We start from the raw sequence: 72,089 nt of genomic DNA, 5'->3' as shown, positions 1-72,089 counted from the left end.
CTTGAGACAGTCTCTAGTTTTGATGACAAGCTGTAAATCAATCCGGTTCAGGCGCCTAGGCTGGAAGGATACCTAAATGCTACTGAGCATTTCAGAAACATCTATTTACAACTTCATAAAATTGGTAAAATAATCACCATAATGCAGACTATATTTAGCATTTGTTGTTCTTCCTGGAAATAAATGTAAGCTTTGCTCTTATTGAATACCTATTAACTTGTCTGTGTAGCCTCTTGCATAATAATAATTACTAGTAAGAATTGTGAGATGGATTTTGCTTCCTGTTCCCTGTTACACGACAGCCTTCCTCTTCTCAACAAATAATTTAAAAAGTTAAGTTATTGGATTAGCCACCTTGGCTTTAAAGAACAATGCAGGCATTGATCATAATAAATAATAAAGCAATCTTCAAACACTTTCTGATCTAATCTCACTCTCTTTCCCCCCTCATTTTTCTAGCCATTTATTCACTGTCTTATTCCTACACAATATATTCTTATTTGCTTAGTGTCAGCATTTTGTTACATGGTTTACACCATGATAAGAAGATCTTATCCAAAGGAGACTATAAGCTAGAAGTCAATGTATAAATACTGGGGGATAAGAGACAACAAAAACCATTATGACTGAATGGTGGAGTTAAGTATGTAATATAATTTCCTGCTTTCCTTTACATTCCCTTTCCTTCAAATCCACCTGTCAAAATGCACATTTCAGTTTGTTGAATGAATTATTTTCCTGTTTTGCCCTGGTTTCTGTGTGCTGCATTCAGTATGAAAAATGATATTAGACTTATCCTTTCCTTTCTGCTGTTCTCCTATCTTAGCAGGACAATTCAGTATTGGGGTTGCAACTATAACAATGGGATACTCTTTTGAAAATAAATTTTCTTTATTGAAATAAAGATGATGATAGGGTTTGGCTGAAACTGTACATTCATAAAGTCATGGCTAGAAATTTAACTAAAAGTAACTTGAGTCATGGAGCAGAAGAACTTTTCAATAGTTTAGTTTCACATTTGCCTTTTGGCTCACAAACCTTAAACACATTACTTCTTTTCCCCCCGTCACTACCTGAAATCTTAGAAAACACTAAAGATAAAATCTGGAGAACTGGCCACAGTCTTCTCACTGCAGATGCTGAGGAGGAGATAAGGGTATCTTCATCCTTAAGGCCTACTGATGCTAGAAAGCAACTGATGACTTGTTCAATCCTTGGCATAAAGGATCATAAAGTTCTACATGAGACAACATCCCCTGAAAGTGAAATTTAAAACTGATAGCTAAAACTCTGAAGAACAACTACAAAATCTATCTATGATCCTCCAATCAGGACTTATGCACCACAGTTTGGAAAACTGTCCGTTGCAGAATGAGCAGAAGGGGCTGAGCATCTGGTTTTTCATATATTTACGTCTTTTGGGATGAGTTTAGAACACAAACTTTGAACCTAGATTGCTCTGAATTGGTGTAATCTAATCCTAAAAAAAATCTAATCTGGATACTGCTCCATTTTAATATCTGGATGCTGGTTTTCAACGTTCTTCTCAATCCAAGATTCTCTGAGACTTTATTAAATCATATTTTTATCTAGATATGTGAAAGCTTGGCCAGACCTACACATGAAAGCTATATGACCAGATTAAAATACTCTTGCACAAAAATGCAAGACAGTGGCTAAGCCAAGATTGGGTTGTGGTAAGAAGTCTGTCACAAAGAAAATTAGACTGTACTAATGGCTGCAACCCATTAGGTGTAGAGAAAATGGAGCTTGCGGTACCCAGTATCAGACCCATGCCGTAAGTTGGTAACAATAATGATAACAGTCCTCAACCTTCTACCACACCCGAGCCTAAAAAAATAAAAGTGATGGTTACAATTATTGGCAGAGACCTGACACGCTCATTACATTTATATAACAAGACTCAGAGAGCAAGCTAGAAAGCCAAATGGCCTAGGAAGAAAACTACATGTACCTCTCAGTTGAGCTAAGGTTCACTAAAGGAAACAAAAGCACTAAAATATCCACTTCAAAGCAAAGCCCGTAAGAGACGGAGGAGCCAAAGTGCACTAAAACCATGACTGTAAATATATCCTGGTTAACCCATTCCCCCGTTGATTAAGACATATTTCCCAAAGCAAACATCCAATATCTGTCTAAAGTTTTACAAATGTTTAAATATTTATTATGCTAAACCAGTGCATTCTCCTGAAACTCACACCTATTGTATCCAATGGCCTCTGATCTTCACTATCTCCACTTACTTTTTATTAGACCAAAACCAGTCTGTTAAAATGTATCACATATACCCCAAGAACTTTGCAACTTCTTCCCTTAATCAAGGCATCTCTCTCAAGACAGGCATCCAATGCATGTCTGAAGTTTCCTAAACATACAAGTATTTATTAGGCTATTGTAAATTCTGCTCCAGTGTCAAAACAACTGACAAAAGGCAGTACTAACCAAAACCGCCATCCCATTTAATTCCAAACTCATCAAAAGCTTGCAAAAGCAAAACAAACACCTGGACAGGACACAATTATATTTTGTTAATTCCATCCTTGCCTGCTTTGTTCAGACTTCCAGTAACCAACTATCAAGAAGAGATGCTTTGAAGTTAGACAATTAAAACTATATAAAATGCAAAACAGAACTGCCAGCAAGGTGCGCAGTTCAGGGAAGATCAAGAAGCCATTCTGCACCCAACTCACAAGTGAAGGACCCACGCTCTGTGGAAGCTGTAAAGACAAGAACCACTTCCTGCCTGCTTGGGTAAAAATCTCCTGCAGCTAAAATAATTCGAGGATTGTAATAGTTCATTTATTGAATATTAAGAAAAAGTCTTTTTTTATCATATAATTTTGTAGCAGCATTAGAAATGGTCCCACTCAAAGGAATAGGAAGGGCTGCCCTGCAGAGGGACAGAGTGCGAAGAGACACCGTTTGCCCTTAGGGCAAGTGAAGCTAGTTTGGAGGTAGCCCTCTTGGAAGTGGGAAGGTTGATGTAACCCCAGCAGGGTTTGAATGCGAGAGACCTTAGCAAACCCGGGGGGAGAGCCCTGGCCTGGGATTGGCTGAGAGGCTTGGTTAAAAGAGGGAAACAGTTTTCCTGGAGAGAGAACAAAGGAGAAAGAGAGGGAGGTGAGAGACAGGCTAGAGACCAGGGAAAGGCTCTCCCCACGGCCACCCCTCCGAGAGCCCCCAGCAGAGCCCTGCAGAAGTAGCAGCAGCAGGGAAGAGGCTGTACTGTGTCCACTCTCCCCCACTTCCCCTGGGAGCCTTGTTGGGCAGGACAAGAGAGGGGTTACCTGTGAGAAGACTCCAAGCTTGGGAAGACCCTCCCTCCAGAAAAGACCCTGTGTAAGCACAGCAGGGGAGGAGGTTGCAGGGCCAGGGGGAGATGCTGGAGACTGCCCTGGTTTTTCCCCTGTGAGCGAGAAGTAACCAGGGAGGGGCTGCATTTGCTGGGTGCTGTGAGGCTATGCTCAGCAACCTGCAGCCCAGACACTACTCCCTGCTGAGCCAGGGCAGGGGTCTGGGCAGGAATAAGCTTTCTTGCAGGGACTGCAAGGGAGGAGCCACCACCGGCTGCACCAAGACCCCTGGAGCTCCTGCCAGCACCAGGGACCACCCACAGAGCCTGTGCAGGGGCACAGACACTCCTGCTCCCTGAGACCTTGCCAGGGGCAGTGCACACAGGGTCCTCAGTACATACTGGATGAGTTATAAATTGTGTAAATAAGTTCTTGATGGTTTATTAGTTGGAGTATTAATGTATTTATGTATTGGTTCATTATTTATTATGGGTAATTTGCATACCTTCCCCTGGTGTAAAGTATATTCAAGAAGCATTAACCCTTAAGCCACTATTACCAGGTCATGCGGTGGAACATTTGTTTTACTGTATTGGTTATATGTTACCTTGTAAATAAGTAAATCTTGTAAATAGTCTTATAATGGTCTGCAAGGTTGTTTGATTGTAAAGGGAGGCTCTCCGCTCAGGAACCCTGCAGCAGCTGCACAGGGAGCTGAGCAGGGCCACTAGCTACCGGGTACCCCAGGATCCCATTATTCAGGTGAGGGCGTGGGTAGTGTCTCAGCCACATCTGTCCTAGACTCCTTGCTGGTTTAAGTTAAACCACACTCCCCCAGCATCGTGGCATGCTCTCTGGACTGGGCAGGGCTCTCTGCTCCACAGCAGGACTGGTCCCTCCCCTGTGTTCCCTGGCTGGACCTCAGCAGAGACTGCAGGTGTCTGCCCGGCTTCCCCCTGCTCTCCCCCTCCCCTCCCCACTCCCTGCTAAGCAGGTATTCCCCATCTCCTCTGCCTTACACAGACACCTCTCAGCATTAGCTAGCAGACTACATGCTGGTTATGGTCCATGCTGTGGCAAATGGTACAAAGGCAGAATCAGCTGGTAATGTCCCTCTGCTGTTCTCTTAATGGGGCGATAAACCTTGTGTTATCAAGTCCCTGCTGGATTGGTCAGGAGGGGGGAACCCCTCCCTAATCAGCATCCTGCCTGGACCTGGCCACACCCCCCTCAGCTCAGCATTGAAGAAAGGAAGTGGGGGCTACTCTACTGCCACCCCTGCCCCTCCCCCCGGCTTTTGGCCTGAGCCACTGCAGGCATGTGCCTGCCTTTCTGGGATGTCTGTATGGTTACAAACTAATTCAGCCTAGCCAGGTTAAACTAACCTGCAAAGATTGAATCAATTCAGGCTCCAGCTTTTTGAATGTTTGTCCCTAGCCTTGGGGAGACCCACAGATTAGATAATATGGCACTGTGTCCCAGGTCATGCCAGTGCACAGCCATATCCAGGCACACAGCTGGATTGGGCCAGCACAGAATCAGGCTAAAATGCAGGCAAATCCAGGAGCATAGGATTGGGCCCAAGGACCAAACCCATGAGCCAATCTCATGCAGTATCTGGCCCAAAGACTGATCCTGTTCCACTCCTTTGGCCTGTTGGGCCAGAAGGTTGGGCACTGCTGTTCTGTGAAGTTTCTTACACATGGCTTTCAGAGACTCACCATTCAGTAAGTATTAGTATTCCTCAACACTCTGAAAGATTTGGATAGGCTTACTGTTCTCTTGAGATTTATATTTCTGATCTGACAACCCAGATTATTCTAGAAAGTATTGAAAAAATATAGATAACATTGTGTACAAAATTGCTTGCAACACCAACTAACAAATGCAGCTAAATAATGTGTCACCCATCCTGTACCAGAGCATTCAGAATATTGCTTTCTATTTTAAGTTCCTATCCCTTTTCTATGATGGATTGTCATCAGGATATAAAACAATTTCCACAACAGATCTTAGACCAGTATCCTGCACTGCTTATGTGAATGGGACCCATATTAATTCAGTCCACTCGAGTTAGTTGTGTATGTTAAAAAGATAAATTTTCTCAGCATGCTTGAAAATGGGCCAATTTTTTAAATGTGCACAGAGGCTTGGACAGGGCTAATGTAGGTTGGTGTAGGATAGCGTGTATCATTACTGCTTGCATCCTACACTTGGTCTGAATACTGCATGTTAATATTTCAGTGAGAGCATCAAAGCCACATAGTAGATTGTGCTTTAGCTACGATCTGTCAGTACAAAACAAGACATGTTTACATGATGCATGCAACCCAGGATTTCAATGTCTTAATTAAGGAGGGCTCAATAATCCTTAATGAGAGATATGCACAAGATAACAATGCATTCCTTGCTGTTAATTTTTTCTTAAATAAACTCCATTGTGTGGAATTTGGCACTGTTACAAACTAAATATTTTGTTTGATTCCTATGCCTGTGATACCCTGAAGAGATTTACAATAGAGACTGAGGCATCACCATGCTGACAGAACACCAACCTATAAGCTCCACTTTTATATTAAATGGAGTTTATATTAAGACGTATTTTTTTAAAGCTACTTTTTATAAAATGTTTACATACATCTTTTATATCAAGATTTGCATATTGGGGGGTGGGGGAGGGTAGTAATTTCTGTTTTTCCATCAGCTAAATCAATGTAGACCGTCATTTGGAAAACCAAAACCAGGATGAAATATCTCATTGGATTCTTCATCTTCCCTGGCTCTAGACTAGCATCTATCTTGCTTATTTGGTTTCAGGACATCACCAGAATGTTTACACTCACACTTTCCTACAAGCTAAGTGTCTCTTTTTGTCATTTACTCTCATAAATTGTGCTTACTATAGAAAAGGCTTTGTTTCTACTGAAGTAACCAGCTCTCTTCTGCAGCCATGTGATTTCTGTCTAGGCTGAATTGCCATCATTTTTAACCCAGGCTATCTGGATTTCCTGCCTTGCTGTCTCTCCTCATGTTAGAATTCAGAGTGGATCTTCTCTGAAGTCTATCTCTGAATTTTCCTTTGGGACAATTGTCGTCTACTTTTTCAAGGCTAAAAACAGATGCTATGTTTACCACAGGACAAGTTGTGTCATGATGATGTCTCCTAGGGTTACCATATTTCCAGGTCCAAAAAAAGAGGACATCTGTCACCAGGAGAGGGGAGGGGGGGGCGGATGGGGGAATATGATGGTGGGGGGGCAGTGACATGTCACTGCCCTGCCCCTGCCCATTCTGTTGCCCCTCACTGACAAGCCACACACCCCCAGCCCTGCCAGTGCCCCTCACTCCCAAGCAGCAGCACCCTGTCTCCCATCCCTTGCTGGTGTCCCTCACTCCCAACCTGCAGCCCCCTGGTGCTGCTGGTGTCCTGCACACCTAACCCACAGTCACCCGTCCCATCCCCCATGCCCTTCACTCTTGATCTGCAGCCTGCTGCCCCCCTCCCAGCCCTGGCAGTGCCCTTCACTCCCTACCCACATTCCCTGCACCCCTCCCAGCCCTGCCAGTGGCCCTCACTCCCAACCCGAAGCCCCTTGCCCCCCAGTGCTCCTCACTCCTGACCTGCAGCCCCCTGCCCCGCAGCCCTGCTGGTGCCCCTCAGTCCCTGCTGGTGTCCTGCACTCTGGACCCACACCCTCTGCCCCCCCACCGCAGTCCTGGTGCCCCTCACTCCCAACCTGCAGACCCTTGCCCCCCCCAGCCCTGCTGCCCAAGCAGCTCCCACAATGCACATGTGCCCACTCACACTCTCTGTCACACACACACAGTCTCACTCACTCACTCTGCCTGGCTTCCTGGAGCCCATGCAGGGAGCACATGACTTCTGACAGCCAATCGCCTTACTCACTGCTCCCAGCCCCAAGCAGCCGGCTCAGGAGATCAGAAAACCCAGACATTTGCTCTTATTTTAAAAACCCACCCAGATGCAGCACAGGGAACCAAAAAAGAGGGCATGTCTGGGAAAACCCAGATGTATGGTAACCCTAGTCTCCCAGAACTGAGAAGTGGGACTGGCATGTCCACACATCACCCTTTCAATTGAATTTGAAGAGTGACTGAATGTACTGCTGGGAGCAGGTGGCCAGAGAGAACACACATCCCATTGTGCCTTGCACTGGTCAAGTATCTCTAGGTTACCCTGACTTGCCCCAACAGGGACCCAGCACTGAGCCAAGGACTCACTGGGTGTTCAAATTGTGTAATCTGCACAGACTGACTAAGTGGCAGAGCTGATGATTTAAAAGTCATTTATTCGTCTTCCCCTTTCCTCACTCAGCAGCTTGTAATGCATTCCTTGCAATAAAATGACTTTATCTATCCCCAGTGAGTTGTTTGCATGACAGTGAAAACCATCACTGCTACTTTCTTACAGTGGGAGCAGAATGAAAAGTAGAAGGCACTGGCAAAGGAGGTAGTGCATCATAGTAGCAGGGCCCTCATTTTGTTTTTCTGGCATGCCCACACTCTGGCACCTTCCAACGTAGACATTGTGGGTTTTTTGGCACTTCGGCCAAAAAATGTTTCCTACCCACATTACAGGTTTAAGCCAGTTTCTGATCACTTAAACCAGTTTGTATGTAATGTCTGTCCCTAGCCTAGGATGTTCAGATGTTCCTGAGGAGGGATCCCAGGAGCAGGCCATAGTCAATGTAGATTAATCCGCGGTTAACCAAGAACCTCCTGCTAAGTAAGCAATTCTACAAGATATCCTGGGAGAATTCTTTGGGCCCTGTTTGGAGCAAAGTGGGCCTAGAGATACAGAAGCATAGGACAGGAAACAACAAGTATGCCTCATAAGGAGCATCTGCCATGTTAGGAATATAAGATTGGTTGGAGCCACCTCAGTTTTGAGTACAGTCCTCCAGTTTTGTAACCACATACCATGCTCCTGCTCCAGAAGTATTTGTACATATTAAGAGATTGCATAGCATTTATGGCATGCCTAATGTCTCAGAGCATTATCCTCAGACTTCAACATCCTCTCAGATTTCAGACAGGCCCAAGAGGCCATCCACATCTTCTGTAAATAACAAAAAGCATAAACAGTTGGCCCACAGTTAGGATGAGCTCATCAGCTAGTATAAATGAATAGCAGTAAGAATCTTGTAGACCTAAAAGAATCTAAAATTACTTCCGTTTTAGGGGCCTGAAAGAAAGACAGGCCAATTCCTTAAAGGTTTCCACTCTGTATTGTTTTAGGAAACCTAGGATATACCTCTAACAGCCCTATTACCAGTGAGCAGGGACAAGAATCTGTAGGGAGTAGCGTGCAAGGTTCATAATGCAATGTGAACCACCAGAGGCAGGCTTGCTTCGTTCCAGCTCTCTCAGATGAGAATATACGCTGTAGTGTTGACATACTCAGAGTCAGATGGTCATTGACATTTCAAAGAAATGTCCGTGTTACAGGAAGGTCACCGTGTGCAGCAAGAGGAAAGATTACCCCATCCATGACTCAATTCACATCCTTATCCCTTTGAGATCAGGTTCAGACATCTCCAATTAGGATACAAAATAGTTTGTTCAGGCAAAAAAATAAAATCTATAGTATTTAAAGATCAAGGCCCATTTTACCTTCTTTATATCACTATCAAGTCTGCATAATTCTTTTGAAATTTGTGTAAAGCTGATGTAAGGAAGATGAGATTGAAGTAGAGTAGAATGATACAGGTGTGATGTTTGTATAAGTGAGAGGTGTGGTGGATTCAAAATTGGTAAGACTGATCCAGTCTAGTTAAAAATCTCTTCAGCAAACCAAAGGTCCACTCCCTCTTGTTGGATGGTCATGGCACTCCTGACTCTCACTGCTCTTACAGGGCTACCAATGCTATTTCCCTGCTATGAGCTTACTCCCAACATCAACCTACCTACTCACCAACATCAGAGCTCCATGGTCCACCAGCCCTCTCATAGCCCAGAGCCTGATTCTAAGAATTCTGTCTTGCCCCACTTCTGACTAACAGCACATTAAGGTATCTGGCATTACTCTGACTTTACCATACCACTCTGGATTTATCGTATCTATCCTACAGCAGCAGTATGAGGTATAAAGCAATGTAGACTTTGGTATCTGTCTCTGATTGAACATGGAAATGTCAGTGTTAGGGGACATCCACCCTTGTACAATGAGGCAAAAAAGGAATTGAGTGAAGAGAATAGGATATAAAAATGCTTGAATTTTAACATTATGGTATATAAAGATAACTTTGAAGGAGGAGGAGTGCACAGATCCTGCTTTTCCTCACCAAAGTTATATGAATAGAAGTTTTTTTCTCATGATAGGAAAACCATGACCCCCCACAAACAATGTTGGCCTGCAATATAACCCTCCCTTGGGATCTTTCTGCCTGCATGAAACACACATAAAATGGAACCAGCAGCTGAACATTTCCATGTTGGCTGTACAAAGGTAGCACAAGGACAATTCTCTAATGACCCTCTTAGTGAAGAAGTTCCCACTGAGCAATATGGCATCAATACACTCCACATCTAATTACTAGGGCTATACCCTGGTTTAGACCAAAGTTGAACTAGTTCAGCTCATGCAGACAGGGTGTTGATTTATTTCCATTACTGATATGTTGAATCATGGCACTGACATCACAGTAAATGTGGTTTGTTGCATAGAAATTATCTGTGCATCATTTCAGATATCTTTGTTTCCTCATTTCACATTTCCAGCTTCTCCTGGGTGAGAAGAGTGGAGCTTAAATTTTAAACACTGGGGCTCAAGACTGAAGTTACATATCAACCAGTATAAGTGATCAGAAACCGACTCAAATCTGTAACACAATAGAAGTTTAGTGCATATAGACTACTTTCAAAATGGCCAAAACTGGTTTAAGATAAACCTGGATGGATATAGTATCAGACTTAACTGATTTAATTTATATTGGTGTATTGAACTTCTGTCCCAGATCCCCTTCAGATTCAAGTTAACTCATAGTCGCCCAGCATCACAGGATCCTTTGTACTTCCTCCACAAACCCCTCTTCTCAGGGTGGGCAGGCTAGCCTTGGCTCAAGTTGTCTGCTCTGGCCAAGCAGGGAGTGTGCTATAGTGCCCCCCAGCTTCTGGCCTGAGCCACTGCAAGCATGTGTCTGCATTTCTGGAATCAAAAGTGAAGGTCTGTTCACTTGCTTATCGGCTCAGTCTACTCAGTTTAGACTAACCTGTAAAGATTTAACCAATTCAGCCTTGGGATTTTTGACTGCCAGTAATTAGTCTGGGAGAGCTTAATTTTCTGTTTTGAGGGTGAAGGATATAGCAGAATGTGTCTGGTTTCAGCGACAAACTTGTCATTGAACGTCCAGCCCAGATGGATAGATAGAGAAAGGTTATATTTATTTTGCCTTTCAGCCTTTCAACAGAAACCACCTTGGACAAAAATGGGTTAATCCTTTCTGTTGTTGTTTTGTATTGCCTTCTGCTCCTGCATTTGGCCTTTAAATGCAGGCAATACAACTTAACTGCTGCCTTCCTCATGTCACCTGAGGAATTGGTGCTGGGGCCTGCAAAGGAATAAACATAAGGTATATTCGAGAATAAGTCATATTAGAAACAGCAGAAATGAAGAGTAAGATTACAACATGTGACCGGCCTCTGCCATCATTAGACTATGGCATTAGACTATGAGAGAGAGCAAGGCAGTAATATTCAGAGATGCTTGTGTGCAAGTTATGATTGAACATCCACAGTGCAACACATGAGCAAGCCAAATCTGAACTAACTCTTTAAGCTATTCAGCAACCAAAAGCCTGACTCCCTGCACTTTCTTGGAGGACACTTTGTTCCTAGGACTGAACTATGCTTAAAAGTTATATATTTCAGATATAATTATTATTAGTGTCTTATACAATCATATGGAATAATTTCACTGATAAAACCTTCCAACAGTTACTAGGCAGAAGGAAGGACAGGGTGGCACTTTAAAGACTCTCTTGTTCAAAAAAGATAGCATGCACTTCCATAGGCTATAGCCCAACTCATCAGATACTACAAAAACACATACCTCTCTGGATGAGTTAGTCTGTAAGGTGCCTTCTGCCTAATATCAGACTAACATAGCTAACTACCTCGCTCTCCAGTTTCCAAGAAAATCTTTCCTATGCTGTAAAGGTAAAAAGAGTATATCTGTGGAATTAAAATCAGCACGCGGTTGAAGAAGGTAAGGAAATATTTAATCAAATATGAACGTATTCTAAATGCCTGTTCAATCTTCCCCCTGGGGTTCCCCGCCTCAATGCTTTCTGATTGTCTTAATCTTCTCCTTGTATGCAGTTCACTGATAAGTTTACACCTCCCAGTGCCCCAGTGCCCTCCTCCCAGAGTTTAACTGCTGTGTTGTACCTATGCACATTAGATTTCACAGGATGCCAAAGGCATTCTCTGATCCATGGGTCTGATTTTGCCTCTGCTTACTCCAATTTTATATCTATTGGGTTACATCTCATCTTCACTGAGGGCAGCAGCAAGATGCTCATTAACTTAAACAAGCTCAGGTTTTCACTTTCTAACTTGAATATAATTACTCCTCATTGACACTGCTGTGCTGGGTACTAAATTTCAGGTCCAATGGGTTTTGGTAGGTATCAACCCAGTGTTATGGGATAATATATAATAAATATACACGCACACATTGACCAAAGTCTGGAACATAAAATATGCTTTTATTTCAATCTTCCATACTCCACATTTGTTCGTATCAATACTAAAATGCTATGGATGCTATCTACCCTTATATATAGTAGAGTAACTGAAATGGGTTGATATTCATTGGTGCAAGAAAATTAGCATTGCCTGTTTTCCAAATTCTTCAGGAAAATTCTTCACCTCCCTTTTCTGGATTTTAATGATAGTCCATCATGCCTTTTAAAAGGGAAATATCAGGTCAGCCACAAACAAAACATTGCTTCATTTAAACAAAGGACATATAGAGGATGCTTCTAGAATTCTATTTCATACAAAATAGAATTGTAATGCAATTCTCTGGTCTAAGGTAATTTATGGCAAATCCTGCATTGCTAAACTCAGTGTGAGCTGGCTGCAGAATTCAGTGAAGGTAGGAGAATACTTATCCTTGTAGTTTTGCTGCCATCTTCTGGTCAACATGTAGCAATATCAATGTGTATAAATCATCTGGTTTAAGGACAAAAAACTTCTGTCTCTTCTTCCTTGTCCCACCCTTTTTTGATTCATCCATTACACTTTGGGCTACACACCGTTTTATTATATTGCTTGCATGTTAGCATCCTGTTTTCATTGTTGTGCTTTTGCACAGCTGGACTTGGTATTGCTATTTTACACCTTTTCCTAAAAAGCACATCTCATTGTTAGGATATAAATTAATCATTAGCTGTGCAACTATTTCTAATGGAACAAATTATCTTGGATCTTGTAATCCGGAATATATAACAAATTCTAGTTTTTCGCAACAATGTCTTGAGTTGATTTATTATAGTAGATCTATACATAAACAAGTAGATACATTTCAGAATTCATGGGGGAAAAGAAATCAGAGTTTTTGCAAGGTCTGTAGCCTCATAGTTTGACAAATGGGGTGAATTAGCAGTTTCAACTAACACGTGGATGTATTATTTTATCAAAAGTCACTGACTATCAAATAAACAATATGTAGCTTTCAATATTTTACAGAATAACAGCAGCAAGCAGATCCAGAGAACTCCTAGGAATCACCTCATAGATGTCTGGCATAAGGGAAACATCCTGAATATAGTAATGGAATTGGTGGGAAATCTATAATTCAGCCATGGAACTACATTCCAAGAGGAAATCTGACCTGCAAGGCCTTAGCTTTAAGTAGTTTATCAAATTAAAATTTGGTTTGTAAATGTAGGCATCGTGGATCTAATTTTTCAGGTCTTACTATTGTCACATCTTTGTGATGCCGATGTGCTTGCTTTTCTTGAGATCTGAAGAAGAATGCACTACACTGAAAAACTTTTCTAAGTCTATCCCAAACATGCAGTTGGTCCAATTAAACATATCACCCATAACACGTCTTGCCTCTCACTTATGTTATGACCATCACAGCTACAATATCACTCCAACATTACCAAAACACTGAGCTTAATGATTTTCAAGATATCCTTAATTCTTCCATACTATTATTTTGCATTTGATTTCTCCTTTCTTAGTGCCTCACTTAGAATTTACCTTTATGAAACATTTCAGTGGATTTCAGAGCATTTCTTTACTTTCTCAATATTCTTTAATTTCTTCAATTTCACAGGACAGGAGGAAAACGTAGTGCCTCTCTCTTTAAAAAAGGGGAAAGGGGCCTGGGAAATAGACCAATTAAACTAATTTTGAATCCTGGAAAGATACTATAAATAATTATTACATAATCCATTTATTAGCACATAAAGAATAAAAATAAACACTATGGCCAGGATTAAAATTGAAACTGATCTTGATTATCTGGAGAGATGGTCTGAAATCAGTAGGACAAATTCAATAAAGGTTAAAATTTATGAGAGACCAAATGTACACATGTGAAATGAGAGTAACGGGCTAGGTGGCGATACAGAAGAAAGGGATGATGTGGTACAAGTGGACCACAAACTAAACTTGAATCAACAGGATGATGGGATTGCAAAGGTCAGTGACTCATCTTTGGATATATTAGCAGGGGTGCTATATACAAAATATAATCAGAAATTATTCTGCTTTGCTGGCATTGGTGAAGACTCCACTGAACCACTTTCTCCACTTCCTTTCAGTTTAGGGGAACACTTTTAAGCAAATTGTAGACAAACTGAAGGGAGTCCAGAAGACAGCAACAATAATTAAGAGTTTTAGAAAACATGGTTAGCAATGAAAGGTTGAAGGACTGGGTTTAGTTAGTTTAGAAAGAGAAAACTAATAGAGAGATAAGAACAGAGTTCCAGTATATAAAATGTTGTTAAAAGAGGACAATAATCAATTGTTCCCTATGTCCTTAGACAGGGTTCGAATTATACTCCGACTCTTGGGGGGGTCTGTGGTGGTGGCAGATGGAAGCTGGAAAGAGCCACCGACACCAGAGATGGTCTAGATCAGAGTTTCTCAACCCGTGGGTTGTGACCCAAAAGTGGGTTGCAAGGATGCGAACAAATGTTAGAAATGGATTCTCCTTTAAAAGAGAAAAATGTGGAAACAATGGCTTTTCCCTTGCAGGCTGGCAGAGTTCCATGCCCCACTCCCCCCCACCCCACACACCCACCCCCTGTGCCTCTTAGTTCGTTAATATACTTATTTGATTATTAACAACTGTCTAGTAATATTTCATCTTTTCCATGCTTATGTAGGCATGGAGAACAATTCTTCCCCTTCAGTTACACCTATGAATTCTTATTGACTTACACTGGTACAAATTATAGCAGCATTTGGACTATATTTTCCATTTTAAATGGAAAACAACTCAAGGTTGTGAATTATTTGCAGCAGCAGAGTACCTTGGACCTTGGTGCTGCAATTCTGGATACTGTGAATCTAACCCTAAAATGTTTTCCCCCTTCCTCGTACAAATTCTATTCAATGCTAATGATAATGCTAAAGCTTCTGTTACAAGGAAAACACATTCATTTCCATATTAAGGTCAGAATTTGCCTCAGGTAACTGTTGTGCCCTAAAAATTAGGCTTGGTGACCCGTCATGCTTTTCTTAGTGTTTCAGGTTTGGGAACACAAATCTACATCCAGAAGAAGAACTGCAGAGGACACAGCATTAACTAAACTTTGGCATTTAGAGATTTCCTTACTCATAGACACCAACTTTCAGCAGAGATATACTTGAACAAAACTCTCACCACCCTGCTCTCCAAAAGCTCCAGAGGGCACCAGTTATCCACTGGGAGTGATGAGATTCATTCTCAGCATAAAGAGAATGGAAAAGTTATGTCAGTTGGGAAACCTGAAATTAATTTGGGGGCAAGTCTGGATCTAATACCTTGACTGAGACCTAAAGATTGGGAAGAAACCTTCCCACAAGGTCGCAGGTGCCTTAGCATGGAGACAAACACAGTGCAGTGCCTGGAAGAGCCAGTGGATCCTTGCATAGTAGATCAGAATAGCAACGAAGAAACCCTCATTATGTGATTCTGGGTTTTGAAATTACTATGCATCTGAAAGCATTTACATGAAAATGGAGGCAAAGGAAAGTGTTTACAGACTGAAAAAAGTCTTGATTATGTGACTAAGTGTAAGTGTGAAGTGTGACTAGCGTAACAGAATTTGTTATTAACTCCTCAAATAAAAGGATGAAAGGCTGATTTAGAGAACCGGAGGCATACATTTCCAATTCTCTGAGAGATCTACCCATAACAGCATGAAAGGAAGGCAAACAATAAGGAGCTGCAGAGGTAAAAAGCTTAGTATGCAACTGGATCGAGGAATTCTGACCTTTTATCCCAATCCTTTAACCAGCCCATAATCCAAACACCAGGTTTATGCCCTCAACATCTCACAGGGAGAAGAAATTCTTTCTAAAGGCCACAGAGCCACAGTATCAGCTGCAACCCTTGTGGCCAGCACATTATCCTTTGAGTAGTAAAATAGCCAGGGGATCTGTCAAATGATAGGTCCTGCAGTGGTACTCTATAAATATCTACAAGACAAATACATATACACAGAGTGGATATACCAAAATAATTTCAGAGCCATTGGTTTCACTTCTGCTCTCTCTGGTTCTGTCTTTCCCCAGAGGTATATGGAATAGAGATGTGGCCTATTTACACTGGGCCCAAACTCCTCACACTGGTGAAACCCTCAAACGTCTTGGAGTAGGAGGCAGGACTGGGTCCTTTCTAAAAAGGCCCAGGGGCTGGATTTTCCAACAAATTCACTTCAGGGCAAAACTGAGACAGAGAATTGATTCTGCTGCAGTATAGCAGAAAGACTCCATTCTAGTGGCAGGAATGGTAAGAAAACAGAATACAAAATACAATGCTCAAAGTAAAAAAGACCTGCTGTTTGCTTCTTTTTAACTAAAGCAAATTGAAAATCCCAGGTCAGTGTCTCTTTGACAGGTCTGACAAATAACGTGTCGCTGTAACTTGTAAGAACGTTATGCCATTCTTCCCTGACTTCCCTAACCTGCAGAAGCCAAATTTTAATGGAACCAATTCCTATTGTGTTCATCTACTGCATCTATTTAGATTCATTGGGTGGCTGTGCACAGTTTAATGCACATATTACCCAAGTGTATCTGTTGTACACTGTGGACATTAACAGACATGCAGCTCCCTGGTTTAACTCATGGTGCTTCACAGAAAGTACCATGAGGTAAACCGACCCTCCCAACTCAACAGATGTTCAGTGTTGAGTTGGGAAGATGGTGGATTGAGCTCCAGTTTGGAGCCAATCCAGCCGAGAAGCTGCAGACATGGGACTTCTCCCCCATAGCCCTGCTCCCTCCCTCCCCACGATGGGATGGGGGGTAGGGGAGGCAGAGGAGGCAGCTTGGGCTGGGCTCTGCCAGGCCTGTGCTGAAGTGGGGGGTGGATGGATTGGAGACTCCTCAGGGTGGGGAGCTCCAATCCACTCAACCCTCCCATTCGTTGTCCTCCCCTACCATTGTGCAGATACTAGCAGGGGCAGGGCTGGCCTGCATCAACCCAGCCTCCCAATCAGACACAAGTTAATGAAGCGACTCTGCTTTGGATCATCTTCATTTGAACCCTCATATAATAAGGATTGATTTGTTGCATGATCGGGGACTTTTAAAGTGCTCTGCAGCCATGCACTACTGTTAGGCCATGGCTGTAGAATGCTTCCAAGGGGCTGATCATGCAACAAATATAACTTCTGTCTGTGCCCTGTATGGTGCAATCTCTGTGTGACTGGGACACCAACCATCTTGTTCTCTTTGGTGAAAGAACAGGCACTTAAAACAGCTACCATCAATAAACCTGAAATGGTAATGGGTATCTAGGATTAAAAATCACCAAGGGCCTGATGCTGCAAATCTTCCTTATGAGAAGCTCTTGTAACAGGGACTATCTCTTTTGTTATTATGCATATAGCACTTAACACAGTAGAGTCCTGATCCATGACTGAGAGCCAATGGTATTACTGCAATACAGAATAAATACATCTGTCTAGAAAGCAGTAGAACCCAAATCAGTGAATAAGTACTGTGTACACATACAGGTATTCATGTTCCATTTTACTGAATGGATCAGTCTTTTCTGATTATTAGGTCAAACTGCTTATCTGAACATTAGATGTGTGTCCTCTTGGCTGTCTGGGAGAACAACAAATGCCTTTCTAAGAACCTACTATTAAAAGCATTTCAAAAGAAGCACATTGTCTGAATATAGCAATGACCTGAAACATATCACAAGAAGTTGGATCACTGATTCAGTAATTTGCTGCTGTAATGTAAATGCATGTCCCATTAGAACAAGCATGATACATTGGAGGGAGGAGAGGATGTTGACATTTTTATTGCTGCTGCAACACTGAGAGCTGTTCGCTAATGGCTATGCTTTCATTAGAGTTCCAAATAAATCTGCAGTTGATCCTTTGTAATGTAAATAGCCAAGCCTGTAATGAGGTTCTAACCAGATTTGTGGTGTGGAGCCAGGAAAGCGGATTAGAGCCCGTTTGCATTTTGCATGAAAGGAGAAGCTTCTAAATATCTAACCCTTTCATTATAAAAAGACAAAATAGGGAAGTTACTTTCAGACCAGCTCAATATTTGGTTGAGTTAAATAAATGCAACCCTGAGCAATGTGCACATAGTTATGCAGAAGCCTATCTTAGTTTTCACCTAAGGACTGAGGATCAAATGAGACCGAGTCCTAGTAACCACATAACACTACAATTGCCCAGTTTTCATCAAATATGCAGCAATAAGTGTGCAATATCCTGATGTCAAACATAATTTTTAGGCATGATAAAAAGGCCTATGCTGGTATTCATAAAGCACTGAGAGAACCTAGGATGAAAAAAACAGATTACATATGAGTAATCTATATAAATGAACCAGAGCACCCAATTTCCTACTAAATGAATGAATATTTGTACTGCCAGTGAGCCAGAATATGGAAGTTTGAGGTGCTCATTCATGCTGAATGGAGAAACGGAGAAATGATAACCATTAACCACTAAAAGGATCATTGGTTAATTTAATCAGGTTTCAACCATTAAAGTACCCTTATACACATACACGGTGGAAATTTACAACTGTAATTATTTCTCCTGAAAAACCATTAGTGCGCATGTGAAACCTTCATGCCTGCAAAATGAAGGGATGCACGATGATACAAGAGTTACGTTGTAATAGCTTATATCAGTATGGCTTGATAGTGATACAACAGGAATGCATGTATGAGTTGAATTTTGTTTTCTCACAGTTAGAAAAGACCCTGATGTTGATCACAGACAAATATTTTTAGGAGAAAAGTAAATGCAAACACAAAGTACTTCTGATAAACAGACACAGGCTTGATACTCTAATCCTTCTACAAACAAAACCTCCTAGTGTAGGGGTCCTGTTTATATTATTATGGAATTAGGCTCTTAGATAATGAATTATTTGAAAACCATTTGAGGATAGGGATTGCAAAAAAATTTCTGTGAATATCAATGAAGGCTGCCTGCCAACTGTACTCAGGGATTTATATCGAAACAAGGAGTGTACCCTGCTTTTGATTCCTCCTTCACTCAAACTTTAAAATCAATTACCTGGGAAGAGCAGTAGCATTTCCATTCAGACTGTGCTGAGTGTCAGGGAATAGGGCCTGTCACGGAGCAGGAACCTACGAGCGGCCGTGTACTCGCTAGCGCCCCCCTGCCGTGTCACTTAGGCAATCCAGCACCCTCGACTCGCCCACCACGTCTTTGATCTTAGGTTCAGTATGGGAGGCTGCCTACTTGCACCTATGACATCGCGCTGGTATTGCCTCCATTGCAAATGGGGTGCTCTCACCCCAGCCTTATGGGCAGTGCGTGCCTCTGACCTCCCCTTATAGCACGCCCCAAGCCTTGCAGCTCTTCCTGGACGTTGTCTGGTCCTGCGCCCTACTGGCGCCCCCTGGGCTGGCCTACAACCAGCGCCCTTTCGCCGGCGCCCCTGGGCCTGACTCGCAATCAGCGCCCCTTCGCCGGCGCCCCTGGGCCTGACCCGCAATCAGCGCCCCTGGGCCTGACCCGCAATCAGCGCCCCTTCGCCGGCGCCCCTGGGCCTGACCCGCAATCAGCGCCCCTTCGCCGGCGCCCCTTCTGGGCGTGGCCCCCCTTGACTGGATTAATCCTCTATATTGACTGGGCTCTGGCGGCTTAAGCCCTACCTGGCCCCGTCTGAGTCCTGTCCCTGGTGACCATCCAATCGGGCTCAGGCAGCTGGAGCCTTACCTGGCCCCTGCTGACCCCTGCCAATGATGGTTGTCCAACTAAGTGTGTCCTGTACGGCTCAGGCAGCCGGAGCCTTACCTGGCCCCTCTGGTTCCTAGGGCTCCCCTGCTGGTACAGGGACCTTCCAGACAACCCTTTAGCTCACACCTGTCTTGGGTGCCTGTCAATGAAACTTGCCGCCTGCCTTGGGGTGGCTTGATCAAGTACGTGCCCCGCCTAGGGCCTCTGTCACGCCTCTCGCGCCCGTTGCCCCCTCTGGGGCCTTTGCCACGCCTCTCCGGCGCAAACTGTTGTGCCCCACCGGCACCACTCGCTGTGCCCCGCTGAGCACCAGGAACCCCCAAGCGGCTGGGGAGCCCCCGTGAGGCCTCCTCTCACCCCTACAGCCTCACCCAGTCCTCCGGTGTAATCATAACAAAACCATAAGCCAAGCGGCTACAACACAAGCAAAAGCCCACCAGCTTATAACACAAACCACACGCCGCGCTGGTTCTCACCGATACCTTTCTCAGGGCTCTCTCTCTCCCCTCGCATCATCACAGCGGTCAAACTGCCACCGTAGCCTCTGCTGCTCAGCTCTCCGCCGCAGAGCTCCTGCTCATGCAGTGGCTGGAGGGGAACTGCTCACAGGCTCCAACCTGAGCTGTTATAAACGTCCCGGCCCTGCCCCCTTCCGGTCACCTGACCGGCTGGTTGCCCCAGCAACCGGCAGCTGTGCTGCTCTGCTGCTTGACAACTCTCCTCTTATCCTTTAAGTCACAGGGCACCTCAGTGCCCCTGTGACAGGGCCCCAAGGTCACGGTGGGCCGAGCGGTTTGGTACAAAACAGGCGGGATTAGCGGCAAGGAGTCTGAGTGGTACGCGGACTCGTGCTTCAGTTTCAAAAGATGGATTTTATTTTACTTACGCTTCTGGACCGTAGGCAGAGAAGCTTGCTTCGGTTACAGTTAGATAATGAACAACAAAGGGGTCTGTTGGCCCACGGGGTTCTCGAGCTGAGCCCTTGCTTTCTAGCCGGAGCTAGGTGCAGCTGCCCAACTCGATAGTCCCAGGGCTGGTCAACAGCTCATGAATGGGAGAACGAACAATGGAACTGTAACGCGAAAAACGATGTGATGCCAGTCCAAAGTGGACGAAAACGGATGGTCAGTGGTGATGCCGAAGTTGATTGAGAACGATGCCGAGGGGTGTAGCGATGTTGTAGTCGGTGGATGAGAAGCAGCGCGGGTCAATCAGGATCGTGGTCGGTCGATGCCAGAAATCAGTTTGGTAGCCGGGAAATCAGATCGAGGACGAAATCGAATAAGTCACAAAACCGCAGCCGTGAGGAGGCCAGTGGGCCTAAAGCCCTCCTGAGGAGCAGTCCCTGCAGCCGCAGCCTCTGCTCTCAGGTCGGGTCAGGGTCTCTTCCCTGCGAGACAGTCTCTGCCAAGGCAGTATCTGTTCGCAGGTCGAGCGTGGTCTCCCTCCTGAGGAACAGTCCCTGCGATAGCAGCCTCTGCTCTCAGGTTCAGACAAGAGACCAGTGGGCTTAAAGCCCTCCTGAAGAGCAGTCCCTGCAGCCGCAGCCTCTGCTCTCAGGACGAATCTTTTTCTGTCAGCACCACTGTCAGAACCCAAAAACTCTCACTCACTCTCTCTTTCTCTAAAAAAAACCCCTTGGGAGGGGCCCCCAAGTCTTTTATGACAACTGGGTAGCCAATCAGGTTGTCTTCTCTAAAGAAATTTCTAGTCCGATTACGTCATGCAGTCTGTAGACTGAGTGTGCGTCTGGTCAGATTACTTCATCTGTTGAGCAGAACTGAGCATGTGCATCGTTACAAAACTAGGTCAGTTGTGACTGACAAGGCAAGGGTCGCACAGGGGGCACATGCTGGGCAGGCTGTAGAATTTTCCATAGGCCTTGTCTGCTTGTCTGGGCATGATCAAACTTAACTCTTGTGTTACCAGCATACATTCAAAATTTGGTCCGGACGTTGAGAAAGTCAATTGAATGCAGGGTTCATTCTCATTTCCTTGATTCCCAATCTGTCTCCACTCAGCAGGTGTTAACAGCCCTGTGCATGTGGGCAGATCTAGAATTTTGAAATGGGAGGTGCAAACGGTGAGGTGCATCACTACATACAAAACACCACATTTTTTTCCAGTTAAAAATAAACCAAAATCTTTACTTATATGCTAGGGGCCTAGGGCTGGATTATTCAATTTAAGATTAAGCAGCAACAAATATAACTTCATTAGAATGAATTAAAACAGTCTTCAGGGCTGTGAAAGAGAACTACAAAACAAAGGGTAGCTTGACTGGTGGAACACCAAGACCATTAATGACAAGAGGGTTGTTAACACCTGTGGAACTGAATTTAGAAGGGATTGGGTAGCCATGAAGTCAGTTGACACCTTCAGCCTGCCTGACTTGAAATGCTGCTGTCACTTCTAGGCAGTTGGTTTTAAAATTTGGGTGGATCAGGAATCAAAGGGGAGTGCAAGTGTACCAGACAAGCTCTGGATCTGACCCTGCCTCTATCCTTTTTAATGGTCTTGAAATGCCCCTGTACAAACTATCCTTTTTTGTTCGATTTTGCTGTCTGCTAGCCATTCCTGGTAATGTTTCCTTCTATTTCACAGCTCTGAAGATTATTTTTAGCTCTAGCTAAAAACATTAACTGAAGTGGATAAATGGCTGACAGTGAAGTATTAGAGGCATGGCCAAGTTGCTCAAGAAGGTTAGATTTTGTTTTATGAATTTGAATACAAGATGTACATTTAACTATAATGACTCCAGGACTAATGATATAATATCTTTTGACTGTTTTATTCTTAGTTTGTTGTGCTTTATTTTTCAAACTATATATATATATAATAAATTATATATATATAATTTATTTAAAATAAATTATATATATATATATAAAAAAATCTAGGAAATAATTTAATGGATATTCCAATAGTTATATTTGATGTTTTTGCTTTGATCTTAAACCATTGACCATAGCGTTAGGCATCTAGCATATTAGTAAAGCATCTAGTTTCATGAGAAAAATATCTGTTGTGTTTTATGTGAAGAATTGCTATGACATCTGCACCCCCATTTTCTAAATCCCATATCCAAAGCCCAAGTCACTGAGGGCCCTTACTGACGTCAGTGTAAAATTACATTTATGCTTATGGAAGAGGGTATTCTGAGTTAAGTTTACCAGTATGCTCTGACTGCTAATGTAGTGCAAAAAGGCAACAGACTTGTAACCGGGGAGGGGAGTGGCAAATGTTTCCCGGCACCCAAAGAAATCAATGCCCCTCCTGTTTAGGGCAGTCCGCCCTCCTCTTTTCTGCCACACCTTTGATGTAAAATGAATAGCTATAATGGGAGCAGCTGCCCCATTTGCAGCCCTTGTGTACTGGGCCAATCACACAGCTCCAAACTGGCCCTATACCATGTCCCATGCCTCGCAGTTGGCATCCAAATCCACTACTCCCCCAGCCCCTTACTGGGCCATTCTCAGCCTCTGGCTCACCCAGGCCTCAGGCCCCACTTGGTGGACCTTGACCCCTTCGCCCTTACTGGGCCACTCCCCCAACCCGCCTCTGGACCACGCTCACTCCACCCCCTTTTTGGGCTGCATTTTACGCCCTGTAGGCCTCAGGTCTCTCCTGGTAGACCTTGGCCCCTAGCCTTTCCCCTCTATGGGGTGACTCACAAGGCAGTGGGGCTTTCTGGTGCCCCATCCTTGCTTTTTCCTGGGGAGGCACAGGTGTGGCACCTCCTGGGGGCTGCCCCACCATAGGCAGTCCCACCACAACATGCAACCCCAGCAGGGTGCAGTTTCAGGTCTTACTCAGGACCAAAAGGAACCTCCTCCCTCCCCCTAGTTCCCACCCTGGCCTCCAGGTGTTAAAGGAGCCACAGGCTCCTGCCTGACGTATGTTACTCCTCTGGCTCCCCAGATGCAACTGAGGGCCCTGCTCCCAGGGCCTGGGCTTATACTCTGCCTGCCCAGCCCTCCTCCAATCAGGTGGTCCCCTGCAGTCAGGTGACTACCTAATTGGGCCTGGACCCACCTGCCCATTGTTCCACAAAAAGAAAGAAAATGAGTTTAGATTTGCTCAATTTTGCAGAAAGGATATTTTTCCTTCCTGATCTCTCAAGGAAATTGGCTAATGCTCTGAAGCATGAAAATGTATTATAGTCATTATCTCAATACAGAGATGAAAGAGTAATGAGCCTGTTAATGGCTATACAGGTAATTCCATACTTCCTATGTCCCAGATAAGAAGGGATTGAACAAAGAGACACAGATTAGTGTCCCCTTGGCCAGAAGGTACCCCTACAACCATTCAGTCTGAACTTCATTTCTCCCTCATCAGGCTGAGGAGTTTCTTCTAGAATTTGGATTAAGGCATATCTTTAAAAAAAGCATGTATAATCTCTTTATAAAGACTCCAAGGGTATATTTACACTGGCAGCTGCTGAGTACGCCAATGAGAAGCATGGCTCCTCCCACCAACTCCTGCTCCACACACTCCAAACCCACATACAAGGAGGCAAGGCCACCCTGAAGATGCATCCTGAACATTAATTAGAATGAAGCACAAGAGTTGCGGACATGAACATTGCATGCCTCCCAAGGCTGGGGCATGGTGACTGCCTGCAGGTGGTGGCAACTGTCTGAAGTGAGGGCATGGCGGCAGTGAGTAGGGAGCTCCCACAGGCAGCCATGGTGATGTTACTGGAGGGGGGAGGGGGTGGTGAGTGCTGACTGGTGATCAGCAACCACCTGCAGATGCCACCAGCGGTGTCAGCAGGAGTGGTGAGCAGTGACCACCTGCAGGTGCTGCCAGCAGTGGCAGCCAATTTCAGGGGGTGCACATGCACCTACGTGCACCCCCTACACTTTGCAAGTGGTTGGGGACATAGTAGACCCCATCTGCTCCCTGTAGCTGTTTCTGTGCCCCGTGTGAAAAATAAACTAGGACAACTTAGCCCTGCTTCATTCATGTGTAAACTGCCCTGGTTTTGAGCTGCTCTGAAAGTGAAGGAGGAAGGAGAAGATGCAGAGAATATGTAAAAAGAAAGGGACAGGCGAAGCAATGAGACAAATAATTTCAGCAGAGGTAAGTATGAAGAGGGGACAAGACCATGCGTGACTGGTGCCTCCAAAGTCTGGGGAGGCACCTGCAGATGCCACTGCCAATGGAGCTGGTGAGCACCTACAGACGCTACAGCCAGTGGGGATGGCCCTGTCATGGGGGGCACATGCCAACCCGTGCTTCCCCTACGAGTTGCGTATGGACAAGACAGTAAGAGGTTGGAAGGAAAGGCACAGTTCTGTAATATTTCTAAACAAACGTTTGCTCAATAGGGTTTAAATAGTCCATGTTGTTGGCTGAGCCTGTTCATTGATATATCTATTTTTTTAAAGTTTGTGAAAATAGGCATTATTAATAAAATTATAAAGATGAAAGGAAAAATAAATTAGAAAGAAACATGCAACAGAACCACAGCAACTACTCCCTGGGTGTCAGTTTTAACTAAGGAGTCTGTTTTAACCTGGCTAGTCTTTGTTAGCAGGTCACTAGTCTGTGCAATACTTGTCCAGATCTCTACACAGATCTGCCAGAAAGGAGTATGTGTGAGTGATATTACCCTTAGAGAGTGTGAAAAAACACTTTGTGTTCATCATTTTAATAGACACAAGAAATGAGTCCTAGCAGAACAGCTGCTCAGACCCTTTCATCCTTGGCCCTGGAAACTTCCCACACCAATGTTTGAGAACACATTGGTATTGCTATAAAAGCCTTGTCTAGCCAGGTTGGAGGGTCATGTTGCAGCCTGTAAATGTGTGTAACACAGGCAATACATGTTGATATTATATAAACATATATAATTCAAGAAAATTGCCCTCACTTTTTTAGCTTATTGCCTTTACAGGCATACCTCATTTTATTGTGCTTCACTTTATTGCGCTTCGCAGAGATTGCGTTTTTTACAAATTGAAGGTTTGTGGCAACCCTGTGTTGACCAAGTCTATCGGCGCCATTTTTCCATTGGTGCCATTTGTCCAACAGCATTTGCTCACTTCGTGTCTCTGTGTCACATTTTGGTAATTCTTGCAATATTTCAAACTTTTTCATTATTATTATATTTGTTATGGTGACCTGTGATCTTTGGTGTTACTATTGTAATTGTTTTGGGGCGCCACGAACCGTGCCCATATAAGACGGCGAACTTAATCGATAAATGTTGTGTGCATTCTGACTGCTCCACCGACCGGCCATTCCCCCGTCTCTCTCCCTCTCCTCAGGCCTCCCTATTCCCTGAGACACAACAATATTGAAATTAGGCCAATTAATAACCCTACAATGGCCTCTAAGTGTTCAAGTGAAAGGAAGAGTCGCACGTCTCTCACTTTAAATCAAAAGCTAGAAATGATTAAGCTTAGTGAGGAAGGCATGTCGAAAGCTGAGATAGGCCAAAGCTAGGCCTCTTGCGCCAAACAGTTAGCCAAGTTGTGAATGCAAAGGAAAAGTTCTTGAAGGAAATTAAAAGTGCTACTCCAGTGAACACACGAATGATAAGAAAGCGAAACAGCCTTATTGCTGATATGGAGAAAGTTTTAGTGGTCTGGATAGAAGATCAAACCAGCCACAACATTCCCTTAAGCCAAAGCCTAATCCAGAGCAAGACCCTAATTCTCTTCAATTCTATGAAGGCTGAGAGAGGTGAGGAAGTTGCAGAAGAAAAGTTTGAAGCTAGCAGAGGTTGGTTCATGAGGTTTAAGGAAAGAAGCTGTCTCCATAACATAAAAGTGCAAGGTGAAGCAGCAAGTGCTGGTGTAGAAGCTGCAGCAAGTTATCCAGAAGATCTAGCTAAGATAATTGATGAAGGTGGCTACACTAAACAACAGATTTTCAATGTAGACGAAACAGCCTTATATTGGAAGAAGATGCCATCTAGGACTTTCATAGCTAGAGAGGAGAAGTCAACGCCTGGCTTCAAAGCTTCAAAGGACAGGCTGACTCTCTTGTTAGGGGCTAATGCAGCTGGTGACTTTAAGTTGAAGCCAATGCTCATTTACCATTCCGAAAATCCTAGGGCCCTTAAGAATTATGCTAAATCTACTCTGCCTGTGCTCTATAAATGGAACAACAAAGCCTGGATGACAGCACATCTGTTTACAACATGGTTTACTGAATATTTTAAGCCCACTGTTGAGACCTACTGCTCAGAAAAAAAGATTCCTTTCAAAATATTACTGCTCATTGACAATGCACCTGGTCACCCAAGAGCTCTGATGGAGATGTACAATGAGATTAATGTTGTTTTCATGCCTGCTAACACAACATCCATTCTGCAGCCCATGGATCAAGGAGGAATTTCGACTTTCAAGTCTTATTATTTAAGAAATATATTTCGTAAGGCTATAGCTGCCATAGATAGTGATTCCTCTGATGGATCTGGGCAAAGTAAATTGAAAACCTTCTGGAAAGGATTCACCATTCTAGATGCCATTAAGAACATTCGTGATTCATGGGAGGAGGTCAAAATATCAACGTTAACAGGAGTTTGGAAGAAGTTGATTCCAACCCTCATGGATGACTTTGAGGGGTTCAAGACTTCAGTGGAGGAAGTAACTGCAGCTGTGGTGGAAATAGCAAGAGAACTAGAATTAGAAGTGGAGCCTGAAGATGTGACTGAATTGCTACAATCTCATGATAAAACTTTAACGGATGAGGAGTTGCTTCTTATGGATGAACAAAGAAAGTGGTTTCTTGAGATGGAATCTACTCCTGGTAAAGATGCTGTGAACATTGTTGAAATGACAACAAAGGATTTAGAATATTACATAAACTTAGCTGATGAAGCAGCGGCAGGGTTTGAGAGGATTGACTCCAATTTTGAAAGAAGTTCTACCGTGGGTAAAATGCTATCAAACAGCATCGCATGCTACAGAGAAATCTTTCGTGAAAGGAAGAGTCAATCGATGCGGCAAACTTCATTGTTGTCTTATTTTAAGAAATTGCCACAGCCACCCCAGCCTTCAGCAACCACCACCCTGATCAGTCAGCAGCCATCAACATCGAGGCAAGACCCTCCACAAGCAAAAAGATTACAACTCACTGAAGGCTCAGATGATGGTTAGCATTTTTTAGCAATAAAGTATTTTTTAATTAAGGTATGTACATTGTTTTTTTAGACATAATGCTGTTGCACACTTAATAGACTACAGTACAGTGTAAACATAACTTTTATATGCACTGGGAAACCAAAAAATTCATGTGACTCACTTTATTGCGATATTTGCTTTATTGCGGTGGTCTGGAACCGAACCCGCAATATCTCCGAGGTATGCCTGTATTCAGTAAAACATTCCCAGTACAAGTGACATGGAATGAAGGGAGGTCTTTAAAAAATAATGCTAATAATATATCATCTCTAAGGTCACACTTGCATGTGAAAAGCATCCAGAAACTTAGCATATAAGATGCTAACATTAGTCTTGGTGTTACAAAACTACAGTCACCTGGAAAGTATAATACAACAGCACACACGGATACACATATTCTGTACTGCATAAGATGGGGTGTAGCCTGGCAAAGGTTTTAGTTACATGTTAATTATAGATATACTCTTGTGTGAAACTAGATTCCGTTTCAGGACAACAGTGTAGTTCAAAAGCTGCTTGGAAGAAATGCCACATAGTAGCCTCTTCAACTGCCTTTTTAGCAGTACTTGCAAAGCCTTTCACTGAACTCAATGGCACTTATCTGTGCATGTTTGGATGTAATACTATAACTCTGAAGGCCACATGTAACCAATTCCAAAACGTTGGGAATATTTAAGGCAGCAATAGATAGAACCGCTTTCTGGTTAACAATAGCTATGCTTAATCTCTGCCTATTTTCCAAACAGATTTTAACATGTCAACACCTTCAGGGACTCATTTCCCAAACAGGAAGAACAACAGTGGAGGAGGGCAGCATATAGAGCCTCTGTCATGGGTAGGAATGGTTCTGAAAAACTGCCCATTTTTGAGGAATGGCGGTTACAAAGAGCTCCTGATATGCAGGGAATGGACAACCCTGGCACAGACTGGAAAGGAGAAATGAGTGAAGAGGCATGTTCAGAGAAGGGGGAATGTAAGTATGTTTAGCCGATAGAATAAAGAAGGAGAATAAGGGACAACGGTACAAGGAGACATAGGAAAGAATGAAGAGAGAAGGCGAAGATAAGGCAGAGTGCCACAGCCATTGGGGAAAGGGTAATGGAGGGGGCTTGTGAGAGGAAGGGTGGATTTGAGAAAACACACAGCCTCTGGTACAGTGGAAAGAATGGGGAGTGCAAGGAAGACAGAATGGCATAGGGGACCTTGCAGGAGTAGCGGGGCACATAGTGCCCTTAGCACATCACTTCTCAGCCATTTTGGACTCAAAACACCCCTTGGAAAATGCCAGTTCTTTGTTTTCACCCATTTTTTGACTACGGGAAAATAAAAGCAATACTTGTGTTGCAAGGAGAATAGAATATTTTAACACTATGGATTTTTATTTGAAATCTCTGGGTTGTTTTATGAATCATGCTTGTAATCCTCACAGTGCTAACACTGCATGGCATCCCACTGCACCCTTGAAAGGATCTCAAGACACACAAGGCTGCAGCTGCACCCTGGTTAAGAATCACTCCCCTAGTACAAGGGAAGGATTGTGGAGGTTGCAGAGTCCTGGAAATACAGGGGAAAGGGTGGGTGGCACGTAGATTGCTTGTGGGGGGTAGGAGAATAGAAAGAGCCCCTGGTGGATGCAATGAGCTTGGCCTACAGAAGCAACAAAGTGTATCCTTAGTTCCTAAGGAATGGTCCATTCAAAATGGGATCTGTCACCTAAATGCAAGGTTAAAGGAGAAGAGCCAGTGCTAACTAACATGGCATGGATAGATTTTCATTGCATATCCAATTTTCTCTTGTAACTGAGATGTACTAGGTTTAAGGGACTTGCCTAGGATATGGATACCTACGTTGTAAGTCCCACTCAGTCTGAGTGGGGTTTGTGTCCACATCTATCGATTCCAGGAAAAGTTCCTTAACACCAGGCTATAGACTAAGATGGACTAAGACAATCCTCCATCCCTACTGCTGAAATTGGGCCACTGAACAGAAGGGAATACAAGAGGCATGGGGCCAAAGGAAAGTAAGCAAGAGGGAGCATGACTCTGTCTTTGTGAAGATGGCACTCCTGATAGGGAGGGAGTCCTGAGTTCTGGTTCCACTCCCAATGATGTTTAGGTAATTTATCCAAAAATCCAAGGCCAATTTTTGCAAAACTGATTAGCCCTGAAACTGTAACAGTCGTAGGAAGCCAGATTTAGATGGTAGTATCAACGCCCCTATGACCTGAGATAGCTTCCTTTATTGTGTATTCTGGTGCTGGAGGGCTGGAATGAACTCATACAGCTCCATGTGTAGCAAAACCCCCAGTTTTTCTTTTTTTATTTATTTTAAAATGCATTCCCCCCCAACCATTTCTGACTTTTTCTTTCCCTCTCTATTCCCTATAGATAAGTATAAATAAGCTAAGATATAGGATAAGCTTTAGCATTTTATTTTGGGTAGTAAGTTTTATTTTTCTCTCCCCTCTTTGCAAATAAGTTCCCTGCTATTTTGATATTGATACCCACAGTTTTATAAGTGATAATTATTATGTTTGTACTGCTTTTATATTGTGTGGTTACTGTTTTAGGCCTATATATGTAAGTTAGTGTAAGTCATGTCAAGTTTTCATTTTGTATGTCAAGTCTCCGTCTTGTGTCCTCTGCCTGGGGCATCCCCTGTGTTGCAACTGTATGAGTCACGTATCCCTCCCATGTAAACTGGTTCCCCAGTGAATGAGTGTGATTGGGAATGATTGAAATACAATGGTAGCAGATATCTACTGAATGGCCTGTAATGACTGGGCCATCACCTCACATTGATTCATCCAGGAACTACAGACCTCACAGAGGAACAGAGACAAGAACCCAGCATTTGAAAGACAAAAGACCCTGCAGAATGAGCAACTCTACCATTGTAACCCACCATTACAGACACCCGAAACTGCACATTCCTGCATGAAGCACACATGCTCAGTACACTAGGGGCTGACCCTTGCCTGGGCATGCCTCCTGTCACTAGGGTCACACAAGGTCTGCCCCTAAAAAGGAGCAGTGAAGCCAGACCCAGTGGGACGCCCTCTCCATCTGGACCAGCACCATGCTACACCACCTATCCACCCAGAGGCCCTGCCGGCACCCCCCCTCTGGACAACACCTACTGGTCAAGGACTCCTTTCCAGCCTGGATAGGTAGCTATCACCCCCCACCCCCTCTTCAACCAAGGACTTGGGCTCTGCTTCTCTTCCCTAACTGGACTCCAACCCTTCCACTGAGTCTCTATCTCCTGCTGCCATTGTGAGTGCTAATGTGTGTGTGTGCTTGCATGTGTTTGCGTGTGTGTGTGTGTATGTGTGTGTGTGTGAATCAATAACTTCATGGGGCTGTACAGTGTGTTGTCTGTTTAATAAAACTGTTATTTGGACCCCAAAGTTGGGTTTTGCTTTACTATGGTTTGCCCCTGCTCCACTCTCTGCTCCTTGCCCCTCTAACTTCTGTCTCATTTCTCCCTCTCCTGCTTCTGGCTCACTGCCACCTTCAACACCTGTCCTGAGCTCCTCTCTGCCTCCAACCCCCGTTTCTTTGCCACTGTCTTATCCCCACTCCCTTTTCCTTTTCCCCTGAGCAACCAGGTTTCTGTCTCAGTTTCTTTCCTGGCTGTTTCCTCCTTGCCACCACTTATCTGCACCCCCCAATATCTCAGCTGTTTGCATCAGTTTCCAGCCCCACCCTACCTTAAGTAAACCCTAGCCTCAGTTCCTCAGCCAGCTTCTCTGTAGTCCACTGGTTCTAATCCCAGTTCTGGCAACTTTCACTCCCTACACTTTAACGCTCTCTCTCTCTCACCTGAACCTTCCCCTAAGTATCCCAGATATCCCAAGCACACACATACACACTGTACCATCCTAGTTAGGAATTACCTGTGTGTAGGTGGGTTTTATGTGTGTGAACTGGTGAGTGTGTGTGTGTGTATATATATGTCATTGTGTGCATGATATACGCATTAGTAATCTGTGTCTAACTTTTGGGGTGTATAGTGTATGTGCTTGAATTGGTGATAGGTATGCATGTGCCTAGGCTGGTTTGGATGTATATGTGCCTGAGTTGGTAGTGTGTGTGTATATATGTGCAACTGTGTCACACACTCCTGTCTAACAGCACAATATTGAGATCCTGAGAATTGGCCTGACCTCACAGGGCAACACATGAAGGTGTCCTTCCTTATATGAGAATTCTGGAGATGCTGCTGGTTACTGCAGGGCTTCATAACTACGTCCCCATCACATAATGCTATCTGAATCAGACATACTGGTCTACATAGGGGCATTTGCAGCCATACCACAACATCAAGTGCCTCAACTATACTGTGCTATCATGGCTGTACTCCACTTTTGAGACCAACAGTTGCTATCTTTTGAAAGACAGAAATTGTTGCCAAAATATCTGATACCATAAAGCATGCCACCTTTCTATATCCTATATCTGAAAGTGAGAGAAACTCTCCTTTTGGTGCTGAATCTCTGGCTTAGCTCCACCTGCAAAAGGTAAAAGTAAGTAGTGTGCAAAGTTGGAAGCGTCCCAGGTAGACATATTTGTGGGCTAAGAACTCTCCTGGCACAGTGGTGAAAGGAGGACTGGACAAGATTTCGCATAAATCATAGCTACCCTTAAAGCAGCTGCAGCTAGCTCCAGCTATCCCACCATGATCCCTGGGATATGCACCTATATAGATTATGCACATATACCCATAAGGACTATCCTAGCATAGGCATGTGCAACTCACATGTATGTGTGTTCCCAAGCACAAGATTATGGATGCAGGTTCACTCTGCAGAACAGACATACCCTAAAAGGCAAAAAGAAAAGCTTTTCCTCTGTGGATATATGATAAAATTAGCATAGTCATAAAGAAACAAGAATTATTTATTCATAAGTCCAGTGAAATATTACCAAGTTAATACATATAGGGCTTCTACAGCACACACTTTCTGTCCATATAAGACAATTTTCAGATTTGATACACTGAACTGCATAATCTCTGTAAATATGTAACTATCACGGTTTTGTCATAGTGATTCACTTGCATGGCATGCACAGTGAAGTCCACATCTATTCAAGAATGAAAATCTGAGCTGGGCTATTTACTTTTTATAAATTCTGGTAGTCTGACTCAAAATAACCTAGGGATGAAAATCTGATCTAAACTATTTGCTTTTATGCCTGCTTTTAAATTCTATGGACTGAGATTGTCAATTTTTCTTGACCACAGTATAGCTTTATGTTTGACTTTGATTTTGAATGCTAAAGGCTAACAGGTTTTAACCGAACAACAGAATCTCTAGTGGAGGCTAGAAAGACTAATGAGATATGGAGCCAGAGAGTCTGTCCTAGCACATCAATAATGCTATCCATGTGGAAATATAGGGTAACGTCCTATTTTGACATATATTTAGCTAACGCAGCAGATTAGAAAAAATGCCTTTTCTGGATACCTTAAGAGAACGAACTCGTGATAGGTCAGACAGGCAGAGTACCCCAACAAGAAAACAGAAGATAAATATGGCTCTGGCCATGGTCTAAACCAGTGATCACCAACCTTTTTAAGTACCAGATCACTTTTTGAATTAAAGTGCAACCCAGGCTCTACCACATGCCACCCCGCTCCCTCCCACCCAGCAGGTCAGTCTGTGGAGGAGGGAAGTGGGAGGGGGGAGAAGCAGATCGAGGCCCTGTGGTGAGGGAGGGAGTGGGGCAGAGGCAAGGGAAGGGGCAGGGGCTGGGTTGAGTGGGGACCTAGTCAGACCGGGTGGTGGGATGATTGGAGCTTGGGAGGCATGGAGGAGCTCCCGCCACTGCACACACCCCAGCAGAGGCCCGGGGGACACATGCCACCACTAATCTGTGCGTGGGATGGAGGCGCACTGGTGCCACTCTACACTGGACTTTGCACCCTGAGCCCTGCTGCAGCTGCCCCAGGAGCAGCGTGACACCACGTGTGTCCCACCATTGGACTGAGCCGTGCCCCCTGTCTGCCTCGTGATAGGACGTAGAGCCTCTGACAGTTGATCTCAGTCTGGGGGAGATGCACATTCAGCCCCCACAGACAGATCAACTGTCAGAGGCTTCATGGATTGACCAGTTGATTGTAATTGGTTGGTGACTACTGACCTAGATCTTTAGTGGGAGGCTACCAGCAGCTTGTTAATCTCTTATGAGCTTGTTACAACCGTATTATGATGGGAAGATAAGGAAACTCTCCTTAGAGAAAATGACACTCCCTACATATATTCCTTATGACCAAGGAACACCATGTAAGAGACTCTATATGTGCTCCCAGTCCATGAGGCACCCCCATGCATATAAAATATATATGCCTTTAACAAGTTAATCCCCTTTGAGATACTGAGACATCTGATAAGCTTGCCTTGTAAGATAGCCATTCCTTATGAACCCTTTCATGATAGTCAGCTTCCATGGCATGTTTGTGTTGTTAGACATTAAAACCTTTTCCAAGCACAGTCCAACATTTTATTCTGTGCCTTCCAATACTTCCACCTAGAATCTCACCTTTCTCCCTCTCTCTCCAATATTCCGCTGTTTGTTTCACAGGGAACCAAAAACCTTCCATCATTACCAAGTGGCCATTAGTTTCATATAAGAAAGCTAAAACTATAACTGTACTGAACTAGTACATATGCACTGGAAAAAACTAAAGTAAGTAAGACTAGTAACAATATTTTAATTCCATTTCCTGTTCCAATATTCAAAGTATAAAGTATGACCAGACAAACTACCAAAATATGTGGAGAAGAAGAATAAATGTTAGCGGCAGTTCTTGCCCTCCACTGACATCAATGGCAATTTTAACATTACATTTAAAGAAAATAAAACAAAATTACACTAGTGCCACCTTTAGATCCTGGACCCAGGATGGTATAATAAATATCTCCTTTTTCAGTAGTATTCAGAATGGATCAGTGCATTGTCCAAGTACAAATGGACATATAATTCTAAATATTTTCTACAAATATTAGTGCTGAAAGATTTCCTGTGCTTGTATTTACTATAATGTCAGGGGCTGACTTGGACGTGGGAGAGAAGGGGGTGGAAATCAATGTTTGGGGGTTAAGGATACAAGGCCAGAAAACCAGAGCTGAGGGTCACAATACCAGGTATCCAAGAGCCAGAGCCAAGGGTCACAAACCTGGTAGCAGTCAAAGTCTGATGTATCAAGCCAGGAGTCAAAATGGGTTTGGATTCATGTTCAAGGCGTGCTGATGGGCAAACTGGTAAGTCTAAGTCTGGAAAAATGAGTAACAGGGAGGACAAGAACAGAGCAATCCAGGGCAGGAGCAGGTAGGTATAGGGGCAGGGGCAAGCAGGAATTAAGTAATGATTTAGGTAAGAGTGAGGCACAGGTTCAAGCTAGGCTAGGCAAGGTTCAGGCAGGAACTAGGCAGGAGCAAGGCACAGGTTGGGGTAGAAGAGGGAGAGCAGGAACCAGGATAGGACACAAGAAAACCAAGGCTCAGGAACCAGCACTAGGAGCAGGGGACTAGGACTAGGAACCAAGAGCTCTGGGACTAGAGCCTTCTTGATTGAGAGCCCACCAAGCTGCTACTTTTACACCCCCAAGGGGATTTAGGCAGGGCCAGCTGAGTGCTTATCTGCCTGCTTCCTGACATATACTCCCTTGCTTGGTCTAACTTATCAACAGTCAGCCCTTGGATATGTCATTATAGACATGCTGTTAGCTATTTGGCCTATAGTCTTCAAGCAAAAACTACTAATTTTCTCAGAGGGGTATTTTAGGAAAATAAACATAAGCCACATCTTCACTTTGCAAATACATGCTGCACAAAGAATCAGGATGTAGCTTGTAAATCTCTCTCTAGATTCTGCAGGAAACTTGCACCCCTCTAATGGCTTCCTCAGATGCCCTCTGTGGTATTCTTCTCAACACCTAGAGATCCCACAGGGAGCTCTCAAGCTTCTCTCTCTGCTGCAGACGTCTCCTTCTGTCCAAACTTAAATCTAGGGCTGCCATCCAGTTGTGGAGGTCTAACCATCAGTTCAATACTGAGACAGATCTCTTAATTTTCACTAAGGAGAGAAGAGGAAGCAATCTCAGGCTAATAGCAAGACCGGGAGCCTATGGAGAGGATTGGGAGTGGTGGTAGAAGACAAGGGGGACAACAAAATGAGGATATAGAACAGGGAATGGGACAAAAGAGGGCAAACTAGGAAGACAAATGGAAGGAGGAGAAGAATAAGAGGCCCCATCTCTCTCCCCTACGTTTTCTTCTTTTTTCTCCACATCCAATACTCTTCTAGATTCTCCCACTCCAACGCTCACGTTTGCATGATCCTTGCCTCCTTATACTATCCTGGTCCCCACTGGCTGTCCAGATTCCTGCCCCAGTTCCTTTGTTTCTGAAGTATGTATGTTTCCTATACCTCCAGCTGCTGATCTCTCTCCCAGACAAGAGTGAGAAGTTAAATGGTATTTTCATTGTTAAAAATAATTCACATATGGCATTGAGCACACAGCTATTTGCTAAAAGGAACAGGGGAGTCAGGTGGAAGGAATGGAATAGAGAGGAAAGAAGATAAAGGTGAAGACCATGAAGATCAGGTGAGGAAAGAAGATAAAGTAGGACCATGAAGTAGGCTAAAGGAAGTCCATAGTGTTTTAAGAACAATGGGGATCGAATCAGAATTTAAATGAAGAATAATGATAATGATGTGAGGAATGACCCCATTCCACCCCAAATTGTACATGTCCACTGAAAGTATTACGAATGCATTTTCTTCAGAATGTTATGGAGTTAAGCGGTATAGAAAATAACATGAACTTGTCTGTGATGGCCAGAACCAAAGAAATTAATAAGCAATAAATATGTGCTTCTTGGAGGCGTTTGGAACTTTTGTCTAATATGAAGCTTGTATTTTTGTAACCTGCAAATGTAACTTGTAACTGTTTGTGGAAATGACTAGGCCTCAAAGACAAAGCTCTAGCTGTGAAATTAGCTGACCTAATAGTTCTTTCTCGCTCAGAATTTAGCCTTGATGATGATAAAAACTGGATTCAACTGCCTAGCTTGTCGTTTCTTGAAATGTACTGGATATCTCAAAAAAGCATAGTCAGAGAGTTCTGAAGGGGCTGGATTTAGGCGGGGTAATGTTAATTTCAAACCTGAAGATGCTGTGTTGCAATTTGCTTATTGGATAAACCCAAGCTTGGGCAGTAACTTATTATAATAATTTCTAACACCTTTTAACCCCATAGGATAACAGCTATAAAGCAATATTATAAATAGCTACGCAACTAAAAATTAGCATAATTAGAATATATATGCAAACTATATCTTTTTTGTCATAAGTAAAATTCATTCCTTTTTGTAAGTAAAACTTGTCATTTCTTTCCTTTCCAACATCACCTTCTTGATCCCGAACCAAAAAGCTCAGTGGCTAATAAAGTTGCAGTGCTCAGTCAGTCTGCAACTAAATTGATATACTCATAGTGCCCAGCTGGCCTGTGACGCTTGTCTCACTTATACTTTATCCCCAGAATGTATTTGCTATAGGACAACCTACTCAAAATGTCACTGAAGTACCTCGTAACATACAAAATAATAACTTGTTCTGGACAGCTAAGATATAATGAAGCACTCATTTTATCTAATTTGACTCTGGAGCTTTCAGATTTTTTTCTTGATAATCATTATTTTAGCATCACATAGAAATCTGCATGCAGAAAGCACGTATATTGCTGACACCTGCCCATTTCCATAGACATGAGATTTACTAATAGACTTAACCAGTTCAGTTTTGATTACTATTTTTCTTTCCAATGTAAACAGTGCACACAAAGCCACATGTCTGTGAATTAAGAACTAAAAAGGCTCAGGCAGGTGTAATGACAACCATTACTTTGTTTCCTGAATCTTTTAAACATAGACATTGAGTGTGGAATTCAAACAGGTGCCCATAAAAGGAGCTTGTTTTCATAGAGGACTAGAAGTCTAGTAGGACAATACCAGATGTGGGGCTTCCAAGGGTAAGGTGTATAGATTGAAAGGGTACAGAGCGGCATCTCTAAGAGTTTCAAATAGACAGATATGAAAGAGGCTGTAGAGGCAGGGCCATGTCAGGGTTCTTATTCTGCGAACCAAAACTTCTACAATGAAAGTGCAGGGGAAAAGAAGTGGATACAAAGGTACAGCTCCATGACTTACCTGCAAGTTAGGAGGTGACTTCTATCCCCAGCTACAGCAAACAACCCCAAAGTCTGGTTGCACTCCATGCTGGGGGAAAGGGAGAAGAATTCACTCTGGATGAGAACTGATGACTATGCTGTGAAAACCCTGGACTGAAAATATTTAAATTCCCCCTTCTTTAGTAGAAAACGTGGGATCAGCTCTGTTCCTTGTATGATAGTTGCCACATGACAACCTCCTCATTCCTACCTAATCCTTTTACAGGATGAGTAATCAGCTCTTTTGGGAAAAATAATATAGGCAACAACCATAAATAAGGGAAGTTTCGTCTGCCCTCTAGGGACTAATCTGTCTTTCTCCTATTATGCTGTCTTTCTCTCTTGCCTTCTCTCATCTGTAGGCAGTATATTATCATTACTTCCCCTAGTGCCACATTGCTTTACACACAGATGACAAGGTGCTTGCACCAAGAATACAATCCAAAAGGCATGAATAACTACAGGAAGATGGGAGCTAACTATTCAGTCATATCAGCTATTTTAAGTTAAGCATCTACCACCTTAATTTCCTGGTTTGATGTAGATTCCCCTTCTTCCTACCATTACTGAGTGACTTAAATTTTCTTGTAGTGTTGAAGTGATGCTGCAGCTATGATAGCCCAAGAATAATGCAAGAGGGAAAGGATCTGGGGGGAGATATCTTTAATTGGACCAACTTCATCATTGGTATAAAGTTAGACAAGCTTTCAAATGCAAGACATTCTTTATTAGGCCTGAGGAATTTAATTTCTCTGCTTTTCACCACCTCCCTTTTTTGTGCTGTAGTTAACCTAGAAAATGGAAAGAAAGAGACTCCTTTGGTTTCAGTTCAGCTTTTCCCGTTTCAGGCAGAATGTGCCATTGTGGAATTATAAGCAGTAATGATATGCTGTTTTTTCAAAACAGTAATTAATGTTTATTGAAAGAAAGGAGGTATATTAAGTTTAAGTGAAGCTTTGCATTTGAAAAGCCAAAGATTTATGCCCAAACAAGCTCAACTTACTGTAGGTGTCCCTTTAAAGTAAGGTAGTGCAAAAGTGATGTAGCTACGATGGTCCTGAAACAGTGCAAGGGGCAAGGATTTCTTAGGGTGAAATTATTCCCTCTCCTTTACAAGTAAGAACAGTCACAGAATAAAAACAACTTCAAATAGTTTAGTTCTACCTTGCCTTCTCCACCCCTCCCTGTCCAATGACAAGCTGGTTACCTACTCTGCTTGTCACAGCTTCTCAGATGTACCATAGAACTGCCAGCATTTGAGGTGCCCTCCCTTTTGTCCCCCACATGCACATGGGGCCTCCTACCCTGCAAATGGTGCACAGCCTCCTACTTACAGCTGTCAGGGTTTTCTAGCACAATGAGGTCCTGAATTCATTATATCTGGGCCAATTCATTTTGCCTGTTCCCTGCGCACACTCTGAAAACTAAAAACAATTATGGCTTTTTATGATGTCCCTAATTCCTAGACCCTAGTGGCAGCTGATAGTTTCTTCTGTCAAAGTGAGTCTCAAACCTGCTATGATCTATTACAAGTGCAAAACAACTGTATAGACTATTCTACCAGCCTGCAGAAGGGCACTGTTGGTGCTTGCCACTTTAAGGACTGGGTCAGGCATCCAGCAGGTGCCTGATGGTGGCAGCCATTTTGAGAACCTAGTCCATAAAGGCTGCAGTCTGCTGCTGCCAGCCAGGCAGAAATGTTGCCTAGCTGAGCTGTAGTAGGAACAACCCTAGAGGTAAGGGCAAAAAGCTTATGGGGATGGATAGGAGGGTCTTAGTCCTGGGCACAATTTAGAACTGCACCCTACCAGGGATGGGTTGCCTGATGGGGCTTCTAGTGGTGTGGGAGCCCCCAGGGAATACCAGGCCAGTTACTACCCCACTGAAAGGTGGGTAGGGGTGCCTTAACCCCAGCTCCCACAGCCTAGTGGGTAACTTAGCAAGGAGGTCAGTGGGACCAGAGGGTGTACAGAGGGGGGCAAGGTGCCCTGAGCAAATGAGGAGCACGGAGCCCAGAGTTTGGGAAGGGGTGTGGAGCCTAGCGAGAGGCAAGGAGCCCCAACTGTGTGTGTGGCAAGGAGCCTGGTATGTGGTAAGAGTGAGGGGCACAGAGCCCAATGTGTGGGCTACAACATGTGGATGCTATCTGCAAGGCTTGGACTGCAGTGTAGGGGAGGAATGGAGACACAGATAGTGTCCACTGGCATCGGGACTGTAATGGGCAGTCTCCTGCATTATACCAACTGTTTATGAAAACAACAAAGTTGTGGCAGAAAAGACTGGGCAGATTGCCCATAGAAACAGGAGGGCAGGCTGGCAGGAAATCTGGGCCCAAGCTTCACCCCTGTTGCATAGCCCAAGCTTTTTGGAAAGCAAGGTATTTCAGCCCTACTGTGCTCCTAATACATCTTCTACTCTAAGGTAGAAAGGGCAGGTATTAGCTATGTCATTTTGGTTTGCCAGTTTTTGTGATTATTTTGTTTTTTTGAGAGCTGATCCTGTACCAGAGCATTCAGAACACTGCTTTCTATTTTAAGTTCCTTGTCTATTTATGTAATGCACTGTGATCAGGATATGTATATACACACCACATCTCACAGCAGATCTTAGAGCAATATTCTGCCTTGCTTATGTAAATGGAACTCTGACCAAATAAGCAGTAATCAGAGTTGGCTGTGCTCTTCTGTGCAGACTGAGAGAAGACATATCTTCTCCTTGCTGAAAAAAATCCACTCATCATAATACTAACCTCTGTCTTACTGCATCAAAGAAATGTACATATGAGAAAATATCCTAGGGAATTAAGTTGTACTTGCAAGTCCTAGATAACACACAACTGAAAGACTTCACAACTTCTAAGGTACTAGTGAAATCATAATGTATTTTGATATTTTCTTTACCTATTTTTCCAATTAAAAATTGACCCAAACTCACAAAAAGATCCAAATCCTGCTGAAGCTAGGTCTCTTGACAAATGTATTATTCATTCAAAAAATGTCACCCAACTCTCTCAGTGGCCCATCATTCTATTAGTCCTGGCTTTCTAGATTTCCTGCTTTGGGTTCATTCTTCTCAAACTGGATCTCCTCTGCAGTGAACACAGCCCTTCCAGGATGAATTATGGCACTGAAGAAATAGTAAATCATTTCTCTCTCTTCACAGTGATCTCAATTTCATTTTAGGCTTTTGCAGGCTGAGATGAAGGCAAGCAAGTTTGATATTAGTCCTTTAATTTTTGAGTATCAAAATACAGCAAAATACACCATGGCACCATCAGTTGCTCCACTGCTGGAATCGCAAAACACTTTCATAGACCACTAACAGGTTATATTTACTTCGGCTTTCAGTTTTCTCAACAGGAAATATGTTGGGCTTGACTAACCCTTTCTCTTGACTAGGACTGAAAACTTACATTTTAATTAGATGTAATGGTCCAGGTCAAGAAGATAAAGGCAGGAAATGCAATCTCACCCTGCCTCCTATAGGCTGCCTAAGGCATTGGTGCTAGATTTAGCAAATGTATAAATATTAGATGTGTTCATGGATGCATAAGACAGCATGCCTTAAGAAAGAAAAAGCATCCAGAGGGACACAGTGAAGTGTGCACTAAGTCAAATTCTAATGACAGCCAACTAAACTGAGACTTTAGTATACTTACCAGACAAAAACTTGATCACATTTACTTGTGAGAGGCAAGGAGCCCCAACTGTGTGTGTGTGTGGGGCTGTTTAGTTATTATGTTGGAAGTAAAATGTTACCCTCAAAGTTTTTTTAAAAAAGCATAAAATAAAAATAAATTGTTAAAATGTATATAGCTGGATAATGTTACCATCAAGATGTGTATGATTGTACTGAATTATATGAAGGGAAACCTTCCTACAATTACAAGAAAAATCTTCCCTGAAAGATGAGAGCAAAAAAATTACATCTGTAGAATTAAAAAAACAAAACAACAACAAAAAATGCCTGCAAGAAAAATAAGAAGGACCATCAGACACAGAAGCATTATAAATACCTATTCACATCCCAAAGGCCCTATCCACAATGTTCTCAAATCTCTCCTTAATCTCCTTACTATATTCAGCTCACTGATAAATTTACATTTCCCAGTACTTCACAGCCCTTGCCCCACTGTTCACTGCTCTGTTATATTCATACACTGCAGATTTTCAGATGACTGGGGAGAGAACTTCTTTAAATGATTATTTCAACATCACTTGCATTTATATGAGTTGTATATCTGCTGACTGAATGTGACAAAGATGCCCAAAAAATGTGTCAGGATAGAAGACTGCATTTTGCATTAGCAATAACACCGAAAAAGTCTCAGACCTGTTGGTTCCAAACAACTTAATTAGCACTGACCAACCTGGCTTTCCTTTAACCTCTCAGGTATCTATTATCTGACTCTACCTCAGCCTCACAGAACTCTTGGTACTGTATTAAATAGTAGTCTAGATCTTCAGGACAAAGCAGCTATAAATTCTTAATAATACAGGCTTATGTCTTCATAATTTCAAGAAGTTCAAGCAGGATATATGTCTAAATATACAGAGGCTGGAAAGATCCAGGAAAATACATACAAACTAGAAAAAAATGCTATTGCGAATGAGGTTTTACAGAGCCAACAAATGAAATCATAAAAACAAGTGTCATTTTAAGATGCTAATTCCATGGAATCACAAAAATGTGACAGTATCCTGCAGCACAAGCAAACAGGTTGAATTTAAGAGTTATTTTTATGTTCCACAGGAATATAGTGTGGAAAGTCTTTCCATTCAATTTTTGTCCTATTATTTTTCCCTGCCTCTTGCAAAAGGAAAAACAAAAAACACCATTTCTTCTGTAGATGCATTTATTAATATTGGTTCACTTAAGGCAGAAATGCTGTTACTTTAAGTACACTCTACAATCTTGGTTTATTGCTCTTGCAACTGTAAGCCCAACAGCAAGAGATTAGAACATCATAGTCAATTGCTTTTATATAGTAAGAGTCAAATGCTGGTCTCAGATATTTGCACACATCTCATCAACATCTGTATAAAATGCATGTGAGGCAGAATTTGGCCTTGAGACAGGTAAGTGAAGTAGAAAAATGTATATAAAGTAACTTATAATGCTACAAAGCTTTCTATAGAAACAAACAAGTAAGACAACCCAGAGAGTCAGGAAAGTAAAAGCCTAAAGCTTCTCAAAAGTCATGTAATTTCAATTGCTGCAACTTTAAAATGGAAGTTGATCTAGTAAACAGAACAAACCAATGTCACAATAAAAGTGAGAAATTCCCATTCTACACTGTTAGTTTGATATAACACCACGATTTCAATTTTTTTTAATGTCTTTCAGTTTGTTAAAATCATAACTTGTTTGAGTATCAACAGGAATTTAGTGAATCTTAGTGCTCCCTTTTTCTGTGAATACAAAATCTTAAAGTACTCTCTCAGGTATACCCATAAATGTATATAATACACCACCTTCCAGCTCTCCTGTGCAATATGAATTTTCATTTCTACCTGGGAGAAAGTTTAAAATCTTTGCATTCTTCTATGCCTAAGGAAGGGTGCATGAACCTGAAAGCTTGAAAATAAAGACTTTACAATAGTCTAGTTGGTCTAATAAAAGATATCACCTCTCCCATACTGACTGCTTATAAATTACACCAATACAAATGAGAGTTTAATCTGTATTGACCATTTTAAAGTTGAAAGTAACTTGCACTTCTTCTGAAAGACTCTTTGGTGTTGAAAAAGGCAAATACTAAGGAATATGATGGTAATTGGAAAATGTCTTTTCCAGTAACTACTTTTTTTTTCTTTTTAAGAAATCTTCACAAACAAGCAAATGTAAAAGCTAAAGCACTTAAGAACCAAGCAGACTCCATATTTCCATTTTATTTTGAGGATTTGCCTTGAGTAAACTTTGCCCTTCTACAATTAGATTCAGTGATCCATCAAATTTTGTTATGCTGAGATTCAGTCTCAGGACCTCTGGATGAAGATGTGTGTAAGAGTTGAAGAGGACATAAAGCTTACTAGACTTTGGGATATAGAAATTTCGTCCCTTGAAGACACTTCACTTCAGCAAAGATTTCACAGGAATGAGGAGCTCACCATTCTATAATACCGAGGCTGAGGAGGGCGCCAGTTATCCACAAGTGGACGAAAAGGTTCATTTTCACTATTCATGGAAAGGCTACGGAGCTTTGCCATCTGCAAGGAAACATAATAAAAATGCCAACATGTGTTCATGGAACTGAGTTGGAATTCCAGTGGGTGAAATAGCATCCACTGATCATTAAACAATGGATCAGTATACCAATGGATCCTTTGACCCTTCCCACCTCTTCTGTAAGTGATCTGCACTCTCACCTTCTGAGTGCAGACAGAAGTGCAGCTCCCCACTCCAACTGAGAATGCTTTGCAAAAAGCATTTTGAGTTGCAGTGAGCCCCCAGATCAAACAAGTTCACTGTTGGTTCCAGTGGGGTGGGGGTTCTAGCTGCTGGCTGTGAGCCTGCAGCTAGTTTCCCCAAGCACTGGCCCCTCTTCCATATAAGCCTGCGCTGGTTTCAGAATGGGGAGGGGGACAAGGACCAGAAAGAGTTCATTCAAGGGGTTCCCAAGCCAGCACTGGAGAGAGGACTTGGTGAACTCCAATTTACCCATCTGGGGGCAGGCTCCAGTTCACCTACCCACCCCTGGCAGCAGGAACACTTTATTTAAAGCTCATTCAACGAGCTTTTATCGAAAGTGCCCCTGCTGCCATTTCATTTTGAAGTGCGGGGACACTGATACGCAAGACACTTGACGCTGCTGGAGCGTGGTAATTACCATGCTCCAGCAGACTTGATTATATCGACTCGATTAATCAAGTCTGCTCCAATACACTATAATTACAATGCATCAGAACAGCCTTGCCTGTGTATAGGAGCATAATGTTTCCAATGAATAGCTGAAATGCTGCTGTGCATAATTTCCATTTTGTGAGAGAAATGCCCAGTGCAGCATGAAAAGAAGATACACAGTGGAGAGTTATACAATAAAATGTGCAGTTTACAACTGGCCTAGAGAATTCTCCCCTTTTATCTCAATCCTTTACCCAGAATGTAGCCCAAGCAACTGGTTTATACACTGTAGTTTCTGGGGAAGAATTTTTCCCTGTAAATTTATAGAATTGCAACAAATGCCATAACCGTCCTAGCCCATGTGCTACTGTATAGGGAGGGTAAAATACCAAGGGATTCATTGCTACTGTTGTATCTAGGTACTCTATTTCTAAAATCATTCCTAAAGCTAATTGTCTGAATATAGCAGTCATCAAAAATATATCACATGAAAGTGAGCACTTCCTCAGCACTTAGTCATTGCATTTTAAATGAATTTAAAATTCACAGTTGCTCATTAATAGCTACACTTTCATCAGGGTTACAGATAAATCCCTAGTTAATCCTCTGTAATGTAAATAGCCAAATTGGTAATGAAGCTCTAACCACATTTGTGGTAACCCATCAAGAAGAATGGACAATTGAGGTGAGCTCTGCTAAGTCAAAGGCAGGATTCCAAATATCAAATACCTTTAAATCTTGACATACACAAGGAAAAATAATTGTAGGATTTGTGTAAATACAGTCATGTGCTAATGGGTATTGATTCTTGACCCTTATCTCTCAGACCCCATTATGTTTTGGGGGTTTACAATGTCAATAATGTTTTCATAGATTTCATAGACTTTAGGGCTGGAAGGGACCTCCGAAGATCGAGTCCAGCCCCCCCCGGCCGAAGGGCAGGAAGTCAGCTGGGGTCATAGGATCCCAGTAAGATAAGCATCCAATTTGCTCTTGAAGGTGTTCAATGTAGGTGCTTGAACCACCTCCAAAGGCAGGCTGTTCCAGACCTTGGGGGCTCAGACAGTAAAGAAATTCTTCCTTTTGTCCAGCCTGAAATGGTCTCGCAGTAGTTTATGACTGTTTGACCTCGTCATCCCTTGGGGCGCTCTGGTGAACAAATGTTCCCCCACATCCTGGTGGTCACCCGTGATAAACTTACATGTGGCCATCAGATCACTCCTGAGCCTGCACTTTTTTAGGCTAAAGAGCCCCATGGCTCTCAGCCTGTTGCCGTAAGGTCTGTTTTCCTGACCTCTGGTCATGCGCATGGCTCTTCTCTGGACTCTCAAGTTTCTCCACATCCTTTTTTAATTGTAGAGCCCAAAACTGGATGCAGTACTCCAGCTGCAGCCTCACCAAGGCCGAATACAAAAGGAGAATGATGTCCCGGGATCTGCTTGAGAAGCATCTATGGATGCAAGCCAGCGTTTTGGTTGCTTTAGTAGCCGCAGCATCGCATTGCAGGCTCACGTTCATCTTGTGGTCAATGATGAGCCTCAAGTCTCTTTCTTCCGTAGTGCTAGCTAGCATAGCACTGCCGAGCTTATAAGGATGCTACAGGTTTTTCCTCCCAAGGTGGAGAACCTTGCATTTTTTGGTGTTAAACACCATCAGGTTCTCATCCACCCATTGGCTGAGCCTGTCCAGGTCAGCCTGGATAACCTGCCTATCTTCTGGTGTGGATGCTTTGCCCCAAAGTTTGTTTTCTTGTGTGTACTATACTGATATGGCATATGTGGTCTAACTGGAAAGCCCATGTTAGCTGTACCAATTATATGACTGTTAACACTGTATACATTAAATTTCATTAATGATTTCAAGTTTTATGGTTTGTGGAATAACCAGTTGTACCTTGCCATTGCATTCTAAGGCAAGGACAACTACCACTCCCAATCAAAGACAAAAGAGGCCATTGTTGGGATGGGTGTGAGGCAACTGGAGAGTAGCAAAGGCATCTGAAAGGGTTGGCCCATCAAGCCAGAGGAGCTCCAGGTACCTCAGAAAGACTGGAACTTTCTGCACAATTCTGGTGACCCATGAACAATTATAATAATGGTGGCGGGGGGGGACTTGCCTTGGAGGTTTTGGCAGTTTAGCTACGATAGAATCAAGGTCTTTGAATCTCAGGCTTTGGAGGTTTAGTGACCCCAGCAGCTAGTGCTGGCAGAATCAGCAGGAAATTTGAATTCTGGGGAGACTGGCAGGTATCTCAGGAGGACTAAGGTATAGCTAGATGAGAGGGTAAAAAGTTTACAGATTGTTTTCCTGTCTGCAAACAGGGCTGGCCCACAATTTGGGGGGCCCCCTGCAAGATATAGTTTTGGGGCCCCCTAATCCATCAAAAAAAAAATCAAAATTGTGGTTAATTGTGGTATAAGCTCACTGAAATAAAATAGTTGGGGCCTGGCTGTGTGGATGTGGGCTGTGCTACAAGGGGCACAGAGTGGGAGCAGCATGTGCTGGAGACGCCTGGGTTCCCTCCCTGGGGCTGGGGCAGGAGAGGAGCCGGGAACTCCTCCTCCACTTGGCCTAAGAAGCCCTGCATTGAGCCCTTTAAACATGGAGCAGGTGACAGGGGGTGAGTGGGGCATGGCTCCTTGACTGCGGGACCCCTGTGGCCACAGGTGCCACAGGATAAGACACTATTAAAATGGGTTTGGATTTATGTTCAAGGCATGCTGATGGGCAAACTGGTAAGTCTAAGCCTGGAAAAATGAGTAACAGGGAGGACAAGAACAGAGCAATCCAGGGCAGGAGCAGGTAGGCATAGGGGCAGGGGCAAGCAGGAACTAAGTAATGATTCAGGTAAGAGTGAGGCACAGGTTCAAGCTAGGCTAGGCAAGGTTCAGGGAGGAACTAGGCAGGAGCAAGGCACAGGTTGGGGTAGAAGAGGGGCAGCAGGAACCAGGATAGGACACAAGGAAACCAAGGCTCAGGAACCAGGACTAGGAGCAGGGGACTAGGACTAGGAACCAAGAGCTCTGGGACTAGAGCTGCCACTGCGTGTGCCACTCATCCTACCTCATTCATCATACCCCTCAGTGCAAGCCATGCCAATGGGTTGGTAGATGTAGTTTACCTGATCTGGACTGACAATAATAGGTTCCCTCAGAATAATCCAGGTGATGACCTCTTCACAAGGAGGTGTAGTGAAGGAGCCATGGTAAGTCCAGTAGTCTCGAGATTTAGGAAAAAGAATTGAAGGATCAAAGTTTGGAAAGGGAGCTTCTTTCCCCTTAAAGAGAAAAAAAACAAGCAAATCAGAAATCTCAACAGCAGCACAAGTAGAGATACAAGTCTTGCTTAAAAGGAGGACTGAAGTTCCCATAGAAGAATCAATGAAAGGTCCAACTTCATTCAAGTGATACAACTCCTTTTCCATTCAAAAGTTTGTTTAGAAATTTATTTTCCCAGAAATGACTGTTAGTCCAAAGCCAAGGTCTCATTTATATAGCACACACCTTATCAAATTGTCCACTGTGGCAAGTAAGACTTGTAAACTTCTGAGAAACTCTTTTCACCAAAATATAATGTTACTTAATAACTGTGACCATACAAGAAATATCAATATCTATGATGACTTCAACCACCTACCAGAAGCACTTCCAGTCCACTTCTGGGTCCGCAGCCAAGTGTGCAGGCCCCCCTCCCGTGGTGATTGGTTGTAGGGAGACCCAGGTCCCCCGCCAGACCCAGGAGGCACCAGTCAGAGCTGGGGGGGTCCCCCGCTTTCTCCCCGGTGGAACTGGAAGTGGACTGGAAGTGCTTCTGGTACACTTCGAGGTTCACTGCCAAGCATGTGGGGGCCCCCCCATGCTCCCACAGGATGCTCCATCTGCCCCAGCATCTCAGCATTCACAAGGTGCCTGGTACTTTGAGGTACGTAGAAAAAACATTTAAAGCTGTGTCTATGTTTGAATCATCAAATCTCTCAAATCTCCACCGAATCAAAATCAGCAACCAAAGCTTTGAACAGCCCTAGTGGTTATTGTAAATTGCAGGGCAGCCACTATGTATTATCACATCTGACTTTTTGGTTTGCAATTGTGCTGCATCTCACTTAACCTGATACAATAAAAACTGTGTTACCTTTGACTTAATAGCTCCAACTTCTTCAAGAATTCTCTTCATCTCTCGTTTGATAGGTTTCCCCACCTCAAAGTAAAAAACATAAGCCAAAAAATAGTTATGCCAGAGGATTTTTCTTGTATGATGCTTCACTGTATATTACAACTATTAAAAAAAACCCTGTACTCCCATCTGTCAATATTCTCAGAACATACCATAGTTAAATGTTATACTTTATAGAAGGCAAAAAGAACATTTCCTGAATAATATTTGAAGTAACTAATTGTTCATAATTCTGCTATATGCAAAACACACACACACACAAGACTCAATCATGCTCCAGTGGAAGTGAATAGTATAAACTGCACTGCCTTGAGAGGGGACAAGATGAGCCTACACACTTGATGCACAAGATATTATCATAATTAAAAAGGGAAGTGACTTCACATCTAACAATTCCACTGACCAGAAACAGAAAAATATAGTTTCTTGAGCATGCCTATTTACCATCTGATGGTAATTTCCCTCTCAAAGGAGTACTATAGCCGTTTTTGAGCTGAAATTGTACATGTGGGGGTACAGAGAAGATTAAGACAAAACTTTGAGAGAGATTGTTAATGGAGATCAGGCAGGAAGTAATATATAGCTGATTGCTGTTAGATAGGCATCTACTGTTGAAATCACACCTCTCAAACAAGACAAATGCATCTTGGAGATTCCATCCCCACTTGGTCCCCAAGTCTACACAATGTTTTGGACACACAGATGTGGCATCAGACATGTCTGGAAATAATACAAGCTTTGCACAATAATAAATTTGGTACTGTCAGGGCTGGACCTAGGGAGTCTATTTGAGAGTGGGTATCAGCAAAGTTAGGTGTCAAACTCACTTTGTGCCCTGGGCCAGATGCAGGCTGGATTCCTTCCACGCCAGATCAGTCTGGCATATGCAGCAGCAGTGGCGGCTCCTAATCTAACCAGGGGCATGCAGCAGCAGCTCCAGCTCTGGCACAGAGCACATGCTGGTGGAGTCGTAATCCAAGGAAATAGGGTTGTGGTGGTGGTGACAAGTGGCGTGGTTGGAGGGTAAGGAGGGTTTTAATCATCTCTTGTTAATCAACCTGCCACTAATCCACCAGTCCACCAGCTGCAAGGGCTCCAGTTTCTGCAGTAGACCACTGCCACTGGTTACATATCCTCAACTTCTGGTTGCCCTGGTGGCCTAGAGTGGTTCTGAAGGCTGGATCACCCCTAAGGTAAGTTTTAGTAAGTCCAGACCCAAAATAAGCTAAAATTCCTGTGTTCCATTCTGATCTTTTTCTTCTAACATGATACAATATTAGAAAGTACAATGGTAATTCGTTTTTGCTGCAGTGGGTCAAACAACAAGCATATGCTTCATGCAACGATGAGCACTTTTTACTTACCTTCAGAAAAATGGCCAAAATAGCCACACCATCATATCTTCTCACAGCATCAGCATAATTACTATGTTTTGGATTCCAGTGTAATAGATGAAGCTGGAACCAAAGAAAATTAAAGTACTCTGAATCCTATTATGGAGTAATAAGCATCAAAATTCAATCCAGTATCCCTGGGGCACTCAACTGAAAGAGTTCAGAAAGCATAGGAAATACAGGATAGAACTCCAAATGCCATAAAAAGCCGACATGTGATTGTTTAAAAAAAACCTCATGAAAGTGCTGGGACAGGTATAGGATATAGTTACACATGTTGGCTATTTTGCTTTTAAACGTAGATATTTTAATATGATGACTGTGCAGAATAACTTTAAACATGATAATGTAATAGAATCATAGAAAATTAGAGCTGAAAGGGACCTCAGGAAGACATTCAGTCCAACCCCCTGCTCAAAGGAGATGCTTTGAGATTTTTAACCAGGCATGCAAAAGCACACATGAAGTGTTGGAGTTACCCATTGATATCCTCCTCATCCTAGCTGGATATTCAGGATAAACACATTCTAACAAAAGAATCATAATTCATTTTATAAATGCATTATAAATCATTCTGCCCATGCTTTTGACTCTTGTCCTCACCCTGCATTTGTATGAGATTATCAAGATCTACTGGGGCATCTTGTCCATCTCTGATTTTTAGTTATTTTTAGTACATTTTCCCCACAGGTTTTTTTTTCTTTTATATGTCCTCCATATATTTACATAGGTACTAGTGTCGTGACTGCTACTGAGTATCTGAACACACAGAAAAATCAGGAATAAAACAACTATTGAATTTAGAACCCTTTGCTCACTTTTTTGTTGGCATACTGTGACACTTAAGGTCAAATCCATATAGCCCAAGGTTTCTAGTTACACTTTGTACTCTAGACATTCTCTCTCTCTTCTGTATTAAGGAAAGAGGTTAAATGGCAGTCTTCCAAAAAACACACTTGAAACATTTTGCCTGATGGAACAAAAGCCAGAGTTTGGGAAGATGGAGTCTGCCCACTCAGCCTGCAAATAGAAGCTACTAAAGCCAGACAGCTTGACCATAACAACTGATGCTACAAAACATGTGGAGATCCCACCTGACAAAGTTTGAGGCCAAACGACATGTAATTATGCATATGGTCTGCCAACTATTATTTTTTTAATGAAGAATGGGCAGAGTACTGTATAACTCTACATACAGCATGTACAGATTTTAGAACTGCAACACTAACAAAATACTTCAAGCAGATAGTTCATGATATTTTCATGGCAATATAGAAATCAGAGAAGATTAGAGACCGTAGAAATATCTATACACCATTAATAATTGTACAAACATTCTAATAATAAAGTGAAAATGTAACAAATTACATTGTTTCATTTTCCTCCCCTCGTATTCGTGAAAAATTTTCCTACATGTGGTATGCTTTGAAATAAGCAAAAAACAAAACAAAACAAACATCTTTCCAGGAAGGATGGTGTTCAGCTTGGGGGATATTTACATTTTTGCTAATGGGTCCAGATTGCATGTTTGTTGGAAGCAACTCATCCTGTTTCACAGTTAAGAAACTCTGTAGAAATAAGAGGTTTAATCTATAATCACTAAACAGAAGTAAGTATTTGTTAGGTGAAAGATAAAAATCGGTGTTTTTCCCTGCTGTGGAATAACATTAAATTGTCACCTGGCCCCATGTCAGCATTTCAAAAAAGAAAGAAAGAAGAAAAAGGAGAAAAAAAAAAAAAGCAAATCCTACCTCTCCTGCATATTTCACTCCATCCACAACATGCTCTGACCCCTGGTCATCAGACGAACCCCAGTGGAAGTGGAGCTGACGCAGTCTGTAGATTCCTGGGAGTGGTCCACCTCTCAGCACTGCAATTGATTATCTGCATCAACCAAGCTCAGACCTTTCTCAAAAAGCTTTGCAAGCATTTCCTGCACAAGAGCAAACCTTAAAGCTGCTGAGCACCTTCTAGAAATCCAGTTTATTTTGGTGGGCCTTGAGGTACTTCACTTCTGGCAGAATTTGGTCTATATCCTTCCATTTAATTCCACAGCTATAAAACTGCCATAAATCAGATGAAATCCTAGAATTTGATGGCAAAGTCTACGAAATGGGTCTACAGGCGCTATGCTTTCAACCCCAAACTACAACAGACTAGTTTGAAAAGTCATGAATATTTAAAAAGCCAATGTTTTCTGTAAGGTAGGTCTAGTTCCTGAAGAGATGACAGGAGAAAGAAATATGTTAGACAAGCTGCTATTTTCCCCTACAAACATTCAACAGGTTTAATTCTTGCAGCACTGCCATCACCTACAGGACTGACAGCAGTGAGGGACCTTATTAAAAGATTTTTGAAATTCCAAATATATGTCAAATGGATCTTCCTAGTCCACGTGCTTAACACCCTTGAAGAACTCTAAAAGATTGATAAAGTAGGATTTCCCTTTACAAAAACGAACCTGACTTCCCCAGTAGATCACAATCCATGTAACTGTTGATTTTATTTTTTATTATAGATTTTTATTCTAAACAAATAATGAAGATTTTGGATTATAAAATGAACAGAAAAATTATGTTTGGACATCCAATTACTTGTTAAGGATAGTTGTTAAGGATACGTCTGATTCTGTCAGGCATTAATGCCTTCAGTTGCCCTTCTTTAATGGCCATATATACAAGGCATCCAGAAGTTGACCCAAATGGGCCTTCCTAATTAGCTGTATCTAATGTACATCTCAGGCTCTGAAAACTAAATCCATAACCATCTTACCTGAAGTATCAAATAAATTAAAATGTCAGAAGGATGTGAAAAGTTATCAGCTACTGCTCATGTGTTTACTCAGATAGGTAATACAGTACACTATTTCCAAACAGTAATAGTAATAGCTGTAAAGGATGTCAATCCTCCATTAAAATAGATTTGTAAAACCGTGTAATCCCATTTGAGGGAAATACTGATAAATTATTTTCACTTGTGGATTATCAGTTATTTTCAATCTGGCATCAGGTGAGGCTGTAAGATTTCATACCAAAAATGCATGCTTGTCTCTATAAATACAGAATAATTTGTGTTTCATTGTTTTGAACAACTCATGACATGAAAGACTAAAATGCCCGCAAAACTAATTTAAACTTAATTACTCAAATAAGAAGAGAGAGTTTTACTTGTGTTTTGTATGTAGACATGACATAAAGCACACAAAAACACTGTGGTGCTCCAGGAACCTACTCAATACACTAAAATATTCTACAAATGGGAGTGGATTATCTGAAGTGCTCAACAAACGTGAAACTAATGAAATATTGTTAAGAATACAAGTGTCATACTGGGTCAGACCAATAACCCAGTATTCTGGCTCTGGAAGTAGCAGCAGTGTTTGCTTTAGAGAAGTGAAAACCAACTTTTCTGGCAGGTGTGCCACAACATAAGCCCTTCATCCTTCCTGAGTGTTACTTCAATCCCCTTCCCCTGCCTGATCTGTGGCTCAGCTTCCTGGTCTTAGCCCCATCTATCACTGTGTTCCTTGATCCCACCCTGAACTGCATCTAAAGTGGTCTATCCCTTGACCACTATCTTGTCTGGTGTTCATTATCATTGGTTTAGAGGTGCCGGAGGATTATCTGTTCCGTTTAACAGCCAATAATAGATCCATCATGCATTAATTTGTCCAGTCCCTTCTGAACTTTGCTATAGAACCTGCCTCTATAAACAATGGTTCTCAACCTTTTTAGATAAATGGCACTCCTTGGAAAATGCCAGTTCTTAATAAAAAATTAAATGAAAACTACAGGAAGTAATAGAGCAAATCTTCCTTTGCAAAGAACTCAGAAAGACCACAACAGATCAGAATGTTTTAGCACTACAAACTCCTATTTGAAGTATCTGGGTTTATCTTGCGAATCATGTTTGTATACCTAACAGTGCTAAGATTCAATAGCAACTCATGGCACCCTGGTTGAGAATCACTGCTCTAAGATGTCCTGTGGTAATGAGTTCCACAAGTTAACTATGCACTGCATTAAAAAAGTATTCACCCTTGTTGGTTTTAAAAAGTGGTTTCCTACTAATTTTGGTGGGCTCTCCCTAGCTCCAATATTCAGGACGTAGTGAAAAATAGTGCCGTATTCACTTTGCCCACACACAGTAATTTTACAGACTTCTATCATATCCCCTCTCTGCCTTCTCCTTTCAAAACTGAAGATCTCTAGCCTTTTTACTCTTGGTATGGAAATTGCTCCATACACCTGATCATTTTGCTCTTCCCTATACTGTTTCTAATTCTACTACAGCATTTTTGAGATGTGGAGGCCAAAACTGCGCAGTATTCAAGGTGTGGGCACACCATGGACGTGTATAATGACATGATGACATTTTCTTTTTGTTTTTAATTCTGTTCTGCCCAACACTGTACTAGTAGTTTTAGTCATCGCTGCACATTGAGCTCTCCAAAAACATCAGCTATCTACAATGACTCCATGATCTCTTTCCTGAACTTATAGCAACTTGTCCCAAACCCAGCATTGTGTACATGTAGTTGAGGCTATTTTTTGCCCGATGTGCATTACCTTGTATTTATTGACACTGAAGTTCATCTACCTTGCCCATATACTTAGCTTTGCATGATCTTTCTACACCTCCTTTCTATTCGTCTGGGATTTGACTCCTGGAACAATTTACTATCATCCGCAAACTTGGAGACTCCACTGTGCAGGCTCATTCCCAGGTTGTTGATGAAAATGTTGAACAAAACTGAACCCAGCACAGATAACTGCACAGATGACCTTCCTCCCTCCTGAACAGAGGCCATTTAGCCCTACCCATTGCTTCCTATCTTTTAACCAGCTCTCCATTTAGGAAATAACCTTTCCTCCAATGCCCTGGCAAACCAGCCTTCCCCCCCCGCCCCAAGACCTCTGGTGAGGGACCATGTGAAAAGCTTTTGGAAAATTCAACTATAGTGTGTCACTGGATCCCCCTTGTCCATGTGCTTGTTAACCCTCAAAGAACTCCAGAAGACTGGCAAGGAAGAATTTCCTTTTATCAAAACTATGCTGACTCTTCTCCAGCTTATCATATTTGTCCATGTGACTGATTATTTTCATAGTTTCATAGTTTCTAGGGTCAGAAGGGACCTGAGCAGATCATCGAGTCCGACCCCCTGCCATGGCAGGAAAGAGTACTGGGGTCAAACGACCCCAGCAAGGTGTACATCTAGCCTCCTCTTAAAGACCCCCAGGGTAGGAGCCAACACCACTTCACTTGGAAGTTGGTTCCAGGTCCAACTTCCAACTATAGATTATTCTATGCCATATAATTTGGGAATAATTTAGTAAAATCTAAATTGTTGCATTCATAGTGTTGCTTTACAATAAACAAAAAGGACAATGTAATTAAAATGTTATAGTTGATGAGTAAAAAAAACAACTCATAAATAAGCATTTGCTTAGAAGATATCAGCACCTTCAGTGATTATGGCTAATGAGACAGGTAAGCACGTTCTCAAAAATCTGTCACAACACATTTACATACTTCACATTTGGACTAGAATTTTCTCTAGGCTAGCCCACTATTAAAAAAAGAGAAGTTTGCACTTAACTGGAAAAGAACTTCAGTGTAAGATGTAAACTTGGTGTTAAAGGCACAAAATGGCACTGAGCACACAAAGGATTTAGACCGTATGTCATATACAGTTCTGTCAGTATATACAGGTCAGCCCTAATAACCAAAACACATGCATTATTTCCATTATAGGCCTCATTTGACTAGGGACTGCTTAGTTTCCCTGCTTAGAGGATTCGGTCCCAAATGAATTTTCATTCATAACCTAAAGTAGGAATGAAACCTGTGTCTCTAGGGGCATAAAAAATTGACAAGCCACTCTAGCAAGACCTTGTCTGAATACCAATCAAGATCTGACCTCCAAGTTTCAACCTCTAACAATGGCATGAAAGTTCAAAGTTAACATTAATACAATTCTTAAATCCTCCTGTGTCTAAGTATTGCTGGTCTCAAATTATAACTTGATATCATACATGCTGGATTACCTAGGGATAAAAGGATGTGCTAAGTACAGAGAGAAAGGCTTAACTTTGTTTCTGTTCTTTGTTGGCATGTGCTGTAGACACTGGGTTAAATAAGTGAAGCACTGTTCTGGGTTTTAACTAGGCAAATTCTTAAAACATTTATTGACTCTATGATTTTAAAAGTTATCAGATATTAATTATGGTAATAATAACATTAACAATATAAGTCATCATAAGTAATTTTCAGTTATGTAAAGTCAATGGTATTTCTGGATTCTGCATTTAATAGTCATAGGATAACATGGACAGAAAGAGATGGTAGCTGAAGCATACTGGGGCTGAGGGAAATTTAAAAGCACACGGTTCATTGGAAAGTAGAGCTGAACTCACTCATATCTAACTAAAAACAATAAAGACCTACATGTCATTCCCTGCCTGAGTTTCCTCAATAATCTTTAGTGTTCCTTGGGATTTGGGTTAATATTCATTTAGCATTTTAAGCTTTCTCTCTTGGGCTTCACTCCTCCTCTTCATGAACATTTCACCATACCACATTCTTCTTTCTCTCCTCTTTGTCATCCTTCTGCTTCTGGCCATTTCAGCAGTGAAACAGCTCCTTCTTAGAAACAAAACAGACCACCCCTAAATCAATACATAATATATAAACAGATGGTCCCATGTGATATTAGGGCTTTGCTAGTGATAGTGATACTCTTTATTAACATGCAGCTACAGTAGTTCTTGCTACACAGCGTCATGCTTTTTTCAGGGAAGTGGACAAGGTTCCTCTCAAATGCTTTCCTGGCTCTCCCAGAATGGGAAGAGACATTCACCACCAGAGAAGAGACTTTCACAACCTGGTACACTTATGCTCCTTGCTCAGGAGACAGGCTCTCTTTTTTGGGTTGACTTGTCTAATTGGGAGGCAGATGCATAAAGTCCTAATTCTAGCTCTGGTTTGGCCTCAAGCCCTCTGAAGCCTCTTGAAACACTGGGAGATTCACTTGGTAGACCTGCGTTTTCCTTTTATTGTCTTATCTGATGAAATAAATAATTAGCTGTCTACACTGGACACAAGACCCATGCTACTTAGCCAACACATCGGAGACTACACCAAGAAGCAGCAGGAATACTCAGTCACCAGGACTAAACACAGATTGATGCACTCCATCATTACTGGGTTATTCCTGGACCTCCTGGGAATTAAGAAGGTTCTAAATTTCCTCCTGAACTTCAGTAGTAAAACAATGTTCTCTTTTCAAAGCCTACTCCTCTGCCATCTCATAGGGTTATCTCCCACAGAGGACTTTGAATGGAAAAAAATCCTATGCATGACTGAGGTATCTTCAATATTACAGATAAAACAAAAAAGCCCTGTTGATCTTAAGAGATTGGAACTGGAAGCAAAACAACCTCTTTAGTAGCTCTTTTGGAGTTCGGTTGAACTGTTTCCCTGTGGAAGACATCAGCCGGCTCCATGGCAATGGTCATCGAATGCGATTGCCCCCAAATATCTGATAATATAACCAAGTATCACTAATGTATGCTGACTTTCTTATGTGCTTCTTTCCCCAGGTGTCCACCCAGATCCATTCTTATTCTTTAAAAAAATGAATGCCCACCAAGGAGAGGGGGAGAAAAGGGTGCTGTTGGTCCTAAATGTTAAGACTTAGTTTAGTTGGTGCTCAGAGGGCAAGGCAAAAGTTGTTCACTTCCTGGTAAGCTCAAGGTCAGCAAGGACAGCTCAAGATGCTGACCAAGGTAGCCCACAGGGGAATGGTATGAACTAACAAAATGACTTCTAAACAATAGAGTCATGGAGTAAGCAGCTGTGAGCTGACATTTTCTGTCTAGAAGTCTTTTTCCTGATGGTAAACTTACTTTTTTTGGAGTTCATAGTAATAGTGCAGCAAGTCTATTAACTCCCTACTTACTCCACACAGCTGGTCAGATGCCCAGCTCAGGGTCTTATGTCCAGCTCTCTGCTCCCCAACACAGCTGGAACATTCAAATATGACACCCATTACCTCCACTGAGTCTGGCATCATTCCCTGGTTTGGCAGGACATCTAGGCTAGGTACAGACATTATACAAACTGGTATAAATGATCGGAACCTGGTCTAAACCTGTAATAGAACAATAGTTCGGTACCCATAGACCAAGGCTAGGCAATTATTTCGGGCGGAGGGCCGCTTACCAAGTTGTGCCAAGCAGTCAGGGGCTGCATGGGTAGCCCCTCCCCTTGACAGGTACCCTGCCCCCGGGTTACCATTTTGGGACCAATGTCCCATTGACTTGGGACCAACGTCACAGGGCCAGCACCGGTGGGGCTCAGAGCGGGGCACAGGCTGGCAGGAGTCTGTGGAGCTGGGCTGCACCAGCAGGGAGAGGAGGGAGCTTGCCCCACTCTGGGCCCTGCTGATGCTGACCCACACCTGCTCACTCCCAGTGCCCACCTGGCCCCGCAGTACAAGCAGGGGGGCAGCGCACAGCCCCAAGCCCCTGCTCAACAGCAGGGAAGGAGCTGGTGCTGAGTGCAGGGGAAAAGTGGTCCCTTCCCTGCACCATGCCCAGAGCTCCCTGCTGCCGCCACTTGCAGCCATCGCGGGGTGGGCAAGGGGCTGCTTTTCCCCTGTGCTCAGCATCAGCTTGTAACCCACCCCCGCTGCCAGCCTGGGCTCTGTGCTGGCTCCGGGCTCACCCGTCAAGACTGTGCCATAGCAGCAGCAGCTGTGGCCCCCCTGCTTGCCATACCAGGCAGTATTGGCTGCTACTGCCACCCGCCTGGAGCTCGTGCACTGGGCAGCAGCAGCAAACACTTCGGCAGCAGGAAGGAGCTCTGAGTACAAGGCAAGGGAGGGGCTGCTTTTCCCCTGCACTCAGCACCAGCTAGTCCCCTGTCCTTCCCCACGCCCCCCACCCTTACCTGAGTTTCTCACACTGGGACAGCCACATGGTCCCAGGCCAGAAGCCCCTGCTGGGGCTCCCGGCTGGGAAGATGGGGCCAGGCGGGCCCTGCTGTTGGAGGAGCTCTCCAGGGCTTCCCCTGGGTCTACTGTCAGGAACCAAGGACAGATAAGTTTTAATTTTCTGAATTTTTTTAGGGGCTCCGTGAGTCAGGTAGAATGGCCTTGTGGGCCAGAACCTGCCCATGGGCCGTATTTTGCCCACCCCTGACATAGACCAATTTAAAATGGTGAAACCCAGTCTAAGATAGACAGGGATGGATGCAGTATTAGATTTAATTGGTTTCTAATAGGTTAGACCAGTCCATTGAACTTTTGTACCAGATCCCTTCCCGACTCAAGTTAGGTTGCAGTCCTCGGGCATCACAGGCTGCTTTGCAGTACCCCGCCTCCTGTGCTGTGCTACCCATTACGTATGTGGCTACCAGGATGGCCCAGGGCTCAGATGGCCAACAGACTACTGTTGCCATTTGTTCAAATAATAAAAAAAACATTCCCACAAGCTATTTTCATAAGTATTACTGCTATCACTAGACAACGGCCCAGAATCTATACAGGTAAAATCTCAGAACACTGAGGCTTCAGGAGAGCAATCACTTGAACCAAGTATTATGGTTGCTCTTATTATACACTTTACCAACAAACCAGCTGTTGCTGTTAGATAGCCATCTTCTGCAGGAGCCACTGCTGATTCTCAGTCATCCATTTCAGTAGGTATTCCACCAACCACATTGTCCCCTTCTCACCAACTCACATTCTTAGACTTTGGTTGGTTCAGAGGCTTGGATCTGTCAAGCCTCCATCAGCGAGAGATATTGTGACTACATGTTCAACCAAGTTGTCACAGTACTCCTGTCCCAAGTCACCTGTTAAGGGCACACCAGACTGTTCTCCCAGACTGGTCCACAGTATCTCAATAGTCTATCACAACCGAGTCAGTCAGGGGAGACAGTCCTCTATTTGGGTCCATGAAAGCCATCCATTCCAGAGTTATTAATGGTCAAAAGGGAAAAGCCAAAAATAAATAAATAAATAGCACCAGGTCATAGTAAGATTCTTTTTCCATGAAGACCCTTGGGAGCAGTGGCCCCCCATCTGGGTCACAGGTAAGTATGTATTAATAGTTTTAAATCACTGGTGTGCTGTCTGGCATTCTCTTCACCAGGAAGAAGCCCTAAGGCAACCATCAACTAAGGGCTCTACCTTCAGCCAGACATTTCAGGTAATAAAGACTGAAAGCCTGACTTACTACTAGGTTGGTTTACTCTTAAAACTCCTCCCTCCAGACAGGGCAGGCAGGAGCGGGGAAGGTGGCAGCAGCGCTGGGAAGGGGGTTACAGGGAATTTTGGGGTGGGCATAGACCATGCCATAGCCACCCCTCCTAGTGCTGCTGCTGCCTGCCCTGCCCCGAGTGCAGCCCCCGCGCAGCCCCCACACCGGGAATAAGCCAGCACAACCCCTGGCCCTGAGCCCACAGTGGGAAGCTCACCATCGCCCCACACACAAATCCAGGCAGCAAGGCATATGCTCCCCATACCTCCCCTAGGGGTGCACGCAGCAGCTGGGAGCCACCCTTCCTTCCCACCCCTTGGACAAGTCATCCACAGCTCCTCCCTGCCCCCAGCCCTGTGCCCCCCCTATCCTCTGTCCCTTCCCTCCCCCAGACTTCCTGGCAGGCCGCATTCCTGGCTATATGCATGCATGCGGCATTTAAATCAGTGACATTATCAGCTACGCTGGCCAAAAAAGGCCAACTGCTGATGTCAATTTTTCTTTTAATCAGTGCCAATCCGATATATTTTTCTCTACTTATTTTACTATAACCCTGAGGGAACAGCAAACAAACTATCCCTGCAAATAAAGACATGACAAGAGAGACAGGGTAGAACACACTGAATGTTTTCTGCTTTTATATAGAGGGAGACGCCTACTTTTTTTAGTTAGTCACTTTTCATCTCTGAAATCTGAGCCAAACACTTGGAGCAGTTCATCTGAAAAAAATTCAGACAATTGAAAACCTATGGCCACAATGTAACGTTGATGCCATGCACTGCTTGAGGCTCGGCATTCCATATTACACTCAATAACTCTTTTAATTTATTTGTTTGACAGTAGTGTCTTTGGACTGCAATCAAGAATCAGAGCCCTGTTTTATTTGAAATTGTGTTGACTTTAGTTTACAGTCTAAAAGTAAGATGACAGGCCGGAGCGGTTAGATTAAAAAAAACCCAAAGATTGGATGGCAGAGCAGAAGAAAACAAACAATAAGACAACACAGATGAGCAAGTTAAGTAGCTGGTATAGCTCATCAAGAATGGAGTTGCATTTGCACCAAAACAAAATTAATCAAATTCAGAAAAAGATCACATATTAGGAATAAAAGCAAAGTAATCTCCATGAAATAGATTAATTTTTCTTCTTGTCAGAGAAAGAAATGAAATCCAGCAACTACTCTGCCTTTTGTGTTGCTGCATCTTATTTTATTAGATAATACAGCCTATGCACTTTGACAATTGGTGGGTTCATAAGAACAAATCCAAATAACCCCAATCAAAATTAAAGATGCATACACACATTAAATATGTAAGATCATTAAATCTATTAGCAAAAATCTTTTGTGCTAAATTACAGTGATCCCTACTAGTAATACTGCAATACTGTTAATTTTAGCTGCATAATATATACTCTATATTAAACACAAAAAAGCTGGTTCAATTAAAGTTAGAAAAGTTATGTTTTACCTTTCCTTAGCTTACCATTTCATATATTACAATCCAATGGCATAATTCTACATATGTTACACTCAAAATATAGTGAGTGAGTGCAGTACTGGATTCAAATATATTATAACCCTTCCAAAGATTCTTACAATGTCTTGGTTTAACAGGGTTATGCCAAGGTTTCAGTAACAGGGTTATTGAAATTGAAATTTCAATACAGTTTTATTGAAATTTTGGCTGTTGCTATTCTATTTTTAGGAATATACAAACTTTGTAAAGATGAAAGCAAGTTTTGAATCATTTTACTTCCTAGAGTTGAAACAGTGCTGTAATATTCAGTTAAAGTTTTTCAGTAAGTAGTGAAGCAATTTTAGAGCTTCTTTTCAGAGCATCTTCCATGAAGTCCGGCCAACACAACCACTGAGATGTCAGAGTGATCAAGTCAAGAAAAACTAAATGCTTACACATATAATTATACTGGTTTCAAAACGAGTCCATTCTTAGCTTTAGAACCACAGTGACATACAACCTAGTGCATATTCTTGTAACTACTCCAGGTGAGTAGATTAATTATCAAGACTGATGATTTTGAATGTCACATTTCCTTTAAAAAGAAGATTATTTACAACTAAAACTATTCAGCCCTTTCCTTTGGTACTTCAGGTCTCTTTCAGCAAGAAATATTGTAAGTCTAATCCTGCCATCCTCTCCGGCAAAAACATCATTGATATATCTTGGAGAATCTTAGTAAATCAAGTATTAAATGATTTGCATTCTTCTCATGTTAAAAAAGAAAGAAAAAAAAAATCAGTATTATTACACTACAAGAATTATTCAAGCATTCCATCAAAGCACACTGGGTGAAATTCACCCTCTTGCATAGAGCCAAAATATCTGAGCTCTGTGACCATGGACAGCGGTGTGGTTGTTGCATCTCTAGAGTTCAATTCCCTGCCTCCAAGCCCAAGGATAACGTTTTGTTTGCTGTACAGCTCCTCCCCCTACCTGAGACTGTAGAGCAGTTGCAACATCCCCGCTCTTGGTGTTTGGCATCAAGGCCACTAGGCAGCATGAATGTGGATCTTAAAAAACCCTCATCTTATCCCCAATATGCCTTTTGGTCTGAGCAGGGCTCATGCAGAGACGGTTGAGCAGAAACTAGCATAAAAAAATAGGTTTCGTCTTCCAAGCACTCAAACGTTAACTCATTAAAAAAATACTAACCTGATCTATCAAAAGTGTCATCAAAAACAACTTTGCAAGTTCTCCCGTTGTTCAGAATGGTCTTTGCTGCACCAGGATCATAACTAGCAAACCAAGGCAGTAGCGAGTGGTCATAATGGACTTCTTTGCTATTGATTTCAATAGGCGATTGATTGTGTCCTTTAGCACTTGGGTAATATTCATACCAACGATCAGGTCCTATGAAGAAATTAAAAGGAATGTTATTAAAATGTCTTCCAGCCAGGCATAAATTTAATTTCTGTTTTAAAATATAGAAAATTAATGTCATGCTTAGCTAAAGAACACCAGTAACTCTTATTAGCAAGAGGACTGCTGGTCACTTGGATGCATGTATTTCATGACCTACCAGGATTTAATTGCAGAAAGGACCATTAAATTATCTAGTCCAGTGGGGTACCAACCTTTTTTGGCAGGCATGTCATAAATTAACCCTATACCCTCCCCAAGTGCCAATCCCTTTCTCCTGCCCTGCTTTCTGTTCCCTGCCCTATACCCCTGACCAATCTCCTGCTCTGCTTTCTGCCCCATCTAATGCTGTGTTACCCCTCTGCCACATGCCATACATAGAGGCCACAAGTTGGCCACCCCAATCTAGTTTAGCCTCCAGTATATCACAAGTCATTACACTTCAACAGATATAAACCCAAAGACTTTAGTTAAACTAAAGCAAGCGTCAAACATATGACCCGTGGGCTGGATCCAGCCTGCAGAACCTCACCATCTGGCACTCAGTGCTGCCCCTAAGTCTGATCACATGGGGCACAACATGCACCCATGGCATGGAGCCAGTCAGCAGGCCAGATCTATACCACCTGCAGCACAAGTCCCAGACTGGCTGAACCAGCCACCAAATCAGGTATATTGTGGGAGAGGAGGGGAAGGGAGAGGAGGTTCATAGGCCAGATGCAGCCTGCAGACCAGCCTCATGTCACTCATCCAGCCTATGGGGGCAGATGAATGTGACAACCATGAACTAAAGCATTTCACTCTTCAAATGAGATGATTGTCACAGGCAGAGAAAAAGAAAGACCAAGGATGCCATCAATACCCAAGACCCCTGCAATAATAAAGGACCAATTAGGCAGAATATGCCCAAATGATATCAGCACAGAAACTATGCCCCATGCTGCATAGAAGAAAAGATGATAAATGCAGATGCCTCTGCCAATCTACTCTGCAAGAAAATTCCTTCTCGACTCCATGTCTGGTAATTAATGTGACTGCATACATAAGACGTGCCAGGCACACATCTAAGATTTTACTTCCTCAGAATAATGGCCTGCCTCATCCAATGTCCTATCTTCAACTAAGTTCAATCTGGGGGGAGAGGGTGGAAGAGGAGAAAAGAAAGACAAATCCTAAACCTGTCAAAATCCCCAAACTCAGATTAAATCTAGCAAATATTACACTGGGGGGCGGGGAGGGGAAAATCCTCCCTGACCTGTGCAGCCAGATGAGGCCCTGGAGGTGTGTGTTTCAGGTACATTCTCTTAAATGCAGAGCTATAAGTGTAATGAGACTGTTGAGGGCAATGCAAGATCTCTTATTCTTCTTGCATTCCACAATAATGAATTTGACTGGGGTCACAGATTACAACGCCATATAGGACAACTGCAAATGTTCTGCCTCCACTATCCCCAACCCCACCCCACATTTTCTCTCAGAAGCTAGATTAAAACATGAACTTTAAAAAGCATCTCTCATCTCATGTGCAAGATTCTGAGCAATGGTATACCCACCACTTCCCCTAGCAAGCTAATCCAGTGGTTATTTCCTCCCACAGCCAAGAAATTCTGTTTTATTTGGAGGCTGAATTTAAATGACTGACTTCCAGCCACCAGACTTTGTTCCATCTCTCTTGGCAATGGTGAAGAGTCCCCTGTCATCGGGGGGGGTTTTTGTGTGTCACTACCTATATGTAGCAATTGACACCCGTCATTCTTGTCTTCTATAAACTGAGTAAGTTGAGCTTCTTAAAACTCACACAGTAAGGCTTGTTATCCAGCCCCCAGATCAGCCTTGTGGCTGTCTGGTGAGGTCTTTCCAGTACCCACACATCATTCTTCATGTGGAACACCAGACTGGAGTGCAGTACTCCGGTAGCAATCTTACCAGTGCTGTACCAATGCTTATAGTTCTGCATTTAAGAGAATGTAGCCACATGGGGGGCTATCAAATCCCCATCTCTCCTCCACACTGGCTTTTTCACGCAGCCCAAGTTTGCAACAGCCTTTTTGCCTAAGCACTGTACTGAAAGATCATGCTAAAGCAGTGATCCACCACACGAAGTCCTTCCAATCCACTGTTTTTACAAGACCCAGTCTTTTATCCATTAAATATGACTTGCCTCTTTGGCTGCCAGATGCATTACTTAAGAGAAATGTTCTCTAAGGCTGTGCCCTTTTCACCAGATGTGGAAACCTGCTATGAGCAAGCTTTAACAAAGGTTTGAAATAAGTCTATAGAGCAGTGCTTCCCAAACCTGTTCTCAGCATGACCCCTTTTCCTCACATGACCCGATTTCCTCAGCATAGCCCCCTTAGCCCCATCTGCTGATGCTGCAACCCCATTTGGGGTTGTAACCCACAATTTGGGAATTGTTGCTATAGAGCTCTGAATAAGGCTGAAGTTGGTTCCTTATTCCCAGCTACTTATTCCTGGCTCCCAGTTCTTGGTTCCTTTTTTAAAGCTAATCTTTATACACTTAAAGGTTGTTAACAATGAATTAGACACACTAAGGCATTAGAATTTCATCAGAAATGTACATTTACTAATAAAAATGTAAAATAGTTTCAGGTATCAAGTACATAGCTCTGAATAAGGAGCTGAGATTAGGTTGGGATTATGGAGCAGAATCCTTTTCGGGTTACCCCAAACCACATGTCTCTGCCACTGGGAGACTCTACTGAAGAAGCCTGGGCAGGGCTTCTTCTGACCCAAAGCTCAGTTTTCATTCACCAGCCTGGCACCTGACAGCCCCACAGACCTGTGTGTAATGTTCATGGCCCCAAATAAGGAGCTGTGCTTGGGCTGTGATTATGGGGCAAAACCAACTATGGGTCACCATAAATCATGTGTCCAGAGGACAATCCTGTCTTCATGCCTGGGGGGACAATCCTGAAGAAGTCTGACCAGGTCCCAGTGTGCCTTGTTTTGCATGCCAGCCTGCCAGAATATGGCACCCCAGGCCCGTGTCCTATGTACATGGCACTGAATAAGGAGCTGTGTCTGGATTGGGATGATGAGGGAAAATCCTTTCCAGGTCACTCCAAACCACACACCTGTGTCACTGGAGGACTCTCCTGAAGAAAGTGTTGGGCAGGCCCCTGCCCAACCCAAACCTCAATTTTTGCATGCCAGACTGCCTACTTACAGGCCCCGAGGCCTCTGTGCTATGTACATTGCCCCAAATTATAAAATGAGCACGATCTTGGATTAAATCAGGCAAAAATCCCTTTCGAGTCATCCCATACCACTCATCTCTACCACTGGGAGCCTCTCCTGTCGAGCCTGGGAAGGCCCCTGACTAACCCAAAGCTCATTTTCAAGTGCCAGCTCCAAAATAAGGAGATGTGTTTAGGCTAGGATTATGGGTGGAAAACCTTTTTGGGTCACCTCACAAGCCACACATCTCTGCCATTGGGGGACTCTCCCAAAGAAGCCTGGGCAGGTCCCTGCTCAGCCTGAACCTCAGTTTTTGCATGCAAGCCTGCCTACTGATAGGGTCCAGAGGGTCTGTGTGCCATCTACGTTGCCCCAAATAAAGAGCTGTTTGGGCTGGGATTATGGGTTTAAATCCTTTTCAGGTCACCCCAAAACACATATTCCTCAGGGGACATACCATCAGGGGACTCTCCCAAAGAAGTCTAGGTAGGGCAAGCTTGGTTTTGGCATGCCAGTCTGCCAAATGACATCACCCCAGATTTGTGTACTATATATGTTCCTACAAAGGACTTCAATAAGGATCTGAATTTGGGCTGGGGTTATCAGGCAAAATCCCTTTTGGGTCATCCCAAACCATACCTCTCCACCACCTGGGGACTCTCCTGAAGAGGCAAGGACAGGTCCCTGCTTGACACGCTGCTTGTTTTTGAGTGCCAGCCTGCCATATGCCAAGTACACTGCACCAAATATTGATCTTATTTTGGGCTGGGATCACAAGGCAAAACCCACTTTGGGTCACCCCAAACTACACATCTCCCTAGCCAGGGGACTCTCCTGAATAAGTCTGGGAAGGATGCTGCCCAACCTAAAACTTGATTTCTGTATGCCAGCCAGCTGACAATCCCACTGGCATGTGTGCTATGTAAACAGCACTGAATAAGGGCTGAGATTGGGCTGGGACTCCCAGCCCAAATCCTTTTGGGGCCAACCCACACTGCACCTCTCCCCCATTGCTGGACTCTTCTGAAGAAGCTTTTTCAGGCACCATTTTATTCTCAGCTTTTTCCACCAGAGATTTCTATACATGACATTAAGTAAGTTGGTAGTGCCAGACAATGTCATCATACCTACAACCCATGTAAACTGAAATTAAAAAAGTTATGTGCATATCTAGCTCTGTAGCAAATTACTAAACAATGCCTTCTCAAATCTCAATCATTGGTTTTTCAGAGATGGTAGTACCCTATTCCCTTGCCCCATACATCTTTCTTGTATTCTGTATTTAGGTCTTTTGTATTCAAGTAGAAGAAATGTTGCTAGTTAAAACATGTCAGTGGTCCAGATTAATTCAACAGAGAACATCAGACATATTTGCAAAGTTATCACAGTTGGCTGAAACAAAAGTTATCTCATTGCAGGTACAAAGGAGTGGGGATAACATATGATGCTGGCAACCATTTGTACGTTTCCACAAACTTGGTGAGACAGAGCTGGAGTTACTGGCTGACTGCAATTTTAGAATTAAACAAGGTAGGATATGGAGATACATAAGCAATTGAAGAGCTCTCCAAAGCTCTTTGGAAGGAAAATGTACCAAGCCATGTTGTTCCTGTACAAATGTCCCAGAAACAATAAGGACACACCAAAGCCTCACCGTCAGGGAATTAGAAATACTGTACTGGTGTTAATGCAGATCACGTCAAGTTCACCTGCTACCATTAATCTACCTTCAGTAGATGGGCAACTAGATTATCTCCTTTGTTTCAGCAGCCCTTGCAGCCAAACTGGCACCTGCCTTTCCTTTGGATTAAACCAGCAAGGCGGCAAGGGGGATACTGGTGTGTGGACAGCTCAGCATCTCCATATACACTGTTCAGGCTCTTGCACCCTGGAGAAGTCACTCTGGCTTTGCTTCATCTTTCAAGTGAGGATTATAATAAGCAGCATCATAATTATATTGTCCTGCGAGACAGATGCCTACTGCTACTACTATTGGGGCTAATACTGTGATTTTCCGTTCTCATCTATCTTCTATGTTACATTACTGGATGGAACACTATGCACTGATAATGATGATTTATTTTTCCAATTACTACCATAGGTAACCAAATCCAAGACAGCTTTGAACACAAGATGACCACCCCAAAAAGAGGCAGATTCCATACATGGGTCGGCAGGACATATTATTCTATAATTTGCTCTAACTTTCCATGTATAGCATCTAGTTACTGGAGGGCTGTCTTAATTCTGGCCCCAACAGATGTGTAGCCTGACCCCTGCATCTTATTCCTCTGCCACTTGCCCCCTGGCCTGCACCCTGCCAGCTGACCCTGGATCTATAACCCCCCAGAGCTAGGGCCAAGCGTGACAGGCAGCCAGGAGACCACAACCAGTGCACCAGGCTCCATGGCTGGCAAGGGCTGCACGCGCCCTTCAGGGTGCCTGGTGGCAAAGGGGCTGCGCTACCACAAGCATTGGGCCCTTCGGTGCTCCCACCGCCCCCCACCCTTGGCACACCAACATCCAGACTGCAGGTTTGCTGGCACTCAGCCCCAAAGCATTTCGGACCGCTGAGGCGTGCTGTCCCAAGCACCCACGCCCCCCGAGCCCCAGCCCAGCCCAGCCCAGTCAGCCAGGGAGCCCTGGCACAAGCGGGGACGCCCGCCGGCCGCCCCGCTCACCGTTGTGCTTCTCGTAGCCCCAGGGGCAGGGCGGGTGCGACATGGCCTCGGGATGCGGCTGCTGCGCGCGGCGGCGCCGGCGCCTCGCGCTCTTTTGTGGCTCCCGCCGGCGGGGGCGGGGCCGCTGCTGCGCGCGAGCTCCCGGGACCCGCGCCCCCCCGCCGCGCCCGCTTTCCGCCGGCTCCGACTTACCTCGGTTTGGGCTTCAGCCTCAAGCCGCCCCGCGCTGTTGGGGGAGCGTCCAGTGTGTCCATACCTGCAGAAAACACACGAGTTACTCAAATCTAAGACAGGACGTCCCCCCCCCCCGTCTTAAATTCAGACGCAGAGCGCGGGGGGAGGCAGCTCAGACGTCAGCCCGCAGCATCCTCCTTGACTTTCCCCCCTTTGCCCTCCCCAGCTTCTGCCCCCCTCCCTTTCCAGACACAGCCGGGTGGGCTCCCTCCGGGACCTGTCTCTTGCCCAGGCAATCAGGGGGACATGGCTGCTGCCCAGCCCGGCAAAGGCTGAGCCTCCAGGCGCTGCGCTGGGTAGGGAACAGAAACCTAGCATGGTGTGACCCCGAGGAGGGTGGTGGGCAGAGGCTGTGGGGAGCTGGGTGGGGGGTTGCAGGCGGTAGCAGGGGCAGAAAGGCTGCTGGGGGGGAAAGGTGGGGAGTAAAGGACAAGGGGGACACCTGACCCCCCAGCCACTAGTTTCCCTCCTGAAGCAGTGGGAGGGGGGCCCTCTCATAATTAGATTCTGTACCTCCTGATTACAGACTTGATTATTCATTCTGAAAAGGGGTCACTGCATTTAAAACCAACTTCCTCGGTGAGATGTAACAAGTACTTCCAGTGGAAAAAAGCCATTCCTTTAGGTTGGGCAAGGAGGAAGGTGGAAATGGGAAACCTTTGCTTTCTTAGGGCAATGATTCTCAACCGCAGTATGGCGGCAGTACTAGCAGTGTTAGGTGTGCAAACGTGATTCACAAGATAAATCCAGTGATTTCAAATAGGAATCTACTGTATTAAAAACAGCCTGACCTGTTGCGGGTCTCTCTCAGGTTTCTGCAACAAAAGAATTGCTCTCTCATTTTTGCGTCATCAAAAAGTGTGTGAAACTCAGAGCGGATACCTTGAGTCTAATGAGTGGTGTCTCAAGTCTAAAAAGGTTGGGAACAACCGCCGTAGGCAAACAGCTTGCCCTAGCTCTGAATGGTTAAATCTATAAAATTCAGTACGGCAGGGGAGGCCAACCTGTGGCACATGTGTCACAAATGGCACAGACAGCCTCTGTGTATAAGAGTAGCAGATCAGGGATGGGGCAGGCAGGACAGAGCAGAAAGGAAAATGCAAAGCAGCAGATCAGGCACCACAGGGCTGGGAGTAGAAAGCAAAGCAACAAATTGCCTGGGGCAGGGAGATCAGCGGGACACTTGGGGAGGTCCTGTGTCTAATTTGTGGCATGCCTACCAAAAAGGTTGGTCCCACTGAAGTTAAGGCAGGCTACTTGACAGTCAAATGAGGGCTTAAAAGAAATCTTTTTTGCTAAAGGATTTTTGTTTAAATTTTATTTTATTAAAACTCTGACTGTTAATAAGAATTTGTCAAACTCTTTGTCCAAACTGAAAAAAACTCCACATGGAATGTGAATACTGGCATAGCGTAAGCACTGCCATATGATTGCTGCTTTGTCATTCTTTGAGAAGACAGCTCAAGCTGAAGCAGCAGTTGGTATCTAGCAAGCATAACTCATCTCCCTTCCATGGAAATTAGGGTGCTGCTACTTTTTTCATCATGATTGAGAGCTACTTTTATTTCCACTCTGGGTTTGGTGGCAGGAGACAAATAGCTGTACTCCCTATGGAGAGGGTTTCTGGAAAGCCAGACTTTAGACTCCAAAAGGAAAAAACAACCTCAAGGAGACATATTTAGCAATACTTCCAACTTCTTCATGTTCAGTATAACACTGGTTTGGAGCTTGACTATGGATCAGTCTGACCCAGTTAACTACGTATGTTATTGTGGATCACAAATTCACATTTTTCTCTCTCGCATATATTCCCATCTATGTAGCTTACTCTGAGCAGGTATGTAATTCACAGCTTCCCCCTTAGGCTCATAACAGGCAGACCCCCAAAGTCAAGAAAAGGGTGAATTTCCATGCTCCTGGCTATTAAAAAAAAAGTACAATTTCTTATAAGCTATGAAATTGTTACACTACATAAAGAGGCTAATCTGTCAGCTCCAAATGATAAAATTCTTGCCATCAGATCCCCATCAAAATTAGGGCTTGTTTTGGCTTTTGTTTTTCTTAATGTTTGTATTTTCTTTTTAATTAGTAAGGAATATGCAACTCATGAAATGGAAAACATATTTATTAGCTTGCATGCATCAGCTGGCAACTCAAATGACTTCAGTAAAACATTTGCCAGAACTACATGTTGCTGCCCTTTACTTCCACTGTACTACACTCTGGTGTAGAGCCTGTTGCTTCACTGATTTGCACTTTCTTTCCTTGCTGCGAAGGGACTGGTTATTTGTA

The 72,089-nt window shown here is 43.3% G+C and overlaps 1 protein-coding gene across 1 annotated transcript; it reads right to left on the bottom strand.

The window, feature by feature from the left end:
• Positions 1-44,006: 44,006 nt before the first annotated feature.
• Positions 44,007-69,676, bottom strand: LOC149869415 (carbonic anhydrase 3-like). The gene is made up of 7 exons (XM_090040266.1): positions 69,564-69,676; positions 63,478-63,675; positions 52,292-52,410; positions 50,511-50,603; positions 49,105-49,170; positions 48,095-48,250; positions 44,007-44,339 (listed from the first exon to the last, which is right to left on the bottom strand). The coding sequence occupies exons 1-7, from the start codon at positions 69,604-69,606 to the stop codon at positions 44,220-44,222; spliced, it is 795 nt and encodes a 264-aa protein (XP_089896392.1). The 5' UTR covers positions 69,607-69,676; the 3' UTR covers positions 44,007-44,219.
• Between the last annotated feature and the right edge of the window lie 2,413 nt (positions 69,677-72,089).

Source organism: Crocodylus siamensis, chromosome 3 (genome assembly GCF_052110815.1).
Source record: "Crocodylus siamensis isolate JL-2025a chromosome 3, ASM5211081v1, whole genome shotgun sequence".
NCBI lineage: Eukaryota > Metazoa > Chordata > Crocodylia > Crocodylidae > Crocodylus > Crocodylus siamensis.
The sequence above is the reverse complement of the archived record's forward strand: the minus strand, read 5'-3'. Positions and strand labels throughout refer to the sequence as shown.

Coding starts and splice junctions, on each gene's coding strand:
- LOC149869415 (XM_090040266.1), bottom strand. CDS start 69,606: ATGTCGCACCCGCCCTGCCCCTGGGGCTACGAGAAGCACAACG. Junction 50,604..52,291: donor GAGTGAAATATGCAGGAGAG/GTAGGATTTGCT, acceptor CTTTGGTTCCAG/CTTCATCTATTACACTGGAA. Junction 49,171..50,510: donor TTTTGGCCATTTTTCTGAAG/GTAAGTAAAAAG, acceptor TTTTACTTTGAG/GTGGGGAAACCTATCAAACG.